This window comes from Impatiens glandulifera, chromosome 1, assembly GCF_907164915.1.
Source record: "Impatiens glandulifera chromosome 1, dImpGla2.1, whole genome shotgun sequence".
Lineage (NCBI taxonomy): Eukaryota > Viridiplantae > Streptophyta > Magnoliopsida > Ericales > Balsaminaceae > Impatiens > Impatiens glandulifera.
The window spans coordinates 51612400-51684488 of record NC_061862.1 but is presented as its reverse complement, the minus strand read 5'-3'; the positions used below and the strand labels follow the sequence as shown (position 1 = coordinate 51684488).

General features: G+C 32.2%; 3 protein-coding genes across 3 annotated transcripts; 1 reads left to right on the top strand and 2 right to left on the bottom strand.

The window, feature by feature from the left end:
* Positions 1–4610: 4610 nt before the first annotated feature.
* LOC124922168 (glutaredoxin-C9-like) lies at positions 4611–5214 on the top strand. Its single transcript, XM_047462897.1, has one exon. It carries the CDS (start codon positions 4670–4672, stop codon positions 5093–5095), a length of 426 nt encoding a protein of 141 aa, XP_047318853.1. The 5' UTR covers positions 4611–4669; the 3' UTR covers positions 5096–5214.
* Positions 5215–46706: 41492 nt separating this feature from the next.
* LOC124921109 (serine/threonine-protein kinase-like protein ACR4) lies at positions 46707–48017 on the bottom strand. The gene has a single exon (XM_047461724.1). It carries the CDS (start codon positions 47823–47825, stop codon positions 46803–46805), a length of 1023 nt encoding a protein of 340 aa, XP_047317680.1. The 5' UTR covers positions 47826–48017; the 3' UTR covers positions 46707–46802.
* Positions 48018–53472: 5455 nt separating this feature from the next.
* LOC124929125 (receptor-like protein kinase HSL1) lies at positions 53473–57651 on the bottom strand. Its single transcript, XM_047469405.1, has 2 exons — positions 54632–57651; positions 53473–54035 (listed from the first exon to the last, which is right to left on the bottom strand). The coding sequence occupies exons 1-2, from the start codon at positions 57240–57242 to the stop codon at positions 53644–53646; spliced, it is 3003 nt and encodes a 1000-aa protein (XP_047325361.1). The 5' UTR covers positions 57243–57651; the 3' UTR covers positions 53473–53643.
* Between the last annotated feature and the right edge of the window lie 14438 nt (positions 57652–72089).

Sequence of the window (72089 nt, the reverse complement as noted above, 5' to 3'; positions counted from 1 at the left end):
AAGAATGTGTAGGAATTTATGATATTATTATCTATATATATATATATAATGATGCTTAATTTTGAAAGTGTCCGTATTGTCGGGTCGAGAGCTGTGGTTAATTTGGATATATATGTGAGAGTAAATGGATACTTGGGTCGGATTGTGGGTTGACCCGCCCATAAACTTAAAACGGTTAAAAATAAAATTAAAATTGCTATAGGTATGGTTTGAACTCACAACAAGTACAACTCTTTAACCAACTAGGCTAATAACATTTTATATTTTAAATTTAACATCAAATTTGATGAACGCGGAACGTTGTAACAATATAAGTTTAAATTTTTAAATAACTAATCTATATATATATAATGATGTTAATTTTGAAAATGTCCGGATTGCCGGGTCGAGAGCTGTGGTTAATTTGGATATATATGTGAGAGTAAATGGATACTTGGGTTGGAATGTGGGTTGACCCAACACCAAATTTTGATGAACGCGAAACGTTGAAACAATATATTTTTATCCGTATGCATCGCACGGGGATCTTCCTAGTTAGAATAATAATGATGATGGATTATGAAATTAGAGTTTTTATTTTGACTTTTAAGACAATGTGATATAATTATGTGGGTTTGAGATATGAACTTTTAAAAGAGAGTGAACAAAATATTTGTTTTAAATTTTAATATTAAAATAAATAAATAAAACTTGACAAATCATCTAACAAATATTATATGAGTCCGAGCTCGGTTCCAATATTAAATGAGTAAGTTCGAGCTCGGCTCGAACTTGGTCAAAGTCAATCTCAAGTTGAGTTTTGACCGAACAGTTCACGAGTGAGTTGACTCATTTGCAGCACTAAATTGATGAAGATTTTGAGAAAGTAAAAATATTTTTAATGAAAATTTTAAAATATATTAATATATAATAATAAAATAATAAATAATAATTTAAAATTAAAAAAAAAATATTTTAATATTTTAGTTAATAAATTAAATAATGTTTTATAAAAACATAATAAAAAATAATATTTAATTGATTTAAATTATTTAAATAACTCAAATTGAATAATTAAACTCAATATATTTATATTTATACTTATACTTAAAAAAAATATATATATATATATTATAATCCATCAATCCTATTACGTGGCGGACAATGACTGGTTATCAAGAATTTAGGACAACCTAGCGGCTAAGGACACCAGCGAACAGCATTATCCAAATATTTATTTTTTTCTTATGCCTGGTTTTTGGGTTTTTTAAAAAACTCATCCCAAATCAAATTTTCAATCAATCACTTCTCAACAATCACATCACTCATTTCATTAACCAAAATACTAAAATACCCTTTATTTTAAATTATTATTTTTTATTTTATTCATATATATCAATACCCTTTAAGTCTTTTTACCAAAAATAATCATCACCTCCTCAAAATCATCACCAATCATTATATTTTTTCCTCTCTAGGTTTTTTCAAAAACCTCAATCCGAACAAGACCTTAGAGAAAATCATCCAAATCCTTAAGCTTACGTCAAGTATGATTTAGCAATCGTCTGCAAGTTTTGGCCTTGTTTGTTTTTTCTGTTTTATATTCAACGTCTTTTTTTATTAACAAAATTAAATTTGTTTTTTTATATGATAAAATAAATTACATTCAACAATTAGTCTTAACAAATATCTCTTGTTTTAAATTTATTTATAATAGTCAATAAAATATATTACATAAAAGAACATTGACTTATTTTTTAATGACTTTTATTAGAAGTTGTTTGGTTCAAAGTGCATTTATCCCTTGTTCAAATTATGTTATTTGAACAACTAATGCATTATTATAAAATAATTTGGTTGTTTTCGATTTAAAAAAAAAGTTGGTTATTTGAATTTGAAGTAGGGATCGACCTTCTAGTGGGTGCCACTCCTACCGAGCTGCTGTGAGCACGAATCGAAACTCAACAACGTCACCAGCAGGTCGCGATCGGTTCACTAGTGGAGGAAGATCCTTATCGGGATGCGTGCGCAGTAGCTACTGGGACAGAGGATGGTCGGTATTGCAAAAGCCTTGATTGTTGTTGTGGGTGTTTTTGGAATTCTTCCGAAATGCTAGCTTTACAACAATTTGGAAAGTTTGTTCTTGTGTCCCAACATGCTATATTAAGAAAACATTGTCCATGTACACAAAGATAATTGTGATGGTGTTGTTGAAAGACAATATTTTTCTTGAAGAACCATTTAATAAAATAAAGAGATGGGGTCAAATATTTTGAGACATAATTAATCATTTGAAGATCGAGATGATTTTCAAGTGTAAGTTTTTTCGAGTTTCATGGTAAGCTCTCCTATAAATTTACTTGTTTTATTGATAGAAATATGTTAGACTATTTTTTCATTAAAAAATTGAATGGAGGAGGATATCATTGTCGGTGTCAACAAGTTGTTATCTTGATGGATGGCACACTTGATTTCACTCTTTGGATATGAGATCACCATCCGTCTAGACGACATGGATATCACGTGTAATCTAACAAAAGTTTCTCCCACACATCTTGTTGTTGAGGAACATGGTGAGACGTCGACTTAATTGTCTCTCGAGAGCTAATTCAATAAAAAAAAAAATTATCTTCATTGTGTAGTGAAAGTTGTGGTTCGTCGTGTCATTGAGAATCAGGTTGTACAGAAAAGATATAATGTCCTTAAAATTGACCTTTAAATAAGAGGTTTGATCACCATTTTGTAGATAACCTAGTCCTAACAACATCTATAGTTGATTTTGGGCATGTTCGGAGGATGAGTATCCATATGCTCAAATAATAAATTAAGAGTGGGTATTTATGATGCAAAATGTCGATCAACCTACAATTTTAAGAAACATGATTACAAGGTGGAACCCAAATTCATAGACAAATTTGGTTGATGAACAAATTTAAATTAACAAAATAAATGAGAAAAATATTGAAAAAGATATGTAAACAACATTGACCTCATTCTTATGCTTCACATAAATTTTGAGGCAAAGTGTGGTGGTTGGGTTAACTTTTATGAATAATTTTTTTTCCTATTTTATATATATTTTTATGAATTTGTGAGTTATAATTTTATTAATTTACAACAAATTTTATGGTAATTTATTTGTATTTTTTTAAAATTACAAGCTACTTTAGTATTTAATAGTTAAATTTCAAAAGAATTTAATTATTTATATTAAATTGAAATAAACTAAATTCTGGGACGTATATTATTTGAATTAGAATAAAAATAATAATAATTTGTGATAGTTTTTTAGTAAAATAATTTGAAAAGCATTGATATAAATAAATAAAATAAAAATAATAATTTAAAATAAATAATATTTTATTATTTTAATTAATGAAATAAGTGATATAATAGATAAAAAGAAAATTAAAATGATGTTAAAGTGGATATTTAAATAAATTAAATCGAACAAGCCCTAATATGACTGATTACGTCATTGGCGCCGAACAACTGTCCACGTCACTTTAGTGGATATGACATACGTCCTTGCGTCATTATGTCTTGGTCGGTCTTTTAGTACACGTCTGCTTAGTGTTTAGATCTCGAAATATCTCATTAAGCTTTGTTTTGAATATTTAATTGATTATTTTAAAATTAATTTGTTTTGATAAAAAAAATAATAATTGTTCTATGAGTAACATGATTAAAATTATTTCGTATTTAATACTTTAAATTTTTGTAAAAATGTGATATTTAGTTAATTATTTGAAGAATTATATGAAATAGTAAATTATTTAAGAAAATTTCTAAACAGAATCAACAAACAAGATCTTTGATGGTTTTGAGGTAATTTTTATCCTCAATTCACAAAATTCCTCATCTTAATTCATCCATCTAGGAAGTGTGACAATATATATATATATATATATATATAATAAAGAGATGACAAGCATTGAATAAATGGTAATATTAGATATAAAAACAATAAATTCTAAAACTGTATCAATTTGTAATTAACATCTTGTTTTTTTCGCATTGAATTTTCAAAATTGGGTTTTATAACGTAGATTGTGATTTCAATTTTTTTTTCTTTTAAATAACATGATTTTCAAAATTTTGTTAAAGTTAAAAAAAAATGAGGGTTGCCTAAATATTTCAAACGCCGATTATATTTATTAAAAAATAATATCACTAATTTAACTACCGAATTTCGACGAATAGAGAGTTTTGACTATCAACTTTCTAAAATTCGGTAGTCAAAACTTTCGTTTCGTTGAAATTCAATATTTAAATTAGTGATATTTTTAATACAAAATAAGAAGACCTAATTTAATAATTTAATTTTTTAAATATAAAATACAAATAATAATTTTCTAACTCATTAATATATTTCAAATTTTAAAGACCATTTACAATTTTTTGGTTTATATAAAAAAAAAGGTAAAATTAGAAAGAACTTGAACAAAACAAAAAATAGAACCAAACATGTTTAAATAAGATTAATCAAAACAGTCATTATTATATTATTTTAATTTTTGACTATTAAATACAAATAAATAAATATTCTTTCCCAACCAGCTAATTAAATACGATTTAAAGGATTCAATAGGCCCACAAATTATAACACTTTCAAAATTCTTCCTATAAACCAGATCTCTTTTTTTGGCCCTTCATCAATTCAATCTCTCTCTTTCACCCACGAATCTCAATGCACAAAACAATTGCATTTAACAGACCATGGCTGCCGGCGAGTTCTTCTCCGGGAGGATCACAGCCACCGCCTCCCGCCGACAACACCGCTGACGACAACAAACCGTCGGGAATTATCAAGAGAAACGCCAAAAAAATGGTGTCGGAAAATGCCGTTATAGTTTTCGGACAAAAAGGGTGTTTCATGTGCCATGTGGTTAGGTTGTTACTTCTCGGACATGGTGTGAATCCGTTAATTGTGGAAGTCGAGGAGGCGGAAGAGGCGGCGGTTATTGGCGAACTTTCCGACAGTAGTGGTCTGGTTCAATTTCCGGCGGTTTTTTTAGGAGGGAGGTTATTTGGTGGTTTAGAGAGATTGGTAGCAACTCATCTTTCCGGCGAATTGGTTCCTCTTTTGAGACAAGCTGGAGCCCTTTGGCTATGAGTTTGAGAAGATAACAAGATTTGATTTTTGAATTCAATTCAGAATATCTATCTATTTTCTATGTCTTTGTTGATTTCTTTGATGAATGATTTGATAATATCAAATATATTGTTGGTGAAGTTTTTTTTTTTTTTTTTTATCATATATATGACATAATTGAAAATTTACATTACTTGACTATATAAAATGTAAAATTATTCAAAAGGAGTGGAAAATTGGAATGACAATTTGTACAACCTTTTTTTTTTTTCACTTAAAATTGGGGAACTTACAAATATGAATAGTTCAAAATTTCTTACTTTATAAAATGTTGGAAGTATTGAATATTCAGAGATTTTGATTAATTCAACTGAATAATAAACAAGAAAATTAAATCTGAATTTGATCAAGAAATTACTTCACTACTAACTGAAATTTGACTTTTCAAGGATTCTAGTATAATTTCATTGTCATTCTTTTAAACCTTTGAATTAGAGTCTTTCATAGTAAAAAATGTATACTTCATTTATTCTAGAAAAAAAAATATATAATTAAAATGAAAGATTGTGTCTTAAAATGCAGTAAAAGTTGATTCAAACACTCTTAATTACAATAAATAAATAAAAAAATGTAAGAAAAGAAAATAATTTTTTTATAAAATCCAGTTATTATAATTGTCAAATTTATAGTTTAAAAACATTGGTTAGAGAATTTCTAACGAACACACAAATTCTATTATGCGTGCTTTTTTTCTCCAAACGGAACTCATTGTACAAATACGTTTGGATGCCTCTCTCACCTCCCAAAAATGCATATTTGCATTACACTATTCATTCCCTAATTTGATATTTTTTTTAAAATGGCCCTTAATCTATTTTTTAAATTTTTTTTATATACTCTAAACATTTATAATACAAATTGATCATTCAACAATTTTTTTTTTTACTTTAAAGATAAAATGTTATAATATTTTTTAAATGTATAATTAAATCATTAAATTATATTATATTAGAAATTATATCTAATTTATTTTATATTTTATATTTTTACATTACGAATAAACATAATTTATTTTTATTTTTATTAATAATGTTTGTTTTAATATATTAAATTTTTTTATTTAAATATATTATTTAATTATTTTGTTACGTATGAATTATTTATATATAATTAATTTTATTAAATGAATAAGAAAAGATTATGGTTAAATATATAAAATAGAAGGCCCATTAGTAGATGGACCCCCTAACCCGATAGTAGAAGCCCGGTCGGAGTGTGAAAATTTAGATAAACTTGAAGGACCATTTATTTGATATCCATTAGAATTCTGGGAGCTCAATCTATTGACAGTTTCATTTTCTGCACTATAATCATTCGGAGAGGAGACCGAACGTCGCGGTCTTTCATTTTCTGCACTATAATCATTCGGAGAGGAGACCGAACGTCGCGGTCGTTGGAAGTGGGATGGTTTTGAAATCCCTCTCGATCCAAATGCAAGATTAGCAGTTGGAGAGTTAGAGTGGAGTGATTCAAGACGAATCTCATGTGTAAGAAGCATTCCTTGGAGGTCTTCAATGGCGATGGGGTCAGTGCGAGTGGTTACCGCTACAGTGAGAGATTCGTATTCAGGATCGAGTCCTCCCAAAGCATAAATGATGAAATCTTGTTGAGATATGTTTTGCCCAGCACCAGCGAGACTATCGATGATTGATTTTATTTTCTGTAAATATTCGGCCATCGGGAGTGAGCCATTCTTTACCGTCTGAAGTTGAAGACGAAGCTGCATTAGACGAGCTTGAGATTGAGAGGCGAATGTGCGTTCTAAAGCAGACTAGAGGGCTTTAGATGTAGTGTATGATTCACCAACCACTTAGGCTAGGATGGATTCTGAAAGGGTGGAAAGAAGCCATGAAAGGATTCTCTGATCTTGCTCCTCCCAGATGGTAAAAGCAGGATTTGGAGTGAGGACACTAGATCCGTCAACAGCATCGACTTAGAGAAAAGCTTCAGGGGCAGAATTAGTTCCAGTAACAAATGGATAGAGACCATAACCTTTAAGGTTAGGTAAGATTTGAGATTTCCAAATAAGAAAGTTTTTGTGATCGAGTTTAATAGATGTGAGATTGTGAAAGAGATGAGTGGTCGAAGCGGAAGAAGAGGTCATGGATACAGATGTTTGTTAAAACCGAATAATGGCTCTGATACCAAGTTAGAAAAGATAAGTAAGCAAGAAACTTGCTGATTAAGAATGTATTTCTGTGTGTTATTATAATTACAAGATTATAAATTTATACAAAAATAAGGGAAACTAAAAGGTTAGAATGTGTAAAGGTTTTAAATACACTTAGTAGATGGAATATGAAAATCAAGAAACTAAGTGGGTTACTCTTTAATGGTATAGTCTTTAATACTCCCCCTCCAAAAATATGCATATTTGCATTGACATTATTCATTCCCTATTTTGACCATTTTTTCAAAATGACCCTTAATTTGTTTTTTTTTAATTTTTTTTATATAAACTCTAAATATTTATAATACAAATTGATCCTTCAATAATTTTTTTTTTACATTTTAAGATAAAATGTTATAATATTTTTTAAATGTATAATTAAATCATTAAATTATATTATATTAGAAATTTTATCTAATGTATTTTATATTTTATAGTTTTACATTACGAATAAACATAGTTTTTTTTTAAAAATTTTATTAATAATGTTTGTTTTAATATATTAGGTTTGTTTATTTAAATATATTATTTAATTATTTTATTGCGTATAAATTATTGATATATAATTAATTTTATTAAATGAATAAGAAAAAACTGTAGTTAAATATATAAAGTTAATAAATAGGTAGATAATATTAATAAAGTTAAAAAGTTAGTGTGAGAAATAAATATTCTTAAAATATTTTTTTTAGTTTGAAAATTAGTTTTTGAGTTAGAGAAGAATTACTATTTGACGTTTACTGCATTTTGGGTTAGAGAATATACTTGTGGGTTGAATTAATATAATATGATATAAATTATACTTTTTAGAGTTTTTAAATGTACTTTTAAACTCATTTAAATATTATAGAAATCATAATGAGATTGAGTGAACCTAACTGAATAAAAATAAATTTTTATTATTTTTTATTTTATTATATATATTTTAGATTATATTGAGTAAATATAATAATTTTACAATGTTATTAATAAAAAACAATTAACCTAGTTAATGTAATGTTAATACATCACTATTCTTTTCTTTTTTTTACTTTTTTCTTTCCTGGTATTTATATTATTAAATTAGTCAACAAAAGAAAAGAAAAAACCGACAAGGATAGAGAAAACTATGGGTTACAGACATCCCTTCCCCACCCAAAAAAAAAAGTTATAATAATACAACTACTCATCAATAGATTGTTATTTCTAGTTACAGTTTGATTTAGTTCATGTTTTGACGTTAAATTTCTTTTAAATGCTTAATTCAAATAAAAAAGGTTAACCACATGCCCATATATTCAATTTTAAGCTTTGTTAATGTAATATTAATCATAAATAAATAGTATGCCTAAATAAGAAGTTTAATTATAAAAGCATCTTATACAATTGAAGTATTTTATATCATATTCAATTTTTGGGTGTTTCGGGTTTAGGGTTTTAGGTTTCGTGTATTGGCGATGGTTCTCATTCTATCCTCCCGGAATCCGCTGGGTCTCTTGTTTTTATCCCTTTTATTGATCCGGATTCTGGAGTCAAGTTTCAGCTATATCAAGTTGAACCAATCAGGTGTGTGATATTGAGTTTATAGATAACCATTATCTTCTCTAGTCAAAGATATAAAAATTTCCTTGTTGATGTTAAAACACAAATTCTTGACCGAAACTAATTCTACTTATACAAGAATTAAAGACCATTTAAAAAAGAAATAACTTGTACCAGAACTAGAAATTCCAAATGGAAGAGAATATTGAATAAAAACAAGATCTTGGTGGTTTCCACATCTTTTCCTAAGGGAAAGTGAGAAGCTGATGAGGTGAAGAAGACTAAAACATATTTTTTTAAAGCATTCTTGTAGACTTAACTTTTATTAGCTTGACAATTAAGCATTTCTTTTTAAAGGTTGATGAATCTTTAAAATGATTAGTTTAATTACAACAATTAAATATGTTTAAAGGAAAAACAAAACAAAACTTAAATGTGAGAAAACAAATGAGTAGACGAACAAAAGAAGACAAAACACAAACAAACCTAAAACCACACTAGCTTTTTAAAAATATATGTCTTGGCTAAAGTAATAAATATGATAATATAAATAAATGAGATAGGGAGATTAGTATTTTTAAAAGTTTTACAATTCCTTCTATAGTTTGAGTTTCAATAGTTAATATTTTTTAAGAAGATTTTCGTTCTTATAAACTATTGAGTTTTTATTACTAGATTCATTCATCCCTTATTATAGTTTTATCATTGTCAACTAATCATTATCAAACAAACACTGCATAGACTATTAAAAAAATAAATCTTCAATTCCTATGTAACCAACATATACTTTATCAAAAATCATCCTCTTCATTATAAGCATTTCACCATATATATATATATTAGATATCTGTCAAAGTGAGGAAGGAAGTGTCGAAGTAAGATTTGACACAAACCTAAAGTTATGTCCAATATAAAGACATAGCTCTATCAAATCATATATCTCACCATTAGATTATAAGGTTGAGTATCCCTCTAGGGCATCCACCTCTCAAATAAGGGAATCAACGTTTTCAGAAGATTCAACTCCAATTACAGAAAGATTATATATCAACAGACAAAATATTGTTAGGGAAAATAACACTCAAACTCTAAATGAACCTGAACCGACAATGTCGGAAATGAACTTTTCTATTTAAATGATTATTACACCCAAAATAGATTTCAATACTGGCTCTACAGCCAGAAAAATAATTTCAAATGAATTCAAAAATCCGGGATATACCCAATTCAGAAAATGGTTTTTTGAAAGTTTTCACACCAACGAAATAAAACAATTCGAAAAAGAATTTTATGAGTTCTGTACTGAGAAAAATGCTTTAATTCCTTTTACCTCTTGGTTCATAAGCACCTATGTTAAAAGTTATATTTCGGTAATTGAAAGAACTTTCAAATTAGAATCAGGAAAAACCTATCTAGGTACATATCCACCCCAACAACCTTTCCATATTGAAAAGGGAGAAAAAATATTAAATTTCGCGCCATACAAAAATTTAATTGAAAATGATACGCTCCCAATAACATGCAAACATATCAATAATATGTTTGAACAACAAAACTACACAAGTCTGTTCCTAAATATTCTAGGAGAACAGTTACAATCCATGGAAAATAAGATTGAAAAATTAATAAAATCCTTAAATGAAATCAAACCAGGAACGTAAAAAATAATTCCAAAAGAAAAAGAAGCTTTACCAACTTTCCAACCACCTCCAATCATATCTGATTTCAAACTAAGGCCAATGCAAGAGTTTGAAAAAATTCTTGAAGAAAAATTTAGCAAGCTAAGCATTAAAACCTTAGACAAGGAAAATAGAGATCATATTAATAAAATAGATAAATGGGCTGATAAACCTATACAAAGTAAATTTTACTACAATAGACCAACACCAATGGATGTTTTACATGAAGAATACACAGACACAATTGATATTAGTTATTCAGGAAACAAAATCTATGAATGGAATATTGATGGATATTCAAACAAACAAATTTATAATACAGTACATAGGATGCTAATGTACTCAACAGTTTGTAAAAATAGTAAAAATAGTGATAAAACTATAGCAACAATGATTGTTGCCGGATTCACTGGACAATTAAAGGGCTGGTGGGATAATTATTTTTCCCAAGAAAATAGAGATTCTATTCTTAACACTGTAAAACAAGAAAACAATAGCCTAACTGAACATGCAGTTTATACATTAGCAATTAACATCATTGAACACTTCACGGGAAGGTTCAGTGATAATAGTGATACAATTAGAACATTATTACAAAACCTAAGGTGCAAGACACTCTCGGATTTTAGATGGTACAAAGATACCTTTCTAAGTAGAGTAATGGAACTACCAGAATGTAATAATGTACATTGGAAATCCAAATTTATAGATGGCCTCCCTAGCTTATTTGCTGAAAGGGTTAGAAGAAATCTCAAAAAGAGTCATTCAATGATACCATATGAAAATTATACATATGGTGTATTAATAGATACCTGTATACAGGAAGGACTAGCCTTATGTAATGAAATAAGGTTAAACCAACAAATTAAAAGACAGAGTCAAAATGAAAAACAACAATTAGGTCAATTTTGCCAACAATTTGGAATAGATAGTCCTACATCTAGAAAAGAGAAAAGGGTGAAATATAATAAATTTCATAAATATAGAAAACCATTCCGAAAGTACTCGGACATAAAAAATGAGAGGAGGGAAGAAAAGGTTAAAAACAAGTCAAAAAATTTCAAAAATAGTAAGAAATGCTACAACTGTGGAAAATTAGGACACACCTCAAAATTCTGTTGGGCAAAGAAAAAAATTAATAATCTTGAAATCCCAGAAGACACAAAAAGATTAATAATACAAACTTTACAAAACTCAGAATCTGAAGAATCTGGTTCAGATTCAATACCTAGTGATTCTGAAATAGATGACCTATATAATGAAAATACTTCGGAATCAAGCTCGGAAGACTCTGAATGTGAGCCTTGCCGATCAGGATTAAGTTGTCCTAAAAAGGAAACAAATAACCTAGATCAAAATATTGACAAATCAGAATTATATAGAATCATATCTCAATTTTCAGATATGAAAGTTAATGTTTTAACATCAAATCATGCTTTTGAATTACTAAAAGCCATCAAAGATCCAGAATTAAGAATGCAGATCATAGATCAGTTTAATTCTGAAGAAGGAACTTCATCCTCTAAAGATGAAGAGCCCGAAGAAAAGAGATTCAATTATAATAATCATAATAAATCTTACACTATGAGTGAAGTAATGAATCAACTCAGACACAAGATTCAAAATAAAGAAGAGAATACAACACTCACAAATCTTTACAAAGAAATTAATAATTTAAAGGAAGAAATTAAGATATTAAAAAAGAAGAATATTATACAAGAGTCTAGAATAACTAAGCTTGAGGATAACCATAACGAAAAAAATCACTATAATGACAACAAAGTAGAAATTGAAGAAAATATCTTCTCAGAAAATTTTTTATCCACAATAGAAATGGTTAAATCCCAAAAATGGCACATAAAAATATCTCTCCTAATAGATAATCATTATACAAGATCATTTACTGCTCTTGTTGATAGCGGAGCAGATTTAAATGTTATTCAGGAAGGACTAATCCCTACTAGGTATTTTCATAAAACAAGTCATACCCTGTGGCATGCAGGGGGAGATAAACTCCAAATCCAATATAAACTTCCAAAAGCTTATATATGTACTGATAATAAATGCATTCCTCAGAGCTTTATACTTGCTAAAGATATATCAAATCAGGTCATACTTGGAACCCCATTTTTAAACACAATCTACCCTATTAAGATGATTAATAATAAAGGTATTACAGGAACCTTCCAGAAACATGATATTTTTCTAGAATTTATTGTAGAACCGCTTACTAAAATGTTACATAGTATATATGATAATATCAAAGCAAAACAAGATCAAATATATTTTCTAAAGCAAGAAATAAGTCTAATAACAATAGATGAACAACTAGAAAATCCTAAATTACAAGAAAAAATAGCTCTGCTAAAAGACCAACTTTCAATAGATATTTGTAATGAACATCCTAATGCATTTTGGGATAGAAAGAAACATATAGTTTCACTACCATATGAGGAAGCTTTTAATGAAAAGAATATTCCTACAAAGGCAAGACCTTGCCAAATGAATTCAGAATATCTAGAATTATGCAAAAAAGAGATAGATACACTTCTACAGAAGGGATTAATAAGTCCATCACAATCACCTTGGTCCTGTACGGCTTTCTACGTAAATAAACATTCAGAAGTCGAAAGAGGCGTGCCAAGGTTAGTAATAAACTATAAACCCTTAAACAAAGTATTAAAATGGATTAGGCACCCAATTCCTAATAAGAAGGATCTGTTAGATAGACTGTATGATAGTTTAATATTTTCAAAGTTTGACTTAAAATCAGGATATTGGCAAATCCAGATTGAAAAATCTGACAGGTATAAAACAGCATTCAATGTCCCTATAGGACATTATGAATGGAATGTAATGCCATTTGGATTAAAAAATGCTCCATCCGAATTTCAAAAAATTATGAATAATATCTTTAATCCTTATAGCACATTTATAATTGTCTACATTGATGACATATTAGTTTATTCAAAATCAATTGAAACTCATTTCAAACATTTAAATATGTTCAAAACAATAATAACTCAAAATGGACTAGTAATTTCTAAACCAAAAATGGATCTTTTCAAAACAAAAATAAGGTTTTTAGGTCATATCATTGAAAAGGGAAATATTACTCCCATTAATAGAAACATAGAATTTGCGGAAAAGTTCCCTAATGTGATCACTGATAAAACACAATTACAAAGATTTTTAGGCAGCTTAAATTATGTGGCTCCATACTATAAAAATCTAACAGAAGATACATCAATCTTATATGAAAGACTGAAGAAGAACCCTAAACCATGGTCAAACCATCATACAGAGGCTATTAAGAGAATTAAAAATAAAGTAAAGGTACTCCCTTGTTTAATGATAAGTAACCCGAATTGGGAAAAGGTAATTGAGACTGATGCATCTGACATAGGATTTGGAGGAATTCTAACTCAATTAGATCCAGAAACAAAACAGGTCTATCTTGTCAGATTCCATTCAGGGAAATGGAACAACTCTCAAAAGAATTATGCAACAGTCGCAAAAGAAATTCTGGCGATAGTCAAATGTGTTTTAAAATTCCAAGATGATTTATATAATCAAAAATTTATTATACGAACAGATTGCAACGCAGCTAAATTCATGTTCCAGAAAGATTTTAAACATGATGTGTCAAAACAAATGTTCGCCAGATGGCAAGCTCATTTAGCCCCATTTGATTTTGAAATATCATACAAAAAAGGGATAGATAATAATCTCCCTGATTTCTTAACCCGTGAATTTTTAAATTTACAGGAATGAGCGGAAGGGGTTATGATTCTTTCTCTAATAGAGGAAGAGGATCCTCCTCTATCAGAGGAAGAGGTCGGGGCAGAGCACCAGAGATCATATCTCAGTATGGTAAACAAAAACTGATAGCAATGGATCTATCCCAAAGTTCGGACAGTCAAAAAGACAATCCAACGTACGCCAGAATACTGGGAGATGAAGAATCAGAATCCAATAATATTGGATTTATAAGAAATGAATATAAGGAAATTATATTTCTCTTAGAAGAGAAGGACGTCAAATGGAGGAATGAGCCATGGACAATAATGCAGAGGTATTTGGATAATACATCCACTCCGTCAAGGACTTACAAGTCTCGGATATTTTACGAGCAAATACTTATTCAAAGTGGGTCATGTGAAATATCACATTTCTCTGGGGCAAACAAAGAAATTTATAATTTCAGCAAAATAATAATAAAAAAGACAATTTCGTTGGAAGATTGGGGAATATCCCCAATGAAAGAAAGAGAATTATCGTTTAATAAAACGACAACAATCAAATTTAATTATTGGGATTATTGTGATGCCTTTACGAAGGCACTATATTATGAGAATAATAAATATAAACATTCCTGGTTCATCAAGGTATGTGCAAATGTCTATAGAGGTGATATTCCCCACTGGTTCATAGACTGGTTTTACCGTTTTGGTCCCTGCCCAAAGATTTTACCAGAAGAAATCAAGGTCCTATTCGATAAATGGAGCAATATATCTCCCCAGCTTCTGCAAAAACAAGAAGCTAATTTATATATTGACGGAATAGCTTCATGTTTCTTTTTTACTGAATTTTCCATTCCATGGATCTGGAGATGGATTCCTGAATTTGGTTATACCAAAACAGGCATTCCCTGTCTGTTTAGGTCATCATTTTATAAATTTTGGGATAAGATGATGAGAGTAGATCAGGAAACAAAAGAGCGATTCGGGAAGGAGACAATGGACCTCCTACACCAGCAAATAAGTATGTATGAAGAAAAACGACAAGTAGCGGAAGCACCGTCCCCGTTTGATTATATCTCCAAAAAATTTCGAATGAGGTCAGAGAACTTATCAAAAAGTCAGATGATATCTGCATATATTGAAGAAATGAAGAAAGACTTTATGTCTAAATTTGAAGATGATAATAAATCAAACAAATCAGACTCAACTATGGCATCCGATTATCTTCAAGACGCTCAAAGTGATGTCGCCATTGAAGACATTTTCGAAGCAATCAAAGATACCTTGGTTGAAAAAATTTCAAAAAAAGACGTTGGATCATCATCATCCAGCCAGTTCAAAATTTAAAGAGAAACAAGATCCGAAAGATGCGGAAAAAACTTATCCCGGGAATCCTGGGAGGTACTGTTTGCGGCAGAAGAAGACAAGATCCGTAATTTGCGGGAAGAAACTTATCCCGGGAATCCTGGGAATCACTGTTCAAGTTTTTAACTTTTATTTAAATGTTTTACTATAAATAGTTGTTTATGTTGGGTTGTAAGGGGAGGCGAAAACGACCCCTGAAATCTGTATTGTACTCTCTCTCTCTCTATTGTACTCTCTAGCACCATCATCCAGTTGTAATAAATTTGAAGCATCATCAATAAAAGTTTGGAGGACAGTGTGTTTAACCTTCATTCCCGGGTACGTTCCAAATATAAATTTGAAGCATCATCAATAAAAGTTTGGAGGACAGTGTGTTTAACCTTCATTCCCGGGTACGTTCCAAATCTTACTACATATTTAATTATTTGCTTTCGGATCTTGTTTCTCTTTAAATTTTGAACTGGCTGGATGATGATGATCCAACGTCTTTTTTTGAAATTTTTTCAACCAAGGTATCTTTGATTGCTTCGAAAATGTCTTCAATGGCGACATCACTTTGAGCGTCTTGAAGATAATCGGATGCCATAGTTGAGTCTGATTTGTTTGATTTATTATCATCTTCAAATTTAGACATAAAGTCTTTCTTCATTTCTTCAATATATGCAGATATCATCTGACTTTTTGATAAGTTCTCTGACCTCATTCGAAATTTTTTGGAGATATAATCAAACGGGGACGGTGCTTCCGCTACTTGTCGTTTTTCTTCATACATACTTATTTGCTGGTGTAGGAGGTCCATTGTCTCCTTCCCGAATCGCTCTTTTGTTTCCTGATCTACTCTCATCATCTTATCCCAAAATTTATAAAATGATGACCTAAACAGACAGGGAATGCCTGTTTTGGTATAACCAAATTCAGGAATCCATCTCCAGATCCATGGAATGGAAAATTCAGTAAAAAAGAAACATGAAGCTATTCCGTCAATATATAAATTAGCTTCTTGTTTTTGCAGAAGCTGGGGAGATATATTGCTCCATTTATCGAATAGGACCTTGATTTCTTCTGGTAAAATCTTTGGGCAGGGACCAAAACGGTAAAACCAGTCTATGAACCAGTGGGGAATATCACCTCTATAGACATTTGCACATACCTTGATGAACCAGGAATGTTTATATTTATTATTCTCATAATATAGTGCCTTAGTAAAGGCATCACAATAATCCCAATAATTAAATTTGATTGTTGTCGTTTTATTAAACGATAATTCTCTTTCTTTCATTGGGGATATTCCCCAATCTTCCAACGAAATTGTCTTTTTTATTATTATTTTGCTGAAATTATAAATTTCTTTGTTTGCCCCAGAGAAATGTGATATTTCACATGACCCACTTTGAATAAGTATTTGCTCGTAAAATATCCGAGACTTGTAAGTCCTTGACGGAGTGGATGTATTATCCAAATACCTCTGCATTATTGTCCATGGCTCATTCCTCCATTTGACGTCCTTCTCTTCTAAGAGAAATATAATTTCCTTATATTCATTTCTTATAAATCCAATATTATTGGATTCTGATTCTTCATCTCCCAGTATTCTGGCGTACGTTGGATTGTCTTTTTGACTGTCCGAACTTTGGGATAGATCCATTGCTATCAGTTTTTGTTTACCATACTGAGATATGATCTCTGGTGCTCTGCCCCGACCTCTTCCTCTGATAGAGGAGGATCCTCTTCCTCTATTAGAGAAAGAATCATAACCCCTTCCGCTCATTCCTGTAAATTTAAAAATTCACGGGTTAAGAAATCAGGGAGATTATTATCTATCCCTTTTTTGTATGATATTTCAAAATCAAATGGGGCTAAATGAGCTTGCCATCTGGCGAACATTTGTTTTGACACATCATGTTTAAAATCTTTCTGGAACATGAATTTAGCTGCGTTGCAATCTGTTCGTATAATAAATTTTTGATTATATAAATCATCTTGGAATTTTAAAACACATTTGACTATCGCCAGAATTTCTTTTGCGACTGTTGCATAATTCTTTTGAGAGTTGTTCCATTTCCCTGAATGGAATCTGACAAGATAGACCTGTTTTGTTTCTGGATCTAATTGAGTTAGAATTCCTCCAAATCCTATGTCAGATGCATCAGTCTCAATTACCTTTTCCCAATTCGGGTTACTTATCATTAAACAAGGGAGTACCTTTACTTTATTTTTAATTCTCTTAATAGCCTCTGTATGATGGTTTGACCATGGTTTAGGGTTCTTCTTCAGTCTTTCATATAAGATTGATGTATCTTCTGTTAGATTTTTATAGTATGGAGCCACATAATTTAAGCTGCCTAAAAATCTTTGTAATTGTGTTTTATCAGTGATCACATTAGGGAACTTTTCCGCAAATTCTATGTTTCTATTAATGGGAGTAATATTTCCCTTTTCAATGATATGACCTAAAAACCTTATTTTTGTTTTGAAAAGATCCATTTTTGGTTTAGAAATTACTAGTCCATTTTGAGTTATTATTGTTTTGAACATATTTAAATGTTTGAAATGAGTTTCAATTGATTTTGAATAAACTAATATGTCATCAATGTAGACAATTATAAATGTGCTATAAGGATTAAAGATATTATTCATAATTTTTTGAAATTCGGATGGAGCATTTTTTAATCCAAATGGCATTACATTCCATTCATAATGTCCTATAGGGACATTGAATGCTGTTTTATACCTGTCAGATTTTTCAATCTGGATTTGCCAATATCCTGATTTTAAGTCAAACTTTGAAAATATTAAACTATCATACAGTCTATCTAACAGATCCTTCTTATTAGGAATTGGGTGCCTAATCCATTTTAATACTTTGTTTAAGGGTTTATAGTTTATTACTAACCTTGGCACGCCTCTTTCGACTTCTGAATGTTTATTTACGTAGAAAGCCGTACAGGACCAAGGTGATTGTGATGGACTTATTAATCCCTTCTGTAGAAGTGTATCTATCTCTTTTTTGCATAATTCTAGATATTCTGAATTCATTTGGCAAGGTCTTGCCTTTGTAGGAATATTCTTTTCATTAAAAGCTTCCTCATATGGTAGTGAAACTATATGTTTCTTTCTATCCCAAAATGCATTAGGATGTTCATTACAAATATCTATTGAAAGTTGGTCTTTTAGCAGAGCTATTTTTTCTTGTAATTTAGGATTTTCTAGTTGTTCATCTATTGTTATTAGACTTATTTCTTGCTTTAGAAAATATATTTGATCTTGTTTTGCTTTGATATTATCATATATACTATGTAACATTTTAGTAAGCGGTTCTACAATAAATTCTAGAAAAATATCATGTTTCTGGAAGGTTCCTGTAATACCTTTATTATTAATCATCTTAATAGGGTAGATTGTGTTTAAAAATGGGGTTCCAAGTATGACCTGATTTGATATATCTTTAGCAAGTATAAAGCTCTGAGGAATGCATTTATTATCAGTACATATATAAGCTTTTGGAAGTTTATATTGGATTTGGAGTTTATCTCCCCCTGCATGCCACAGGGTATGACTTGTTTTATGAAAATACCTAGTAGGGATTAGTCCTTCCTGAATAACATTTAAATCTGCTCCGCTATCAACAAGAGCAGTAAATGATCTTGTATAATGATTATCTATTAGGAGAGATATTTTTATGTGCCATTTTTGGGATTTAACCATTTCTATTGTGGATAAAAAATTTTCTGAGAAGATATTTTCTTCAATTTCTACTTTGTTGTCATTATAGTGATTTTTTTCGTTATGGTTATCCTCAAGCTTAGTTATTCTAGACTCTTGTATAATATTCTTCTTTTTTAATATCTTAATTTCTTCCTTTAAATTATTAATTTCTTTGTAAAGATTTGTGAGTGTTGTATTCTCTTCTTTATTTTGAATCTTGTGTCTGAGTTGATTCATTACTTCACTCATAGTGTAAGATTTATTATGATTATTATAATTGAATCTCTTTTCTTCGGGCTCTTCATCTTTAGAGGATGAAGTTCCTTCTTCAGAATTAAACTGATCTATGATCTGCATTCTTAATTCTGGATCTTTGATGGCTTTTAGTAATTCAAAAGCATGATTTGATGTTAAAACATTAACTTTCATATCTGAAAATTGAGATATGATTCTATATAATTCTGATTTGTCAATATTTTGATCTAGGTTATTTGTTTCCTTTTTAGGACAACTTAATCCTGATCGGCAAGGCTCACATTCAGAGTCTTCCGAGCTTGATTCCGAAGTATTTTCATTATATAGGTCATCTATTTCAGAATCACTAGGTATTGAATCTGAACCAGATTCTTCAGATTCTGAGTTTTGTAAAGTTTGTATTATTAATCTTTTTGTGTCTTCTGGGATTTCAAGATTATTAATTTTTTTCTTTGCCCAACAGAATTTTGAGGTGTGTCCTAATTTTCCACAGTTGTAGCATTTCTTACTATTTTTGAAATTTTTTGACTTGTTTTTAACCTTTTCTTCCCTCCTCTCATTTTTTATGTCCGAGTACTTTCGGAATGGTTTTCTATATTTATGAAATTTATTATATTTCACCCTTTTCTCTTTTCTAGATGTAGGACTATCTATTCCAAATTGTTGGCAAAATTGACCTAATTGTTGTTTTTCATTTTGACTCTGTCTTTTAATTTGTTGGTTTAACCTTATTTCATTACATAAGGCTAGTCCTTCCTGTATACAGGTATCTATTAATACACCATATGTATAATTTTCATATGGTATCATTGAATGACTCTTTTTGAGATTTCTTCTAACCCTTTCAGCAAATAAGCTAGGGAGGCCATCTATAAATTTGGATTTCCAATGTACATTATTACATTCTGGTAGTTCCATTACTCTACTTAGAAAGGTATCTTTGTACCATCTAAAATCCGAGAGTGTCTTGCACCTTAGGTTTTGTAATAATGTTCTAATTGTATCACTATTATCACTGAACCTTCCCGTGAAGTGTTCAATGATGTTAATTGCTAATGTATAAACTGCATGTTCAGTTAGGCTATTGTTTTCTTGTTTTACAGTGTTAAGAATAGAATCTCTATTTTCTTGGGAAAAATAATTATCCCACCAGCCCTTTAATTGTCCAGTGAATCCGGCAACAATCATTGTTGCTATAGTTTTATCACTATTTTTACTATTTTTACAAACTGTTGAGTACATTAGCATCCTATGTACTGTATTATAAATTTGTTTATTTGAATATCCATCAATATTCCATTCATAGATTTTGTTTCCTGAATAACTAATATCAATTGTGTCTGTGTATTCTTCATGTAAAACATCCATTGGTGTTGGTCTATTGTAGTAAAATTTACTTTGTATAGGTTTATCAGCCCATTTATCTATTTTATTAATATGATCTCTATTTTCCTTGTCTAAGGTTTTAATGCTTAGCTTGCTAAATTTTTCTTCAAGAATTTTTTCAAACTCTTGCATTGGCCTTAGTTTGAAATCAGATATGATTGGAGGTGGTTGGAAAGTTGGTAAAGCTTCTTTTTCTTTTGGAATTATTTTTTACGTTCCTGGTTTGATTTCATTTAAGGATTTTATTAATTTTTCAATCTTATTTTCCATGGATTGTAACTGTTCTCCTAGAATATTTAGGAACAGACTTGTGTAGTTTTGTTGTTCAAACATATTATTGATATGTTTGCATGTTATTGGGAGCGTATCATTTTCAATTAAATTTTTGTATGGCGCGAAATTTAATATTTTTTCTCCCTTTTCAATATGGAAAGGTTGTTGGGGTGGATATGTACCTAGATAGGTTTTTCCTGATTCTAATTTGAAAGTTCTTTCAATTACCGAAATATAACTTTTAACATAGGTGCTTATGAACCAAGAGGTAAAAGGAATTAAAGCATTTTTCTCAGTACAGAACTCATAAAATTCTTTTTCGAATTGTTTTATTTCGTTGGTGTGAAAACTTTCAAAAAACCATTTTCTGAATTGGGTATATCCCGGATTTTTGAATTCATTTGAAATTATTTTTCTGGCTGTAGAGCCAGTATTGAAATCTATTTTGGGTGTAATAATCATTTAAATAGAAAAGTTCATTTCCGACATTGTCGGTTCAGGTTCATTTAGAGTTTGAGTGTTATTTTCCCTAACAATATATATATACTCCATCTTAAAAGAAATTTCTATTAAGCACTTTTATTATTTTAGAACTTTTATCAATTGAGCATTTTTAGTAAGAAATATAAAGTTTATTTATTTTGATAATAGAAATGAGATGTATTTTTAAAACCATACCCCTGTCATATGGTCAAGAGCGTGATGTTTAGAAATTGTGACAAAACTTGTGCCATTTAACTTTACTGTCGTGTCATATTTTCAAGAATGGCTTAGGCCATCTCCAACAACCGGACGCCAAACGCAAATTCTGCTCTAACCGGACGCCAAACGCAATCCCATAACGGGAATTCACACTCTCTCCAAATAAACCCATATATGCAATATCACTATTCATTTATACCATTTTTTGTCATTTTTAAAAAATGACCCTCAGACTTATTTTTTTTTAATAACTTTTAATTTCTATTCATATAAATTAATTCTTAAACTAATATTTTTTATTTTTAAGATAGAAAATTATAATATTGTTTAAATGAATAATTAAATTATTAAATTTATTATACTTGAAATTTTATCTAATTTATTTTATAATTTATTTTATATTTTTACGTTATATTTGATAACTTAAATTTTATAAATTATAAATTATACAAATAAACATAGAAAATATTTAATATGTTTGTTTTAATATAATATGTTTGTTTATTTAAATGTATTATTGGATTATTTTATTGTTTATGAATTATTGATATATATATTTAATTTAATTTTAATATTATTAAATGAATGGAAAAAGATTGAGGTTAAATATGTAAAATTGATAAATATATAGATAATATTAATAAGGTTAAAAAGTTAGTGTAAGAAAGGGATATTCTAAGAATATTATTTTGGATTTGAAAATGGGTTTTTGGGTTTGAGATGAATTACTGTTTAATGTGACGTTTACTGCATCTTGGGTTTGAGAATGAGTTTTTGAGTTGGAGATAGTCTTATGGCTCTTCCTTAGCTCTACGGCAGTTTTAAAAAAAGATGACATTACTATGTAAACAAGTTTTCAACTTTTAAAGAAGTAGATAATAACTCTATTAGATTTGACAAAAGCTATAAACTATTTTTATTATAGATTTTAAATTCTTTTAGTATAGAAGGTTAATTTGCCTGGCATGGGAATTTCACCATATTGTTAGTGAATTATTTAGTTCAGGTGCCCCCATTTCAGTGTTTTTGCTTTGATTATTTAACAGTGTTGATTAGTGGACTAGTTTTGTGTCATCTAAATTGCGACTAGCTGACAAGAAATGGACAATTTTAGCGGGGAAGAAATACAAAAGTCTAAGTCAAATTATGTTTATGTCTCCTTATAGCATTCCAATTTTGATTATTTAACCCTCTATTGGAGCTGATCAATTTATCATTCTTTTTGGATAATACAATTTTTTGTTGTTAATTTTTGAGTTTACATAACCCTTTAGGTGTAATGGTTTGGGATGTTGAGGGCAATGATAGGTTGAGTTAACATTTTTTCTAAGGAAATAATCATATTCTAAATGAAGAAAATGATTAAATTAACGAATTATTTAAAATTAAATTCAAACAAACCTAACAAAATAATATTAATGAGATAATTCAAAACTTAAATTGGGCATAGAAAATTAACATTAGACACAACAAAATCATATCGGGCTCCATTAGACCATTATCACAAATGGATTAAAATTTGAAGCTTAAAAGTGTTATTTCGTGTTAATTATCCAGCTATACCTTGTAATTAACAACCCAAACTAATTTACATCTTAATACACAATAAGAATGTATCAAACTTACAATATTATAAAAAAAAAATTATAACTTTCTTGTAGAATATAAATTTTTATTTTTGGGCTGAATAGATAATATATAGTGTGGGTGGGGTGGGAGGCCATTGGTGAATTAGATCAAGTTCAATCCAGGTAAGGTAAGAATAAAGATACGATATTAAGTTTCAAATGTCCCCAAAATAAATTTAGGGGTGTAGGTAACCATGTAATTGAAATTAATCTAATTCCAATTTAGAGATTGGATAGAGAATTTAAAATTAAGAATTTGAATTACAATTAGAATATTTAAAATTTCATTAGAATTCAAACTAATATAATTTTATAATTCTCAATTCCACTATTTTTTTAACTAAGAATTATAATTTCAATATTTATTTTTTCTATATTTTCAAACAAAATATATTTATTATTTACAACAAATTTAACATGTTAACATATAATTTTTTATTTTAATTTAGAAAATTAAAATATCAAACCAACATTTTTTTCTAATTTAATAAGTAAACATTTTGAACTTTTGAATTTAAAAAGTTAACCTTAAATTTAGTAAGTTAAATGTCGAACTGATATTTGTTTGTCTTAATGAGAATCGAACCCTAAACAAAACTTTTACACTTAAGTCATCCTAATAGTTTGTGTCAAACCAATATTTGAATAATATAGATTTTTTTTAAATGGTCCATGTATATTGAAATGATAAGAATCGTTTTAGCACATAACGACAAAGTTTGACATAAAATAAAAAAAATAATAGAATACAACCACGATACCCAATAGGCTATCGAACTCGTATGTCCTCAAAAAAACGATTTACTCCACGACCGATTACACCGGTTTTTCGAAATAAAACTAAAAAAATGTCGTAATAATAACATTATGAATGATATGCATCGGACAACTAAAATTATTAAAGGTTTGACTATTTCTCTCCAATTAGATAGTCCACTAGAAAACAATTTGGATGGTAACCCAAATATGTAGGCTTTCTATATGAGCCAAATTAATCCAAATTTTTTAGCAACTAACCAAAGACTCGGACATCACTTAGTGAATCCTAATAGTACTCCACAAAAAACTTCAGATACTAGTTTATCCTCAAAAATAAAAAAGTAGGTGAGTTGTCGACTCAACATTCTCATGACTCGGACATCACTTAGTGAATCCTAATAATACTCCACAAAAAACTTCAGATATTAGTTTATCCTCAAAAATAAATAAAAAAGTAGGTGAGTTGTCGACTCAACATTCTCATGACACATACGACAACGACTTACCATAATACAACATTTTTTCATGCACATATAATCGTAAGAATTCCAACGTGAATAATATTTCATTTAAAAAACGAGATATTGTATGGAGTTTTTTACTCTCAAATTTTCTCCCAACAAAAATCATATGAAATCATCTTAGCAAACAAATTATAGTAATTGTACCACATGAAAACTATACATGTCTTGTCAATGCATAACGTCTTGTTCAGACGAGAATATTTGTTTGCGTCCTACCAAAAGTAAAACTCTATTTTGGGAAGAACTCTCTTTAATGTTTAATCTCTTTTATATTTAATTCGGTTAGCGAAATCACTAAACCAGTGATTTACATATTATTAACTGTAACATTTCAACATATAGCAATGGAAGCAAGTTAATGATACGTTACAACTAGACTTTTAATACTACACCAAATGTCGTCCCAAAATTTGATCGAAGATCCATCCCTACAATGAATCTAGACTACTCGTGATATTTTTTTTCAAAAAGAATAAATTCTCCTCCAAATGCTACACGCTACTTGATAATTATACATTTTGGTGAACCAAACAGATCAATCTTGACATACTTACATCTGATCATCGATACCTAAAGACTATTCGGCTTTGTTGCAAATCTACTACATAATTTCGATAAAAAAACTTATTAAACAAAATAAGGTCTAGAATAAACAAACCTCCTTAATCTTTATAATATTTAACCTTATCCCAATTAACTATTTGAAAAAAGGATGAATTAGAAAATTCCGTAGAATTTTACACATTATTCTCTTCATTTTTACCGCCACACTCTTGGGGAGAATGAATAAAGATATCATATATGCGAACATAGATGAAAATACACTCTTAATGATGATTAATTGATTCCCTTTTGAGACTATTTTATTTTCCATCTAGATAACTTACATTATATTTTAGTGACGATCGAGTCATAAGAGACATTGAATCGTAAACTAACACACAATGACATATCAAGATAGGTTGACAAAATATCACAAATTCAAAATCCCAAAATATCTGACAACCTCATCCTTATTATATTCGAACCAAAATCTGAGAAAAAGATGTCTAAATTATTAAGTTTAACTCGAAGACCGGACCATGCACCGAATAACCATAAAATATCTCGAAGAAGCTTAAAATTTTTGTAGGAGGCTTGAACTAAACATAGAGTTTCATTAGCAAAAAATAAATGTAATATAGAAAAATTATACATTCTTGTCTTACAACTTACTCCATGGATGAGTCTCAAGTCTTTTGTGAATGTCATTATTTTTTATAGGGCTTCCATAACAATGACGAACAAAAAGGAGAGAGTGTATCATTCTATTGATCCCCTGGGAGCTCTCGAAAAATCCTTGAGAACTCTTATTTACAATGACAAAAAACTTAACTGCCAAGAAACAAAATCTAATCTAGCAAATTCATTTCACACATATTTCCATTATGTCCATGACATTGAACTAAAACCCCCAAATGACGTGATCATAAGTTTTTTCGATGTCTAGCTTGACAAAAACACATTTGTCATCTCCTGAATTAGCTGAGTCAATGCACTAATTGACTATTAATATTGCATCATAGATTTGATGACCTTTAATGAACGATATCTAATTACTAGATATGACCGTCTCTAACACCCTTCTCAATCCATTGACCAAACATTTTGAGACAATCTCATAAAAAAGATGAAACAAAACTAATTGGCCTAAGTTCTTTACGTCAATAGTCACTAGAGTTTTATAAATGAGACGTATCAAAGTAGAGTTTCAACTCTTGTCAAATGATGAGAAACTATAAAAAATTATCATTTGGTTCCATAATTCCAGTCTTATGGAAAGATCATCCATCAGGGACGGACCCAGGATTTTGAACTAGGGTGGGCTTGAAAAAAATTTAGGGTGGGCTTAAAATAATAACGAGAAAATTTTGAAAAAAATAAGTATATAAAAGTAAAGTTTTACCATTTTTTTAATAATTAAATAAAAACAATGAATTATATTAAATTTTTTTTAAGAAATTAAGGGTAATGTCATATTTTTACCGTAAAAAAAATAAAAAATGAGAGAGAAAGCCCCTACATAGATTCAGGCCCGGCCCGGAGGGGTAGGCAGCCTAGTGTCACGGGCAGAAACTCGGTCACCGAATATTCTCTCGTCCCGCGCGGCACTAGGCTAGATTGCCACAATCCTAGCTAGTCAGCCTCTTAAAATATACAAAAAGATGGAACAATTTGAGAGAGAAAGAGCTTGGAGAATATCTTGTTTATTGCTTACAAGAGTGAGGTATTACAAGTGTTGAGTTGTGGAGTCCTATGACCTAGACTTGTTTATATACAAGTGGGAAGATCATTCTAGATCTTCCTTGTCCTAGACATTTCTAGACTCTTCTATTATTAAACTAACCCTAAGAATTCCTAGAGGTTTCTAGAGAATTCTACTAGCACCTATACATGAGAACTCCTAGAGACTTCTAGAGAGTTCTCCACCTTACATACAAAAAGGAACTTCCTAGAGAATTCTAGAAAGTTCCATGACCCTATTTACAAAAGAGGAACTCCTAGAGAATTCTAGAGAGTTCCATAACATCATTCACAAAAGGGGAACTCCTAGAGAAATCTAGAGAGTTCCATGACTGACCAAAATCCAGGAACTCCTAGAGGATTCTAGATAGTTCCATACGTGACCACAACAATCCAGAATATTCTAGAAAATGCACCTTGTGGGCTTGCCATGTGCACCCTATACCAATGGGCCGTGACATTCTCCCCCACCTAAGTCGTGGCCGACCTCGACACGACCTTAGAACGATGCATGGTGATCTTCTTCCCGGCGTCCCCTAAGTGCTCCTCCTTCCCTTTGCACGTCACGGCATCAGGTGCACTTATGGCTGCCAGCTCCAACCGATATGAGACATTCCCCACACGTCTCTCGATCGAAAACGGTCCCTCGAATCTGCGCACAAGCCCCTTGAGCACAGACCGCAGAGTCTTCAACTGTTGCGAGGGCAACTTCCCCTTTCCACCGTCCCCTTTCTCGACTGCACGCCCTGCATCCTTACCCATGGACTTGACGCGAGTGAAGGCGGACTGACTTTGGCCCACGTTGTCTGTGGCCAAACTTTGTAGATCTGATGGTTTCGTGCCTTTATCTTTGAGCCTCTCGAAGACCTTGCACCTCCTTTGGACTTCCTTGGGTACTTGTCCTTTCCCCTTAGAACCGTCCCCATCATCCACCTTAGCAAAAGTGGTAAAAGCCCCTTTTCCACATTTGCGACCTCGGCTGAATCGCATTGCCGAGAACATGCCTATTCCCTCGGATTCTCTCCTTGTTGGGATCACACTAGACTTCCCGTGATCCACAATGATTAAGGAATTGGAATAAGGCATTATGCAAGCGCGTACCTGATCGCACCATTGTAATCCCAACACTACTTCGTAGTCTTCCATTGGGACCAAGGTAAACGAGACTGTCCCATACCAATCTCCGATCCTGGTGTGCACTTTCCTAGCCTCCCCGGCCACCGGCTTGGCTACATCGAAGGACTTCACCGTCCCTCTTGTTGGGCTGATCCGCAGACCCAACGCCTTGGCTACTCCTTCTCGCATTAAGTTGTGTGTAGCCCCTGTATCCACTAGTGCCTTAATGCGTCTTCCCCCGATCCAAGCCTCCACGAACAAAGAGCCACTCTTAGTTCCCTTGACCGGCTTCGCAACACTAGTCTTCACAGCGTTGAGCAGTCTCAAGGATCCCACCCGAGTCCCTTCCTCCTCCTCGGAAGACTCGTGTCCTTTCACCGCTGCAACCTTTTCCCCCTTGAACGGGCACATAAACTTTATGTGATTATGGGCACCACAAATTTGACACACTCTTGGCTTACCCGAGTCGTCGGTTTTCCCCACAGAGTTGTTATGTGCATGCCCCTTCTTAGGTGGGCGGTCTCCCCCACCTTTCTCCTGGTCACGTGGGCGGTCTCCCCCACGATTTTCCTCCTCGTCCCTGAGGATCTTCGGCCTATCCACAGACACTTTGAGCTCTAACAGTCTTTCTGCAACCGCGATTGCCTCGGAGACGTCCCGCACCTTGGCCCTTTGTAGCTCCAACTGCGCCCAAGTCTTAAGGCCATTCACAAACGCGAACAGGGCCTCCTGTTCCGTTAGACTAGGTAACTCGAGCATCAACTCCTGGAACTCCTTCACATACTCCTTGATGCTCCTGTTGTGCACAAGTTGATTCAACCTTTTCCTAGCCTCGAACTCGGCGTTCTCTGGGAAGAATTGGCGCTTGAACTCGGTCTTGAAGTCCTCCCACGTCTCCATTCGCAACGTACCTCGTTCAATATCTACTTCTCGCCTCCTCCACCACAGTAGTGTCATCTCTTGCAAGAAGAAAGGTGTTGTCTCCAACTTGCCACGATCATCTAGTATGTTTGATGCCCGAAAGTACCTCTCCATGTTCCAAAGAAAGTCCTCCACTTCCCTTGCACTCCTCGAGCCTTTGAATGGAGTTGGCTTAGGAACATCCATTCGTTGAGGTGCCGCACCTCTATGTTCCCCTCCATTCCTCCCAATCCGCATTTCCATAGCGTCGAACCTCCCCATTATCTCCCTTCGGAGAGCGTCGATCCTCGCATGGACTTCTCCCCGGATTGTCTCGAGCACTTCATGGAGGATATCATTAACCTCCCCTCGAACCGATCCCAGCACTTCGTCACGAATGCTCCGGTTCATATTGTTAATGACCCCCATCACCTCGTTCTCCAACTTTTCACCAGCCTCATCCAACTCCGCCACTTTGTTGGCCACCGTGCTGAACTCCTCGAGAGCTTCTTGATGCTTGCTCATGCTTTCCTCAAGCCGGGTCACCCGCGCTTCCATGGAAGCATTCCTCTCAACGGACTTGTCCCTCTTGGACCTCTTGTCCTTCTGTTTGCCGGTCGAAACCTTCGTGACTTTGGAACTTGAATCCATCTCTTCTTTCAAATGCGGAAGCACAAACGTGGGTGCGATAACACTTTCGCTCTGATACCACTTGTCACGGGCAGAAACTCGGTCACCGAATATTCTCTCGTCCCGCGCGGCACTAGGCTAGATTGCCACAATCCTAGCTAGTCAGCCTCTTAAAATATACAAAAAGATGGAACAATTTGAGAGAGAAAGAGCTTGGAGAATATCTTGTTTATTGCTTACAAGAGTGAGGTATTACAAGTGTTGAGTTGTGGAGTCCTATGACCTAGACTTGTTTATATACAAGTGGGAAGATCATTCTAGATCTTCCTTGTCCTAGACATTTCTAGACTCTTCTATTATTAAACTAACCCTAAGAATTCCTAGAGGTTTCTAGAGAATTCTACTAGCACCTATACATGAGAACTCCTAGAGACTTCTAGAGAGTTCTCCACCTTACATACAAAAAGGAACTTCCTAGAGAATTCTAGAAAGTTCCATGACCCTATTTACAAAAGAGAAACTCCTAGAGAATTCTAGAGAGTTCCATAACATCATTCACAAAAGGGGAACTCCTAGAGAAATCTAGAGAGTTCCATGACTGACCAAAATCCAGGAACTCCTAGAGGATTCTAGATAGTTCCATATGTGACCACAACAATCCAGAATATTCTAGAAAATGCACCTTGTGGGCTTGCCATGTGCACCCCATACCAATGGGCCGTGACATTCTCCCCCACCTAAGTCGTGGCCGACCTCGACACGACCTTAGAACGATGCATGGTGATCTTCTTCCCGGCGTCCCCTAAGTGCTCCTCCTTCCTTTTGCACGTCACGGCATCAGGTGCACTTATGGCTGCCAGCTCCAACCGATATGAGACATTCCCCACACGTCTCTCGATCGAAAACGGTCCCTAGAATCTGCGCACAAGCCCCTTGAGCACAGACCGCAGAGTCTTCAACTGTTGCGAGGGCAACTTCCCCTTTCCACCGTCCCCTTTCTCGACTGCACGCCCTGCATCCTTACCCATGGACTTGACGCGAGTGAAGGCGGACTGACTTTGGCCCACGTTGTCTGTGGCCAAACTTTGTAGATCTGATGGTTTCGTGCCTTTATCTTTGAGCCTCTCGAAGACCTTGCACCTCCTTTGGACTTCCTTGGGTACTTGTCCTTTCCCCTTAGAACCGTCCCCATCATCCACCTTAGCAAAAGTGGTAAAAGCCCCTTTTCCACATTTGCGACCTCGGCTGAATCGCATTGCCGAGAACATGCCTATTCCCTCGGATTCTCTCCTTGTTGGGATCACACTAGACTTCCCGTGATCCACAATGATTAAGGAATTGGAATAAGGCATTATGCAAGCGCGTACCTGATCGCACCATTGTAATCCCAACACTACTTCGTAGTCTTCCATTGGGACCAAGGTAAACGAGACTGTCCCATACCAATCTCCGATCCTGGTGTGCACTTTCCTAGCCTCCCCGGCCACCGGCTTGGCTACATCGAAGGACTTCACCGTCCCTCTTGTTGGGCTGATCCGCAGACCCAACGCCTTGGCTACTCCTTCTCGCATTAAGTTGTGTGTAGCCCCTGTATCCACTAGTGCCTTAATGCGTCTTCCCCCGATCCAAGCCTCCACGAACAAAGAGCCACTCTTAGTTCCCTTGACCGGCTTCGCAACACTAGTCTTCACAGCGTTGAGCAGTCTCAAGGATCCCACCCGAGTCCCTTCCTCCTCCTCGGAAGACTCGTGTCCTTTCACCGCTGCAACCTTTTCCCCCTTGAACGGGCACATAAACTTTATGTGATTATGGGCACCACAAATTTGACACACTCTTGGCTTACCCGAGTCGTCGGTTTTCCCCACAGAGTTGTTATGTGCATGCCCCTTCTTAGGTGGGCGGTCTCCCCCACCTTTCTCCTGGTCACGTGGGCGGTCTCCCCCACGATTTTCCTCCTCGTCCCTGAGGATCTTCGGCCTATCCACAGACACTTTGAGCTCTAACAGTCTTTCTGCAACCGCGATTGCCTCGGAGACGTCCCGCACCTTGGCCCTTTGTAGCTCCAACTGCGCCCAAGTCTTAAGGCCATTCACAAACGCGAACAGGGCCTCCTGTTCCGTTAGACTAGGTAACTCGAGCATCAACTCCTGGAACTCCTTCACATACTCCTTGATGCTCCTGTTGTGCACAAGTTGATTCAACCTTTTCCTAGCCTCGAACTCGGCGTTCTCTGGGAAGAATTGGCGCTTGAACTCGGTCTTGAAGTCCTCCCACGTCTCCATTCGCAACGTACCTCGTTCAATATCTACTTCTCGCCTCCTCCACCACAGTAGTGTCATCTCTTGCAAGAAGAAAGGTGTTGTCTCCAACTTGCCACGATCATCTAGTATGTTTGATGCCCGAAAGTACCTCTCCATGTTCCAAAGAAAGTCCTCCACTTCCCTTGCACTCCTCGAGCCTTTGAATGGAGTTGGCTTAGGAACATCCATTCGTTGAGGTGCCGCACCTCTATGTTCCCATCCATTCCTCCCAATCCGCATTTCCATAGCGTCGAACCTCCCCATTATCTCCCTTCGGAGAGCGTCGATCCTCGCATGGACTTCTCCCCGGATTGTCTCGAGCACTTCATGGAGGATATCATTAACCTCCCCTCGAACCGATCCCAGCACTTCGTCACGAATGCTCCGGTTCATATTGTTAATGACCCCCATCACCTCGTTCTCCAACTTTTCACCAGCCTCATCCAACTCCGCCACTTTGTTGGCCACCGTGCTGAACTCCTCGAGAGCTTCTTGATGCTTGCTCATGCTTTCCTCAAGCCGGGTCACCCGCGCTTCCATGGCAGCATTCCTCTCAACGGACTTGTCCCTCTTGGACCTCTTGTCCTTCTGTTCGCCGGTCGAAACCTTCGTGACTTTGGAACTTGAATCCATCTCTTCTTTCAAATGCGGAAGCACAAACGTGGGTGCGATAACACTTTCGCTCTGATACCACTTGTCACGGGCAGAAACTCGGTCACCGAATATTCTCTCGTCCCGCGCGGCACTAGGCTAGATTGCCACAATCCTAGCTAGTCAGCCTCTTAAAATATACAAAAAGATGGAACAATTTGAGAGAGAAAGAGCTTGGAGAATATCTTATTTATTGCTTACAAGAGTGAGGTATTACAAGTGTTGAGTTGTGGAGTCCTATGACCTAGACTTGTTTATATACAAGTGGGAAGATCATTCTAGATCTTCCTTGTCCTAGACACTTCTAGACTCTTCTATTATTAAACTAACCCTAAGAATTCCTAGAGGTTTCTAGAGAATTCTACTAGCACCTATACATGAGAACTCCTAGAGACTTCTAGAGAGTTCTCCACCTTACATACAAAAAGGAACTTCCTAGAGAATTCTAGAAAGTTCCATGACCCTATTTACAAAAGAGGAACTCCTAGAGAATTCTAGAGAGTTCCATAACATCATTCACAAAAGGGGAACTCCTAGAGAAATCTAGAGAGTTCCATGACTGACCAAAATCCAGGAACTCCTAGAGGATTCTAGATAGTTCCATACGTGACCACAACAATCCAGAATATTCTAGAAAATGCACCTTGTGGGCTTGCCATGTGCACCCCATACCAATGGGCCGTGACACTAGGCCACGACCTAGGGCCTAGTACCAAAAAGGGGCCCATTTTTTTTATATATGCTAGGTATTAGTAATGATTTTTAGTTTCTTATTCTTTAATTTTTTTTATTATGTTAGATGTTTTGGCTAATGGCTCTATAGCTCAAATAGAGAAACAAACTAACACTATCAGAATAAAAAATTGAAAACCCTATTGTTTGTCTCTCTCAGTCTCTGTATCCTACATCGACAACGAAACCGACAACGAAACTCACAACGAAACTCACAACAAAACCGACAACGAAACCGACAACAAAATAATTTCGACGGTGGCTCTGTTTCACTGGGTTAAGCCTTGAGGTAAGGTTTAACCATTAAAAGTGAAAATTCAACATTAGGGTTTGATTGTTATTTATTTTTATGCTTTGTTTTGAGATTGTGTATTTGTGTGGTTAAGCCGTAAAGATCTTTGAAAATAGTTTATTTGTTTGATGGCGCCGAAAAAATATTTATCTAGATATGAAAAACGAAAAATGAGAGAATTAGAAGAACAATTTGTTAAATCTCAAAGTGGTGCGCTTGACAAGTTTGTTAAAAGAACAAAAGCTTCTGGAAATTTAGACTCCACTGAAGCGATAAATGCTGAAGAAATTAATATAGTTAATGTAGATGATAATGTGGAGGAAATAAATATCATTCCCAAAAACGATAGTCAAACGAACAACCATTCTATCTCTATCGTGGATAAACCCCTAGTAGATATATATGATCCTATAAATTGGGATAATCTTGATAATAAAACAAGAGATTTATTGGTTGAAAAGGGTCCTAGACGAGAATTAAATCTTGAGTTTCCTTATGATCATATTTCTAGGCGCTTTTCTTATTTTCACTATTCTCAAAAGTTAAGTAATGGAGAAGAAAGAGATAGGAAATGGTTGGTTTATTCAAAATCAGTGGATAATGTGTTTTGCTTTTGTTGTAAGTTATTTAAATTAAATCACAATAGCAGCTCACTTGCAAATGAAGGATGCAGGGATTGGAAAAATATTAGTAGGATTCTTGAAGAGCATGAGCGCAGCGCTGAACATTACAAAAATATGAAAACCTGGTGGGACTTGAAGAAAAGGTTAGAACAAGATGAAACTATTGATAAAGAATTGCAACTTGAGATCAAGAAAGAAAGGGACCGGTGGAGGCAAGTACTAGTAAAAATATGTGCTATTGTTAAATGTCTTGCAAAAAATAATTTGGCATTTCGTGGTTCAAATGAAAAACTTAATCAAAGTTCTAACGGTAATTTTCTAGGATTAGTTGAGATGATTGCAAGAAGAAGTCACTTTCGTTGACAATTTATGTTGCATCTTTGTAGATATTGGAAGGTTATTGAAGATCAACGGTGAAACACAAGTAAAGTTTATGCGTAGGGCCCCAATTTCGTGCTTTCGCCTAAGGCCTAAAAAATCTCAGGAACGGCACTGCATAGATTCGTCCCTGCATGCCATCAAAAATAGCCAAAGTAAACTCGTCGCATCCTAGCACTTCATCAATTTTGCACCCCTTAATGACCTCCTCCATCGAAAAATGAGCCTCCAATATATGTTTTTGCGTTGTACTAATTGAATCAAAAGTAACATTATTCAATTTAGGTATAATCTTAAATGGCTCTTGACCCCCTAATTGCATACGTGGTATAAAGTCCTCATTATTCAACCATTTGTTTTTGAATCTAAATGGTCGTAATGTTCTCACAATCACTCGATGTTCCATTAAGATCAGTTGGTGATCTGAACAACTCCATGGAAGGACCTTTTGAAATATATTAGAAACCCCTCGAAAGTTGATTCACTAATTAGAAATTTGTCGATACGCAAATGAACTCGACCCTCATTGTCATTACATTTCCTAAAACTGAGTTGTCCGCCTTCCAAAGACAAGTCAATAAGTGCAAGATCTTAAATTGTCTCTAAGAACTCGCGCATTAGACTATTAGGCATATTGACTCATTTTCTTTGAAACCGAGATCTAACTTTATTTATGTTTCCCGCAAAAATAATTGGTAAGCTCCAAAGACTAGCCACGTTCTTCATCTCATTTTAAAAAGCTCAGTAAATTGTGAAAAATCGGCCTATAGACCGCCGAAAATACCCAACAAAAATTTTCCTCTAGATTACTTAACTAAACGTTAACTTTTAGTTAACTTAGACCTAAACTAACATCTATTTTCTCATACATGTCTTCTCTCTATGCCACAAGATAATATATATTTAAATTGTTTTTATTATATTATATTTCAAACATAAGAATTGAAATTGAATTATAATCTTATAGTTTTTTCAATTTAATTTAAATGTAAATTCCAATTTCACTTATACTTTTTTTTTTTTATCGTGTGGTAATGCGCTAACTTTATTTGGAACAAATTCTGTTAAAAAAAATGTTTGTAATAATTAGTTTTTGGTTGTATGCTAGTGGAAGTATTGATGAATTACCAACCTAACTTGTAGGTTTGTAGGTAGCTAGGGTTAGTTGCATCTACCGGGAATAGTTAATTAGGAACTTATTAGAAACTAATTATTAATTAAATGAGGTGATATAAAATTGAGATGACAAGCAGTTTCCAAAATTCGACATATCTCTTTGAAGGGTTTACTAAATATTAGCCATACATTAATATGACAATGACCATTTCCCTTTATAGAGCTAGCTTGTCACCCACCAACCCATCAAACCCTAGCTAAACATCTCACAACCATGCCAACATAAGCTCTGTGACAATAATTAATATAGGTCTATTATTGGAGGGGCTCCAAATGCTAGATTTGTAACTAGGCTTCAGACTGTTTCGATAATAACATAGATAATTAATATCTAGATGTCACATAAACAAACTTAATTGAATTAAAGAATAATATTTTTATATAAGATAACAAAATTAATTAAGCATAACAATATTTATTACAATTTATTTTATTATTTTCGTTTAAATTAAATAAGAACAGTACTACATGCATAAAAAAAACATAATATTATTAATAAAATTATATTAGTTAGGCATAAACTCTTTTCACATCTATACAAACAGGGTTTTAATTTCTTGTTAAATTTCTCATATTTGTACAGCTGAAATTCGAACTATTCTCCCCCCACATATAATTACTCCAAATTTGCAATCATATATATTATACCATTCTCATATTTATAACTCCTATTATTTTTATATTGTTATAGAAAGATTTTAACAATTAATTTATATTTGTTTGTTGAAATGAGAAATTTATTACCATTTTTAGCATTCTCGAGCTATTCATTTTTTCATTAATGTGTGAGGGTTAGTTGTTGAGCGAGTGTTAGCTGCTTAGAGCATTTCCATTAGCTATTAAAGATTTGTTTGTGCTAATTGTAAGTTCAATTATGCCGATAATTTAATTGTTAATTATTTGAAATTCAAAGTTTCTATTTCCTTTTGAATTGTATTTATTAGCTATTTATTCTTTGAAATTGATATAGGTATTGGTAATAGCTTTTGCACACATGATTTAGGAACTTATCATTGAATTAACGTGCTGTATTAGTTTGTGAATCGAGAATACCCAATTTGACATTTTCGAATTGAACTTTGGGTTTGTTGTTCTCGAGTCTTTGCTCAAGAATAGAGAACTCAAAGAGCTTAGAAATGAGTTAGGGATTGACTTGGGTTCAATCCTAGGTCATTCCCAATGATTTGAACCAGTTATGAATTTTATCTTTAAAACATCTGATTTCTCACTTACAATTTAACTTAGGTGTTGTTAATTGGATTTGGCTGGATATTGTAAATTGGTATGAGTCTAGGAAACGATTTAGTAAATAAAAAACAAATTTAGGTATCCTTTACCTATTTGTCGTTTTTTCTCCGACACTCGTTGCACTTTCTTATGGGGGGGGTCCGTTGACACCTACCTTAGTTGAATGACGACCCTCGAGTGTTGTCAAAGTACTCCTTGCGTCGCAAAGAGTTCCATTGCTTGCTCGGTTTCGTAATTGGAGGACTAAAGATTAAGATTTGGAAGGGGCATTCGTTATTGTTATTGTTATTGTTGTCTTTAGTTCGTCTAGAGGAAGAAGAATGAACCATAAACCCGCTCATACATTTCGAACTATACCCACGCACACGGCCCTTTCTTGCGCCCGCGTTCAAGGCCCGCGCTCATGGCCCTCTCATGTACCCGTGACCCGTTTCCGAGATCAAAACCGCGACCCTTGACCCACAAACCAACTCGGGACCCGACCCAAGGCCTTTAAGCCCTGTTTGTTTTCAGCTTATATTGGAAAACTCTAAATTATTGGATCTCAATATAATAAATATAATCAATTTAATATATTGGAGATCTCTAAACTAGTGTATCTTAATATAATAAATATAATGAATTTAATATATTGGAGATCCCTAAATAAGTGATTCTTAATATGATAATCTTGTATATATATTTTATATTCTTAGAATGAGAAAGACAACATATTGTATTCCTTTATGGTATTAGAGTCTAGAGTTTTTTTTTTCTTTTCTCTCTTCCGCTGCGCCCTAACCTAAAGGTTCATTTTCTCTTTTACGTTCATCTTTTGTTCCTCTTCTCTTTAATCACTTTTTTTCGATGACGAGTAACAAACAAGGATTTTACCCAGCCCTTGTCGTTTTCAACATCAAGAATCACGTATTTATTGTTCTTGAGTTGGAAAACGTTCAATACACGACATGGGAGGAGTTGTTCAAGATCGATGCCCATTATCATCGGGTCCTCCATCACATCATCTCGTCGGTCTCTATTCTACCGCCGTCCTTGACAGATGAATAGAAAGATATGTGACTAACTCTCGATGTCACTGTCCTTCAGTGGATCTGTACCACAATTTCACAAGATCTCCTTCACACGATCTTGAAACCAGACCCTACATCCAAGCAAGTTTTGACACGACTACGTGGAATTTTTCAAGATAACTGTCATTCTCATGCGGTTTCCCTCGAGCAAGAATTTTTCACCACTATCATGGAAGATTTTCTTGGGGTCTTGACTTATTGTCAACGTCTCAAAGTCCTAGCCGATCAATTAAAGGGCGTCGGTAGCCCGGTCTCGAACGACCGCCTTGTATTGTAGTTGGTCACGTGCCTAGCGGAGGCGTACAATGGGGTGGCAAGGTTACTCCAGTAGAATGATCATTTGCCTCAGTTCTATCAAGCATGCTCCATGTTGATGTTGGAGGAATTTGGAAGAATTTGGCTTTGCGAAGCGGGAGGCCTCTAGTTCAGTACTGGCGTAAAGTGCAGCTCGTGTCTCCGACACACCTGGGACGAATGGGTCATAACGTATGTCATCATGTAGATCTCGAAAGAAACCAAAGAAGAAGGGCTCTCGTAATGGGGATCCATCGGGGCATTACCAGTACCAAGTCCAAACTCAGCCTCCTTCTCCCTGGTCGCAATAATGGGCTGGTCATTTAGGCCCACCATCATTGTCTTAGAAGTGGCCATGGGCTTCTCCTCCATTCCCGTATCCAACGGCTCAATGTAAGAGACTTCATTCCATCTCTCGTTTGTCGATGTCACAACAGTAGTCAGGTCTTTGTGCCCCCGCATCCACAATCATACATGGCTCACAGTCTCCACCAACTCCGAAGGACATTGAAGCGGTCATATATACCCTTGGTATTATGTCTCCTGATCCGACATGGCACATGGACACTAGTACGACGTCCCACGTGACATCTCAACAAGGTATTATCTCGTCTTATTTTAATTCAAGCATTAAACATGATATTCTTGTAAGTAATGGTAATACGATTCTGATTTCAAGTATTGGGCATACCACTATTTCTTCTTCGAATCTTAAACTTACCTTGAATAATGTTCTCCATGCTCATACTCTTGTTAAAAGTTTAGTTTATGTTCGTAAATTCAATACGGATAGTTCTGTGTTTGTTGAGTTTGATCCTTTTGGGTTTTATGTTAAGGATTTTCGGATGAGGACGCGTCTAATGAGATGTGATAGTCGGGGAGATCTATACTCGGTCACAATTGGGAGATATGTGTCGTCTTCTATTTTGTTGCTTTGTCGCCATCCTTGTGGTATAGTCTCATAGGTCATCCTATAAACTCTAGTTTTGAATCTCTTAGATTAAATAAATTAATTCACTATAATAAACAATATTTTCTCATATTTGTCCTTCGTGTTCATTGGGAAAACATGTTCGTTTACCGTTTAAAGCTTCTACTTCGACTTCTTTATTACCATTTGACATTATTCATAGTGATGTATGGACGTCTCCTGTTTTAAGTTCTATGGTTTATAAATATTATGTTTTGTTTATCGATATTTTTTTGTCTTTTTTGTGGACTTTCCCATTATCTCATAAATCCCAAGTGTTTAGTGCTTTCTTACAATTTCAGACATTTGTCAGAACCCAATTTAAAAGAGATATAAAATCTTTTCAATGTGATAATGGGAGGGAATTCGATAATCATTCGTTTAGGGAATTTGTGCCCACGCATGGGATAACTTTTCGTTTTTCATGTCCTCACACTTCGTCTCAGAATAGCAAGGCTGATAGACAATTTCGAACTATCAATAATATGATTTGTACACTATTCACCCATGCCAAGATACCCACCTTATTTTGGCATCATCCTCTCGAAATGGCCACATACCTCCTAAATATTTTTCCGCATAAACACATGAAATATGTTACTCCGTTACAAACGTTTGTACCGCAAAGATCCAACGTATGACCATTTACGCATGTTTGGGTGTTTGTGTTACCCTCTATTTCCATCCACAATGATTCATAAACTTCCTTCACGTTCTACCCCATGTGTCTTTATTGGATACCCATTGAATCATCGGGATTATAAGTGTTTAATGCTTTAATTGCTAATAAGACGTGGGAGTTGGTTCCCCGTCCAAGTGATGTTAATATTATTCGTTCTTTATGGATCATTACTCATAAAGACCGTGTGATAGTTCTTTTGAGAGGCATAAAGCTCGTCTTATAGGTGATGGAAAAACTCAACAGGTTGGCGTTGATTGTGGGGAGACTTTTAGTCTTGTTGTCAAACCGACCACTATTCGGTTAGTACTCAATCTTTCCCTATCGAAGAAATGGTCAATACACCAACTTGATGTAAATAATGATTTTCTCCATGGCACTCTTGAAGATGTTGTATACATGCATCAACCTTTTGGGTTCAAAGACTCCTCATTTCCTCATTATGTCTGTCGTTTGAAGAAATCATTATATGGTTTGAAGCAGGCGCCACGAGTTTGGAACAAACGCTTTACAGATTTTGTGTCCACGCTTGGTTTTTCCTGGACTATTTCAGATCACTCATTATTTGTGTTTCTCCAGGGTGAGCACATGTCATACTTGTTATTGTATGTTGATGATATAATATTGATGGCATCCTTTGACTCTCTCCGCTGATTCTTCATCTCTAGCTTGAGTGTGGAATTTTCTATGAAAGTTTTGGGTCCCTTGTATTATATTTTGGGCATTTCGGTAAGGCCTCATACAAATGGTATGTTCCTCTCTCAACGAAATATGTGTATGATTATAGACCGTGCATGTATGTCATCTTGTAAGTCGTCAACTACGCCAATTGATACCACACAAAAATTTGGGGCTTTAGTCTCTTCTCTTGTGTCAGATTCTTCTTTGTATCGTAGTCTAATTGGTGCTCTACAATATTTGACGTTTTCTCGTTCTAATATTAAGTATGCGGTGCAACATATTTGTCTCTTCATTCATGATCTCCGAGAGGTACAAATGGCGGCTCTAAAGAGAAATATTTGGTATATTTAGGGAACTCTTGATTTTGGACTTCATTTGTCTACATCCTTTGTTACATCTCTCTTGGCTTACACTGATACTGACTAGGGTGGGTGTCCGGTCACACGTCGTTCGACATCTGGCTACTATGTCTTATTATGAGATAATCTAATCACTTGGTTAGCTAAGCGCCAAACCACTTTGTCTCGTTCTAGTGCTGAGGCTGAGTACTAGACAATTGCGAATGTGGTTTCAGAAACTTGTTGGCTACGAAATTTACTCATAGAACTTCATTGTTTGGTTCCCACCGCTACTCTTGTTTACTATGATAATATGAGTACGATCTACCTCTCTAGTAATCTCGTTCAACACCAACGGACCAAACACATTGAGATGGACATTCACTTTGTTCGTGAGAAGGTCTCACGTGGTCAAGTTTGAGTTCTTCATGTCCCATCTCGCTTTCAACTTGCGGATATCTTCACGAAGGGGCTTATGAGAGTTTTTTTTGAAGAATTTCGATCCAATCTCAGCATACATCGTCCACCTGTTTCGATTGCAGGGTGTAATAAATGTAATCAATTTAATATATTGGAGATCCCTAAATTAGTGTATCTCAATATGATAATCTTGTATATATATTTTATATCCTTGGAATGAGAAAGACAACGTATTGTATTCCTTTACATATGTTTGTTGTTTTAAACGGTTAAAATTTGCAAGAATAATGGATTAAAAAGTGTAAAATTGTTTCTAAAAATGACCATAATATTTAAAATATAGACCGTCTATTTTGACGGGCACGTGAGACATAGCATTTTGACCATTTCTCACATGTAATCAAGCACTGAACTCCTATTAATTTCTTTTTCGGGGTGTTATTGTTTAACACGCCAAAACACTTAGTTTTTCTAATTATGTGAGAAAAATTATGTGACAACTCTTAAGTTCAAAAACTGGTATTTTCAAAGTCCCAATCTATATATATATATATATATATTTATATATAATATTGCTTGATTTTTAAAGTGTTCGGATTGTCGGATCGAGAGTTGTGGTTAATTTGGATATATATGTGAGAGTAAATAGATACTTGAGTCGGATTGTGGGTTGACCCGTCCATAAACTTAAAATGGTTAAAAATGCTATAGGTATGGTTCAAACTTGCAACCAAACAAAACAAGTACAACCATTTAATTAACTAGGCTAATAACACTCTATATTATAAATTCAACACCAAATTTGATGAACGCGGGACATTTTAACAATATAAGTTCAACTTTTTAACTAACTAACATATATATATAATGATGCTTAATTTTTAAAGTATCTGAATTTTCTGAGTCGATAGATGTGGTTAATTTGGATATATATATGAGAGTAAATGGATATTTGGGTCAGATTGTGGGTTGACCCGCCCATAAACTTAAGATGGTTAAAAATAAGATAAAAAATGCTATAGGTATGGTTCGAACTTGTAACATAACAAAACAAGTATAACTTTTTAACCAACTAGGCTAATAAAACTTTATATTTTAAATTCAAACCAAATTTGATGAACGCATGACATTTTAACAATATAAGTTCAACTTTTTAACTAACTAATCTATATATATATAATGATGCTTAATTTGTAAAGTGTCTGGATTGTCGGGTCGAGAGTTGTGGTTAATTTGGATATATATGTGAGAGTAAATGGATACTTGGGTCGGATTGTGGGTTGACCCGCTCATAAACTTAAAACGGTTAAAAATGCTATAAATATGGTTCGAACTTGCAACCTAACAAAAGAAGTACAACTTTTTAACCAACTAAGCTAATAACACTTTATAAAATAAATTCAACACCAAATTTGATGAACACAAAATATTTTAACAATATAAGTTCAACTTTTTAACTAACTAATCTATATATATAATGATGTTTAATTTTTAAAGTGTTCGGATTGTCGGGTCGAGAGTTGTGGTTAATTTGGATATATATGTGAAAGTAAATTAATACTTGGGTCGGATTGTGGGTTGACCTACTCATAAACTTAAAACGGTTAAAAATGCTATAGGTATTGTTCGAATTTGCAACCTAACAAAACAAGTACAACCCTTTAACCAACTAGGCTAATAACACTTTATATTGGGGCCGCAAATGAGTAAAGCTACTCGTGAGCCGCTCGATCAAAGCTCGGCTTGAGCTTGACTTTGACCGAGCTCGAGCCGGCTCGTTTAAAATTCGAGTCGAGCTCGAGCTCATATAATGCTTGCTCGATGGCTTGTCGAGCTTTTTCGAGCCTAAGTATATAATATATATAATTTTTTTATTTAATATTAAAACACAAATAATATTTTTTGTCCCTCTCTTTCTATTCAAAGCCCATATGAAGGCCCACAATCTATAAGTAAAACTCTAATTTCTAACATATCTACGTCTAACCTAATATTCTTCATCTAATCGTTTCTTATTTCATTCTCATCTAACATAATCTTCTTCATCTAATCGCATGTTCTTTCGGTCTTCCTTCATTTTCTCTTCCATCTTCACCATTTTCATTCTTCCTTTATTTTCTTTTTCATCTTCACCATTTCCACAGTTTTTTTCGCTCACTCTTCACCGTTCTTTCACTCTTCATCTTTTCTTCATTCATTCTTCACCATTTCTTTAGCTCTTAATCTATTATTCTTTAGTCTTCACATATTTTTCACTCTTCATCTATTCATTTTCTTCTTTTTTTTGTCTTCACAATCTCATTCAGAAGAGGCTAATAGGTAATTAAATTTATTTTCACTTTTATGATAACTATTATTTTTGTTTTTTATTTAACTTTGATTTTTACTTTGATTTTTTTTACCTTAAGGAAATCCAGCAACAAAGGAAGGAAAAAACTATTTTATTGGTGAACTTAGTGGTAAGGTAAGTATTTTATTTCATCTTTTTTTTTCATGTATTAAAAGAAATTTATGCTTATATATCTTTTTTTCATGTATTAGGATAAATTAGACTTCGATTATTCTATACATAGGTTGGATGAATATATAGAATAACACTGATTGACTGGTTATAAAAAAAAACGGAAATAAAAAAAATAATAAATTATATATAATAAAAGTATATTGTATATAATATTGAAAGAGATAAAAAGGGTTAATATATTATATATAATAAAAATAATATTAAGATATAATAATTAGTTTAGTATAAAAAGAAATAAAATTTGTTAATATTTTATTTATAATAAAAGTATATTATAAAAGAGATAAAGAAAAAGTTAATATATTATATATAATAAAAATAAATATTATAGATATAATAATTAGTATATTATAATATATAATTATTTATGGATAAAAATAGTTAATTTATTATATATATAAAAAATGTTTATTATATATAATATTGAAAGAGATAAAAAAATGTTAATATATTTTATATAATAAAAGTATAATATTTATAATATTTAAAGAAAAAAAGTTAATATATTTATTATATATAATATGGAGAGAATAAAAGGATATATATAATATGTTTAGGGAAAAAAAATAATTTATAAGATTAATAATATATATTATAATATATAAAAAAAATAATAAATTATTGTTATTAGATAGATTATTCTTATAATGTTTGAATCTTGTTATACTTGCACCCAAATAATTCAAATATAAATAATAATATCTAATAAAAAATATATCGAGTTAATAAATTGAACATTAATTGTTAATTAGTTTATATCTAGATCAATTAATTCTTTTTATATTAGATGTTATATACTGAATTTTATTATGTTACATACTGAATTTTATCACTTATTTAATTAATTTTTCACTTTTTCAGAAAGAGAAGACATATCAAGAAATTTTGTTGCCGGTATCTATCTCTTAAAGTAAGTTAAATTTTAGTTATTTATTTTAACATTTATTTTTTATATTAATTATTTTTAAGATTAAACATTTCATATTATTGAATGCAGGTAGTTGTACGTGTGTTATAATTGAAGAACATGAGTTAAAAAGATTAATATATTGAATGTTCAAACAATTTTTATAGTTTTGTACTATAATTTTTGAATTTTATGTTTTAGAATTTTGATTAGTAATGGTGATTTAATCTTTTGAATTATTATGTTTTAGAATTTTGAATAGTTATGATTGTTTCATATTTTAATTTTGAAATATCATGTTTTAAATTATTAATATGTATGAAAGTTTGATATTTTAATTTTATAAATAAATTTGGTTCGAGTTCGAGCTCGAATCTAGTTCGAATCGAGCTCGAGTTGAGTTCGAATCGAGTTCGAGTTCGAGCTCGAGTTTGAGCTTGAAAATTAATTTTTTGTTCAAGCTTTCGAGTCGAGCCGAGCTTGTAGGTAATATAGTCGAGTCGAACTCGAGCTCAAGTTCGAGTCGAGCTAATAAATACTTAATCGAGTCGAGCTCGAGCTTCAGCAAGCTGGAGCTCGGCTCGGCTCATTTGCAGCCCTACTTTATATTATAATTTCAACACCAAATTTGATGAACGCGGTACATTTTAACAATATAAGTTCAACTTTTAACTAACTAATCTATATATATATAATGATACTTAATTTTTAAAGTATCTGAATTGTCGGGTCGAGAGCTGTGGTTAATTTGGATATATATGTGAGAATAAATGGATATTTGGGTCAGATTGTGGGTTGACTCGCTCATAAATTTAAAACGGTTAAAAATAAAATTAAAAATGTTATAGATATTTTTACCGTAATATCTTTTTTACGATTTTTTATATTATTACTCGTACAATTGCATGGGATACATGCTAGTTGATTTAATCTTATTATCTAAAAAAATCAAAGAGTTTATTTATTTAAAAATTTAATTTCTTTCCGAATAATTTTAAACGCCTACGCAACCGATAATGTTCTACGGCATTATACATGATGTGGACCTTGTTGTGGAGCCACTTGAATTTGGAATGTTACATTAATGAGCATGATGGAATGTATAGTTGCATCGCCTTGAATAAGAAATGGTACACGACGAGATTCTCATAGAAAGAAACAATGCACCACGAAATCCAACTGTTATTGGAGCCCATTTCTTGTATTTTTACTTATTGTGATTTGGAGTTTTTGGCTTGTTTTCTTATGTTTTCATTTTGCAAAATTAATGTATGGAAATACAGAATAATCAAAATGTTAATATTATTATACACACACAATATGGTCCAAATTCCAAAATTCCCATGAGCTGATATGTGAGTGGGTCCATTTGAGCTCAAATGATTGAACAAATACTTTACTTAAATCACCGACAAGTTAAGCCATCACCACCGCCCAAACTCATCAATGAGATCAAACAAAGTGTATCAAATATCTATCCCTCATCTCAAAATTAGGGTGAAATCTATAACCAATCAAATCCAACCACCTTATATCTATATTTATAACAAGATTTAAAAAAATATATTATTTCTCTATATTAATTTTTATATAATATTAAATGACATTATAATCGATGAAACCAAATCGCCAATCCATCATTGAAGATGTAAAAACAACACCCTAATTTAAAATGAATTAATTATGATAAATAAATTCAATATAAAACTTAATTCAATCATATTCCCCATAGCCTCAACTCATGATTCACAAAAACCCTTGTTTTTGTTCTTGGTTTTGTTCTAGGTTGTTCAAAATAGCCGAGACATGGGCAATAGACGGTCTGTTCTTCCTAGAATTCCCCACACAAGCCGATGCAACCTTAGCCAACCTAACAAACACCTTCATCTCCGATGGCATACCCAATCTTCTATCCAACAATTCATTAAACCTCATTTCTTTTATCAATGGCAATGCCCATTCCACCAGCACGCCCCCTTCACTCCTCCTCCCGCTTAAAATCTCCAGCATGACCACCCCTAGTCCATACACATCGCATTCCTTCGAAACCCTCTTTTTCTCAACCAAACATTCCCTATCTACATACCCTAATTCAACCCTAGCCGGGGCCATGAACCACATCCCATAGTCACAAACCCTAGCTCCAAATTTCGCGTCGATTAGTATATTCGAAGGCTTGATGCACCCGTGTACTATACTCGGCGCCATCGACTCATGCAAATACTCGATCCCGCGTGCCACCCCCGCCGCCACGCTCAGCCTTCGGCTCCATCCAAGGAGAGAAACCCCGTCGTGGTTTTCGTGAAGATAATATTCGAGATTTAACATGCCAACGAACTCCGTCAAGACAATTCTCTCCCCCGGGGCTTCGGAAAATCCTTTGATTTGTACTATGTTTGGATGGTGTGACAAGGATAGCCATTTGAGAGTGGTAGAGAAACCTATGCTCGCGTTGCTCAGGACAAGATTGGGATGGATTCTTTTCACGGCTATGAGATCTCCATTTGGAGAGATGCCGGCGTAAACAATACCAAGACGGCCTCGACCGATGACTCTTGTGGGGTTGAAACCGTCTGTCGCCATGTCAACTTCCATTAAGGAATATTGACGAGCGGAAAGCTGGTTGATTGGAGGAGATTCTTCGGACTCGATGGGTGGTCTTTTGTTGCGGCATATTAGGACGAGAAGAATTAAGAACAAGATGACAAGGAATGAAGAGAGGAAGGTCATTAGGATGTCATAAGTGGCGGCATGCTCGAGGTGGATCATGGTTTTAGGGGGAGAAAGAACATGAACTTTGTCAATGAAATGGAGAATGAAGAAAGTGGAGGAGAAGAAAAAGAGGGAATCAAAGTTGATGTAAAATGGGTAGACTTTGAATATAGAATTAGGATATTGTTGAGAGTGTTGGAAAATTGAGCATAACTGTACAAAGTCTTAGGTCCTACTTTCTCCTATTTTGTTGCGTTTGGTTAAATTTTGGCAGCCAAACATATAGGGCTAGTTTGATCGATATAGAACTCGAAGTGAAAAAGAAAAACTCAAGAAAGGCCTAAAAATAACACTCACAATTTGAAAGATGTGAAGTTGACATGAAGCTTTCCTTTATTTGAAAATGATATTGTTTGTTGTTTTATCATTTAAATTAAATTATCAAAATAATTTTAGTACTTAACAATGTTATAAGAAAAAGTTCAAAAAGTGTGTAGACGTGATTCTTCACATGTTAATGATTTAATAATAAAAAAATAAAAAAATAAAACTCAAAAGTCTAATAAAATGCAACTCCTTTTTTTGTGTGTAAGATTATAAGTTCATAAATACATAATATATATTTTTAATAATAAAGAATCAAAATAAGGTATTTATTTCATTTAATAATTTGAATTATCAGATGATCAAATAATTGTTGGGTTATGGGATACAAATAATCCACATCAAACAAGCTCTAAAGAGGATGGGTTTGATAACGTTTATTACTTTATTATGACTGGTACACGTGGTTATCTTAAATATAGTTTGTAACTTACAGAACACAAATTGATTATGGGTCTTCAATCAAAGACGTGTCACTTTGAATATTTTCAAGAAACTCTTTTAATAAATTAGGTTTTTGACTTTTTATACCCGATTTATTGTTTGAATAGTTAACATGACCCCCACAATCATAAATTGTGTAAATTAAATGATTGAGAATAGAATATAAATTTTATAATTTCTTAAATAAGATCATATCTACTTAAACAATCTTAGTATGCTAAAATTTAACATTTAGACTCTTCAGCCAAATGATTTATTAGAACATTTTCTTAAGAATTTAGAAGATGAAAACTTGTGTAGTTAAAACTAAAGTGTTAGACATCTTGTTTTTAAATTAAACCAAATAGAAATCAAATCAAATACAAAATCTACTTTTATAATAAAATAAAAAAATAAAAAACTAATAAAATCTGTATATTTTTATGCGTATGATATTTATAATTCTTTTAAACCGATCAACCGATTTATTTTTGTATTCGAGTTTACGTTTCTGTCCATCTCTCTGTGTTACAATGAATTACTAGATGGAAGAATACCATATGAAAATATTTTGTTTTGGTAAATGATCAATTGGTGGAACCACTTTAACCGTTTTAGCATTTGTATAATATTATAGCTTTATATTTTATATTTAATATTTTAACTTAATGGTTTAATTTAAAATAATAAATAATAAAATATTTTTAAATCATTATTTATTTAAATTATTTATAATAATTTTAATATATATAATATATATTTATAATTCTTAAACTCAATGATAAATTTAATTAAGATAATCTTAAACAATAATTTTATTTTAAAATTTTAGTAAGATTAAAAAAATTCATTTATATATAATTTTATTTATAGTATGTTTAATTTAGAATAACTATTTAAATATTTATATATAATCTTATTGTTTTAAAAAATATTTTATTCTATATATAAATAAAAATGATTAATTTTATTATAAGATTTCAAAATAAAATTATTATCTTAAAATATTTGTTCTGTATTATTGATTTAAAAAATTATGAATAGAATATATATATATAAATTATTACTCTTATTAAAAAAAATTAAAAGTATTATATATTAAAAGTATTTTATTACTTAAATTTTAAAATAAAATCATTAAACTAAAATATTAAATATATATTAAAATATAATTCTAAATTTGTAATGGCATAATTTGACCAAACCTCAAATAGTAATTTGACCATTGAGGTTTTATGTTAATTTTTTCTCAATAAATTTATTGGCCTTGAATTACTCTCTTTTCCTTAACCGAAGTAATCAAAATGTGCATCAATGTCATTTATTTGTCTTTTTAAATATTTTTAAAGCTATTTATTTTCAAATGCACTCTAATTAAATATCAATAATTAAGATTATTTTCACTCTAGGACTAGGACTAAACTACTCAAGCCCCTTCTCTCAAATGAGATATCGGTGTATATCACAGTTCAGATCAAGGTGAAACCGTTGACCAGTTATAAACTCGTAAAACCTAAAATTTACTTGAAATAATAATATTTTAATTTTAAAAAATAATAGTTATATATTATTATTATTTATATATATAATTAAGATTTTTTATACCTAAACCAATTTAAAATTTTTCTATATTTAATATAAAATTAATGAAAAATTAATAATAAGTAATAACAATATAAAAAAATTACTTACAAAATTAATTATATTAATTTATTTATCTGAATTAATAATTATATTATTTTTTAATTTAATATAAATTTATATTTTTAAACATAAAATCATAAAATTAAAATTATTTATAAACTCGTAAAATCGTAAAATTTTATTGTCGTAAATTTAAAATCTTAAGAGTTACTTAAAATCATCATGATTGAAATTGAAATGATATTTTTTTTAATTATTTCAATCTCCTATGTTCTATTTGAGTTTTAGAGCCGGGTTCGGTTTGGGTTTTTTATAAAAATCTAGAGGAAGAAAAAAATAATGATGGATTATGATTTTGAGGAGGTGGTGATTATTTTTGGTAAAAAGACTTAAAACGTATTGATATATATAAATAAAATAAAAAATAATAATTTAAAATACATGGTATTTTAGTATTTTGGTTAATGATTTGAGTGATGTGATGGATAAAAAGGGATGAAGTGATATTTGATTTTGTATAGGTTTTTTTTAAAACCCATACCAAACAAGACCTTAAAATAACCCAAACAAAATCAATTTTTTAATCAACTTCTCAACCATCAATTCACTCCTTTCATTAACCAAAATATTAAAATACTATCTATTTTAAATTATTAACTTTTATTTTATTTATATATATAAATACCTTTTAAATCTTTTTATTAAAAATAATTATCATATTCTCAAAATCATTAACAATTCTCATTTGGTACGGAGGATCTTGTACCCCTCCCACCCTAATATGGTTTTGAAACTAAAATTATTAAAAACAGTTTTAATATTATTTTATATAAAATTATTATATATTTTTAATATAAAAAAAAACATATATATATATATATATAATAAATTAATAAAAAAAAATAATAAGAAATTGTTTTTTTTTTTGGCAGAGGATATTCTAAGTTTCAGGGACTGAATGAGAATAATAATGATGATTTAATCCAGATATAAGGAAAGGCTACTTAACAACAATTTGTTAAGTTTTTTCTTTAATCTTGATTTCGGAACAAATTCATAATTTGATTTATTTTTATATCTTATTTTCATTCACATTAATGAAAGTCATCATTATAGTTCAAATTCCAAAAAAAAGTCACTAAGAACTTGTTTGATATTGACTTTTTTTATCTTTTAAAAAAAGATTGTTTGGAAAAAAAAGTTAAATGTATTTTAAGTGTTTGGATAATTTAAAAAATAATACATGATGAAAGGATTTTTGTTAAAAAAAAATAAAAAAAATTAACATTGAGCTCTAAATTAATTGACACAACGAGGTTGGATTTGGATGCAATTGGCCTCGATCATACCTCAAAGTGGAAATTCTTAAATTCTATACTCGAACCTATTTGAAATTCGGTTAACTTCTTGCGCTCATTCCATAATCAATTCTTCGGAAATTCAAATATGCCTCGTATGTAAGTATGATCATACTGAAAAAATTGAATTCCAACACTCCGCAGTAATTGAAATTTTTTTATGATCAAACTGTATTGTGGCATTGTAGTACATAAAAATGTTGGTATTGAAAAACCTATATATATCACATCAAAATGTGGCATTCATTGTATAGTAGGTAAAAAAATGTTGGTAAGTTCTAAGAGAGCCAAGCCTATCCCATAGATGAGCTAATTTTTATTTATTTGGGCTGGACTATAAAATTTTGTAATTAGAAAAATTAGGCCGACATATTGGAGTTTAATGGGCAACCTATTTTTCTTTCCATTTATCATTTTATATTATAAAAATGAACATCATATGAGTGCCTTGTTGGATCATATAACATTTATCTTTTGAAAAATACTTAATTAGGTTCTCTATTAGCTCAACTAGATTTCATTTTGGGCGGATTTAGTTTAGGACCGAGTTGAGCTTAAACTCAACTATCTCAAAAGAATATTATATATATATATATATATATATATATATATATATATATATATATATATATATATATATATATATATATATATATATATATATATATATATATATATATATATATATATGAATTAAATTATAGTTAATTAATGTAGAATTGGAATTATAAATAGAATATAATTCCCTTAATCTAAACACACTTATAATTTTTGTGATGTTCATGATTCATGAAGATGTCAAAATTGCATAATAAGATGGTTCAAATATCTCTTACATAATCAAAATTTATCTTAAATTGAATGACTCAAATGATAAATTAAAATATTTTTATTTTATTTTTATAACATTTATAATTTAAATATAAAAATACATTATATAGGTATTCAGCCGATTAAAAATTAAAATAATCTATTTTTCTATCAAAAACATAAATTTATTTTTCAAAAATTCAAACTAACCCACATCAAACATCAGACTGATGATATGTGCAAAAATTGACAAACAATGTCTTTTTTTTTTCCAATAAAAAAAAAGATAAAAGACAAATCCAATTTATATGAAAGCAACCAAAAATAGTCACATGTGAAACAGTTTCATAATTCAAAATATTATAAGAAAAAAATAATTGGACATAAATATTTGGAGGGTTTTATGATATATGATTTACTCATCTATTATTTACATACATATAAACCATAGCTTTTTTAAAAAAAAAAAAACAAAACTTGAAATAATGTTTTGAGTGGTTTGAATTATTTGTAATATATTGATGTGTCTCAATAGTGGTATAATGTCTATTTGAAGTCGATCAATCAAAATCCTTGTCTATTAGCTTCCAACATTTGGGGTGAAAATAAGGTAAAAAAATCATTTTTACCGCAAGGAGAATTTCCCATTTGGGGTAATTTTGGGCTTGTTATAGATATAATCATATTATTACTGTTCTTTGTCAATATTGAATTCTGATAAGGGAGACTGATAGCCATAAATATAAATAATAATAATGTGAAAGGGACCCTTGGACTATAAATGTTAAGGTCCCAACCCCCCTTATTTAATAAATGTAGAATGAGACAATGTAAAGCTGTATACCACATCTGAAGTTATGGCACACATTTAAACAAAATAAATAAATTTATTTATTTATTTACACAAATTTTGGTATATATATATATATGGAATTCATAATTTTCCTTTTCCATTAGATAAATTTAAAATTTATTTGTTAATTTTAATGATTCTCAACTGTTATGGTAATTTTTTATGAGTTTGTTAGTTGTTTTTATTTTTTCAATTGTAAATTGCACAGAAAAAGTAAAACTTTAAGAAAAAGTGAGGAAAAAACATTGATAAATCAGCTTACATATACAGATATACCATTTTTTTTTTACCATAGTAAACCTCTCCTCTCCCATGAACCCTACTACAAATGCCCAAATGTTACCTATGGTGATTGGTTAAACAAGCAACTTTTTCTTCTTTTTTGTCCATGTTGAGATTTTCATCAGGCAACGCTTGCATTATCCGAGGTTTCCTCGTAATAGTATGGCGTCAATTTACCATCTTTAGTGGCAGCTTTGATCTGATTCTCCGCACTCACTTCTTGCAAAAACTTGACCACCTTTCTCATCGAGGGGCGATTGACGGGTAGTGGGCTTGTGCATAGAAGCCCGACATTAAGCACTTTGCATATTTCCTCCTTAAAACAGCTTTCGAGTTTTGGATCGATCACGTGGTCTACACCCTTTTGGTCGAATGTAGCACACACCCACTTGACCAAATCTTTCTCACCATATTCTGGATCAATTGGACGCTTTCCAGTTACTAACTCGAGAAGTACAACTCCAAAACTGTATATGTCGCTTTTCTCATTCACCCGCAATGTATATGCATATTCTGTAAGACAAGAAAGACACAACTATAGCATAAATTGAAACATATTACCAATAAAAATGTCTTAAGAGGTTAGTATGTACACTATACAATCTTATACTTACACTCTTTTGATAAGTCATCCTCAAAAGTTTTATTTGAAAATTGATGGTTTCTGCCATATCCGAATCAGAACTGGCCTTCATCGATATGGGTTATTATAATTTAATCTTAAATTATCTACTATTTCATCGTTAATCCTCTTATCATTCACATAAGTTAAGGCATATTTTGATCTAAATTATTTGAATGTAGTCTCAAATAATCCAAAACTAATGATCAATTACTTATGCAATGTGATTGTTCAAGTTATCTATCAAAATAACTATATATATTGTTTTTATTAACTCAATTTTCAATACTAATCAAACAAGGCCTAAATCATCAATCAAAACACAAAATTAACCTCTAATCTTTTTACCTAACCCATGATCCAACAAGTCCCTATATTGTTTCTAAATAGGCCTGTCAATATTTGGCATGCATCAAGAACAGATTAACCCCAATTTTAGGTAAAAGAAAAAATATAACATAAGGAATTTATTTTCGAGGTAACGAACCTGGGGCAATGTAACCGCAAGAACCAGCAATAACCGACATCGACTTAACTCCCTTCCCGATCGCATCAACCGCCTTCGCCACTCCGAAATCGGCCACCCTAGCTCCAAAATCCGCATCCAACAAGATATTATTGGACTTGACATCACGATGAACAATAGGAGGAACACAATCATGATGCAAATAAGAAAGCCCCTCGGCCGAATCCATGGCTATCTTGTACCTCGTGGGCCAATCCAACAATCCACTCTTACTACTATGAAGCAAATCACCTAAGCTTCCATTACACATATACTCATACACTAATAGCTTACAATCTCTTGTAGTGCAACAACACCATAGCTTAACTATGTTCTTATGCCTTATCTTCCCTAAAGTCTCAACCTCGGCCTCAAACCCATCGTTTTCGACGACGATATTACCCTTCTCGAGGTCTTCACCGCTGTCCCCCTCCATTTTTAACCGTCCAAAAAGCTTCTTAACCGCAACAGATTCGCCGTTACTTAGAACCACCTTGTAGACCTTTCCAGATGAACCACTTCCAATCACATTGTCTTCATCAAGAGAACCCAAGATTTCGTATTCACTGAAACCCAGTTTGTGGAACGACATCAATGTCCATTTGGAGTTGTCGAAATCATGTTTGGACATCTTGAAGTCTCTGTACTTCCAGTAAAACCAAACTAGGCCTGCAATGAAAATCAGGCCTGCAAGAGAGAAGATTGACCTGAGTAACCAATGGTATCCGAAGCTTTTGGTTCCACCTTTGGTGTCACATAAACCACTAATGTCGCCGCATAAACCAGGATTCCCTTCGAAGCTGTTCTTGTATATTCCTTTGGCGTATTGAGGCGGTATTTGTCCTGAAAGATGATTATTCGATAAATTCAGCTCATTTAGCTTCAAATTCTGTAACCCATCTGGGATTTTCCCGGAAAATTGATTCCCGGAAAGATCTAGGTAATTCAGAGAAGATAAATTTCCGATTTCTTCAGGAATACTGCCGGAAAACTGGTTATTGGCGAGGTTCAGCTCATTTAGTTTATTCCAGGAATGAATCCCACTGGGAAGTTCGCCGGAGAAGCTGTTGTTATGAAGGTCAAGTTTTCCCAATTGTCCCAGATTCACTATGCTAGCTGGTAAAGAACCAGTTAACCGATTGTTATCTCCGTTGAACTCCAATAAATTGTCTAAAAAGCCAATCTCCTCAGGAATGTAGCCGGAAAATTTGTTCGAAGAAAGAAACAAAGATGACAAATTCGTCGCTCCGGATATAGTTTTCGCGATTCCACCTGAAAATGAATTGTATACGAGCTCAAGGAGGTAAACGTGAGGAAGACCCCAGAAACTCGCCGGGACTTCGCCGGAGAGATTATTGTTCCCTAATCGGACCCTTGTCAGGCTTCGGCATTCCCCTAAACTAGACGGTATGTTACCGGAAAATGAGTTGAATATAATCAATAACTCCTCGAGTTTTCCCATCTCACACAAACCCGTCGGTATTTGCCCGGAGAATCGATTGTACGAAACATCAATCGTCACCAACTTCGAATTTCTTCCCAGATCCTTCGGCAACTCTCCCGACAACTGATTCTCGAATACCCTTAATTCGTATAAGTTTGGTGATTTCGCGATACTGTCTGGCAGGTTACCTTCCAAATGGTTCTCATAAATGTGCAGCGATTCAAGCGGTAAAGAACATAACTCTTCAGGAATCGTCCCAGTCAACTTGTTCATAGAAGCGTCAAACAACCGTAACGCCGTCATGTTAGACCATCCCGTCGACGGTAACTGACCCGTTAACGAGTTGTTGTAGAGTTCTATTTGGATTACACTCGTTAGCCAAGTGAAGGAACTCGGAATCGGCCCGTTTAGCCTATTCGAAGCTAAATCCAAATCAACGAGTCGAGTGAGTCGACCCAGAGAGTCAGGGATGGGACCGACCAAGTTGCAGTCCGTAAGCCAGAGGATCTCGAGATTCGTTAGAATTCCGATTTCCGGTGGGATGCTACCCGGAGCAAAAGGGTTGTACGAGAGATTCAGTTGCTTGAGAGTGGATATGTTTCCTAGAAAAGGTGGAATCGTCCCATCGAGAAGGTTCTGAACAAGAGAGATGACCTCAAGCTTCTGAAAGTGGCCGAAACTCGCCGGAATATCGCCGGAGAAGTTGTTTCCTGACAAATCTAGGTATTTGAGGTTAGGCAAATCGGCCAGAGATGAAGGCAACGACCCACTAAGAAGATTATCGGCGAGATTAAGATGCTCGAGGCTTATGCATGCGGAGAGTTCAGGGAGGGTGGAATTGATGAAATTGTTTGAGAAAGATAAAATGGTGAGGCTACTGAGGCGGCAAACGACGGATGGGAATAAGCCGGCTATGTTTGTGTTGGATAGGTTTACGGCGGTGACGGACCCAGTTGAAGGGTCGCAGGTGATTCCTTCCCAATTACAAGCCGTGTTATCCCGATCATTCCAGGTAGAGAAGGCGCCATCTGGGTCGTCGAATCCGTTCTTGAGATGCTGGAGGTAGATGCCTTCTTGGTTTAAAGAGAGAACCAGAGTAGGAGAAGAAGCAAGGAAGAAGAAGAAGAGAAGCAATAGTAGAGAACCCATTTTTCTCTTCTGTAAACAGAGAAGACTGACCGACTAAAACGAGCTGATACTAATTCTAGATATTCCTTGAAGAAATTCAAAACACAAAATGGGGCACAGCTTTCGAATAATAATAGATGTGTTTCCCGGTAAGAAACTTGGCAACCGAACGAGTAAATGAAGTGCGGATCTCGAGGTAAAGAGGATAATCGGAGGGTTGAGGGTATGCCGGAGAAATGGGGGTAATTTTATAGTTCTGATTTTGGAGCAGAGAGGAAGAAGAATGGAGTAAAAGCTCAATCCATTCTTAGACAGATGATTGCAGATTTGATATATTCATTACTCTGTTTCTCTCTCTCTCTCTCTCTAAATGTGGTGGGGTAACAGATTTGATCGGTGGGCGCAATCACGCATGACGTTTGGCAAATGAAAATGAAAATGGGAGAAGGGAAGAAGGAGGCTTCAAAGCAACATGATAATAGACCCTGCACGAGCCAACCATTTCCGATTGTGAACCATCATTTCACAAATCCACACTTTAATTATTTTCTAAGATTTTATTACCACACTTTAATTTCATAACATTTTCAATTTAGCGGTGTATAAAAAACTCACATGGTATCGTCTCCAAAAAGTTTCGCATAACTACAGCCTTCGTGAAATTCTAGGTTCGAGTCCGTTTAATTAGTATGACGGACTCGAACCCATGTTATTTCGTGCAGGTATATTATTATGTTGAAAAGAAAATAAAAACTCTACATTCTGAGATGTCATTTTGTTTTACGAGATTTTTTCCATACATTCATTTATGTTTAATTATTTGATTTCTCTACATTATTATTATTATTATTATTTTTTGTTAAATGAGTTAAATGTGTTTATTACTTAGGTACTTTATCTACAAAGATTAATCGGACTCTAGAGTAAAAATGGAACTAAGCATTAAGAAAAAAAGATTAATCTCCACGTTAAATGAGTTTTGATATGGGAATCCACATATTTAGACGGGATCTCATTTTCTTTTACAAGATCTTCATATACATTCGGTTTTGTTTAATTGTTTGATTTCTTTGCACTCTTATTATTGTATTGTCGTAACAACGTTTAAAAGGTTATTTATTTAATAATATCTTTAATGGACCACTTAAAAATAAGTATGATATTATTTTGTTATATTACATAAAATTAAGTGTAAACAACATCAATGATAAGTTGTGTATTGTTTCTATCTTCTTACATGAGTAGTAAGGGCACACATTTATTTGTAGTTTTCATCTTTAAAAGTTATGAACATTTTGTAGACTTGACCCTACCTTTGGATTTTTTTTCTTTGCTGCTTGTTCGAACCTTTTGTATGAAAGTGTCACATTTATTGAGATTTAATTGTATATTTGAATTTGTGACCACAAAATTTTAATCTAAGAACTTTTTCTATATAATTTTTTTTAAAGTAAATTATATATTATAAAAATAAAAAAATGATGATATTTTTAAAAAGAAATGATAAGGGGAGAGAATTTTGGAGAGGAAATAAAATGAAAGAATGATGTGTCACCAGATCACTAGTTTGAAAAATGATAAAATGTGAGGAAAAAGAAAGAGATAAAATTTGTTATGTTTTTTTACTGAGAGCCCCAAAAAGTGGGGTGAACATCAGAATTTAAAGAGGCTGAATTACCCAAAAGTATTCGGTTACAACCAACTTCCAAAATAACATAATTCAGTTCAAGAGAAATAAAAGAGAAATGAAACAAAGCAGAATTATTCAATAAAAAACATAAACTGGCCCATATGCACACTTGGGCCGATAAGCGGGTGCTGCAAATATTTTAGGACCGAGGTTTTGATGAGCAGACCGTAACTTGGGGCGACTTCTTGATCATAGACCGAGACCATGAATAACTTTGATTGCCATTTTTCATCGCAAGTGTAGCATAAGATTGTCGCAACGTCATTCTCTAATAAATTTCCTCCCTAATAAAATAAAAAATATTTTCATATTTTGATTAATGAATTTAAGTTGATGTAATTACTAATTAAATTAATGAAAGAAAGAATAAAATGATATTGAATTATATTAAAAAATTTATTAAATAATTTCAATTGAACAAAAGGCTTTGAAGTATCTTATAAGTATTTATAATTTTTTATTTGCTTGAATTCCATTTTTATAGCTATCATTTCTTATCTAATATTCAATTCTCTCAAGTTGGATTATTTGGCCTAAGATTTTTTTTCAAGATTAATAGGTTATTTGTGGGTTGCTTAGTTTTGTTTGGTTTGAATGCAATGATTGATTTATTATGTTTGTTGAAATTTGTAAACTTCTTAATTATGGTTTTCCTGCTTAATTTGTTTTAAATGGTAATTAAGGTTCCAATACCTATTATGGCCTTGTTCTCTTTGGGTTTTTTAAATAACTCATCCCAAATCAATTTTTCAATCAATCACTTCTCAACAATCACATCACTCATTTCATTAACCAAAATACCCTTTATTTTAAATTATTATTTTTTATTTTATTCATATATATCAATACCCTTTAAGTCTTTTTACTAAAAATAATCATCACCTCCTCAAAATCATCACCAGTCATTACATTTTTCTCTCTCTAGGTTTTTTTAAAAACCCCAATCCGAACAAGGCCATGATAATAAACTTGCACTTCTTATTGAGTCTTATTTACTAATTTTTTTTAAGTACAACAACTATGAACTTTAATCTACTCAAGAAGATCCACCATTCATATAGTGAAAAAAAAACTAGGGAACACCTCAAAAACTCCATCCATATCCCAAAAAATATTAATGAAAAAAAAACATGATTCTTCCATATTTAATGAGCTCCATAATAGACTCAAAATCTTGGGCACGTAAAAACAATGAAATAAGACATGAGTATTTGTGTGACATATGATGTGTCGGGTACTAACAATAATAATATTTCCCTCATCATGATCATCGGTCAAAATCTTATATATCATATATTTTTGGGTCTCAAAGTTTCACAATTATTTCAAAAGATATAGAAAAATGATGGCAAAACATTGCACCTAGACAAGAGAACGGAGGTCATATAAGACAGGAATAATATCATAAAATGAATTGAAGTTAAAACACTTAAAAATAATAACTAATGTAGAAAACAAATTAAATAAGTGATCCAGCGATAAATATTGTTGTGAATGACTTCGATTTAGTAATTATTCAATTATAACATATTTAGTTGTTACTTAAAGTGGTTATTTATACTCAATGTTATTACACATGTGTGAAAGATGTTAGTGAAAAATGTAGAAAGCATGAAAATATATTGTCTTTCATGCAAAAGATATGAACTCTCAAGTGCTTGGGTTAAAATTCATCATTTAAACGTTGCTTTTGGATGTCTGCGTAATAAATTACTAAAGTAATTTTGCGTAATAATTTCACTCACAAAATTATAATCAAACATATTTTGCGTTTAAACTAAAAAAATTTATACCTCCATCATCCGCTCTATCATACGCGTTTAAACTTATAATCTCAAAAATTTTCTTTTTTATCACTTTTAAATATATTTTTATTCATTATCTCTCATCTATTTATAATCATTTTATTCATTCTCTCTTGTCTATTTAATATATTTAAATAATTTTATTCATTCTCATCTATTTAATTTATTTTTAATCATTTTAATCATTTTTATTTTTATCTATTTAATCTCTTTCTAATAATTATAAATCTTAGGTCCACATCGTAGAAGAGATAAAAAAAAATCTCTATCTTTTAAATCTCATTTATCTCATTCTTTCAATTCTCTTATATTTGGTTCATTTCTCTATCTAGTGAGACTTTATTTCATTCTTTTTCTCTCAACTCTGTTAAAAATATATATATTATTTTTCATTCATTATTATTTAAATATATTATCTTAAATTTTTTTTATTTTTTTTATTATTAAACATTTTTATATATATCTATATATTTTTTATATCATATTTATATTAAATATATTTAAAATTATATATTTATAAAAATTAATATATTCATATAATTTATTTTAAAATATATTATTTTTTAATTTAAATAATTTATTAATATCAAAAAATTATAAAAATTAATATATTAATATAATTTATTTTCAAATAATTTATTTTTTAATTTAAATCATTTATTAATATTTAAAATTAAATTAATAAATATATATATATATATATATATATATATATATATATATATATATATATATATATATAACATGAGGAGTGATAGAGTGAGGGAATTTAGTGAGGGAATTTGGTGAGGGAATGACGTGGTTCATTGGTTGGTAAGTGGGAAGAAAGAGAGAAAATAGAGAAATTATTTGATTTTTTCAGCGAATAAGATTATGCCACGTCATTCCCTTACCAAATTCCCTCACCAAATTCCCTCACCTAATCATTTCTCATATAACATTATATATATAATATTAATTATTAAATAATATTATAAATATAAAAATAAATAAACTCGACGTGCATATAAGTTTAATCAAACATATCAAAACTTAACGATTAAATAAACTGAAATCATATCAAATTTACTTGCGAGTTGGCATCAATAAACTGAATCAAACTAGCTCATATTAAAACATCATTATAGAGTCGAAGATAAAGAAGACAAGAACACATAAATTCAAATTGAAGATAACAAAGATAAAAATCCTGAAATTCTAAAAAACAATTCGTTATATCAAATTAGAATGAGCTTGTACAAAGAGAGAATTCAAAATGAGAAACAACAATACTCGTCATTCTCTTCAATACAACATTTTTTCATCGTCAGAAGAAGGGGAAGATGTTGAGTTATGGAGCCTACACTTATAATAAACTCTACATTGTTAATTAGAGTTTATTGGGTTTATTTTTTTTGGTTTTGGGCTTGACCAAAGTTTTTAGGTTTATTACCTGAATGTTTACCCTATAAATATGTGATTATTAAGGGTTTACATTAAAGAGATAGAATTCTAGAGAGATAAAGTGTGAGGCAAAAACTCTGTATTCCTTCTTCTTCTTCATAGTAAATCTGGTGGTGGCTGAAGTGGATGTAGCTCAATTTGAGTGAACCACTATAAATCTGTGTGTTCTTGTGTTCTTCTTTCTTGTGTTTTTACAAATTATTTTCAAACAGGTCGGATTTGGGAGATACAAATCCTAACAACTGGTATCAGAGCAGCCGGTCTAGATCTGAGCATTAGAAATGATGGCAAGTGAGAACAGTATAGGACATGGGATTGGAAGATTTGATGGGACAAATTATGCCTTCTGGAGAATGCAGATTGAAGATTATCTCTATGGAAAGAAGCTTCATGTTCCTTTGAGTGAGAAACCAGAGAAGATGGATGAAGCTGAATGGAAACTCCTTGATAGACAGGTTTTGGGAGTTGTCCGATTGACGCTAGCCAAGACAGTTGCTCACAATGTAGCAAAGGAGAAGACCACCATGGGTCTGATGAAAGCTCTTTCTGATATGTATGAGAAACCATCTGCTAACAACAAGGTACACTTAATGAAAAGACTCTTTTACTTAAGAATGGTTGATGGTACTTCTGTCACTACTCATTTGAATGAATTCAATACAATTGTGAATCAATTTCTATCTGTTGAGATTGATTTTGGGATGAAGTTAGTGCCCTGATTTTGTTAGCATCTCTACCAAATAGCTGGGAACCTATGAGGGCAGCAATTAGTAATTCAGTTGGAAATGCTAAACTGAAATTTGTTGAAGTTAGAGATCGTATTCTTGCTGAAGAGGTTCGTAAAATTGATTCTGGTGAAACGTTCAAAGGTTCTGCTCTGAATGTGGAAAACAGGGGCAGAGGTAATGATAGAAATTTCAACCGAAGTAAGAGCAGATCTATGTCAAGGAGCAGGAGGAGTCAGTCCAAGTCTGGGAGGACATTTGAGTGCTGAAATTGTGGTAAACAGAGTCATCTGAAGAGGAACTGCAAAGCACCGAAGAAAAACGGTGATGATAAAAAATGATGCAGCCAACGTTGTTACAGAATCTGTCATTGATGCGTTACTTCTGTCTATTGATAGCCCGATAGATTCATGGGTTTTGGACTCAGGAGCGTCTTTCCACACCACTGCTCACAAAGAATTAATGGAGAATTATGTGGCTGGAAACTGTGGGAAAGTTTATCTCGCAGATGGTGAGCCACTGGATATTGTTAGTATTGGTGACATCAAATTGAAGATGGCAAATGGTTCTGTTTGGAAGATTAATAAGGTGAGACACATTCCAGGTTTAATGCGCAATTTGATCTCTGTTACACAACTTGATGAAGAAGGTCACAATTTCAGTTGTGGAAATGGTGCATGGAAGGTGACTAAAGGAGCAATTGTTGTTGCTCGAGGTCACAAAACTGGAACATTATACACGACTTCAACTTGCAGAGAAACAGTTGCTGCTGTAATTGATGACTCGAAGAACAGTGAGCTATGGCATTGCAGGTTGGGCCATATGAGCGAAAAAGGGATGAAAATTCTTTTGAAGAATGGACAGATTCCAGAACTGAAGTCTGTTGAACATCAGTTATGTGAAAACTGCATTCTTGGAAAACAAAAACGGGTGAGTTTCTTAAAACTGGGAAGGAGCTCAAGAAAGAAAGACTAGAGTTGGTACACACTGATGTGTGGGGACCTGCACCTGTTTTTTTTATTGGCGGATCATACTACTATGTGACTTTTATAGATGATTCAACAAGAAAAGTATGGGTTTACTTTATGAAGCACAAGTCTGAAGTATTTGCTATTTTTAAGAAGTGGAAGGCTTTGGTTGAAAATGAAACAAATCAGAAAGTTAAGTGCTTGAGATCCGACAACGGAGGTGAATATATCAATTCAGATTTCAAAGAGTATTGTGCTGAGAATTGGATCAGTATGATGAAGATTGTTCCCCGAATGCCTCAAGAGAATGGAGTAGCTGAAAGAATGAATCGAACATTGAACGAGCGTGCTAGAAGCATGAGATTGCATGCAGGGCTGCCTAAAACCTTCTAGGCAGAAGCTATTAATACTGCTGCCTATTTGATAAACAGGGGACCCTCTGTTCCTCTTGAATTCAGAATTCCTGAAGAAGTTTGGAGCAATAAAAAGGTAAACTTTTCTTATTTGAAAGTGTTTGGATGTTTATTATATGTTCATATTAATGAATGTGATAGGAGCAAGCTTGATCCAAAGTCTAATAAATGTTTTTTCATTGGTTATGGTGATATCGAGTTTGGTTATCGTTTCTGGGATAATCAAAATCGGAAGATCATTCGTAGCAGAAATGTTATCTTCAATGAACAGGTTCTCTACAAAGATTGTGTTGGGAAGACATCAGGTGGTGATTCCAAGTTGGAAGAGACTGGTACAGTCGATTTGAGAGAATTTTCAGCTGAATATATACCGGTTGTCGAAGAAGAACAATGTGTTGTTGAAGATGAAATCGTTGAGAACGTGGCCCCAGAGGTAAATCAGCAAACACCGGTTATACAGTTGAGAAGATCATCAAGGAATCGAAAACCAGTTGAGAGGTGGTCTCCATCTCTAAACTATATCTTGTTGACAGATAGAGGTGAACCTGAATGCTATGAGGAAGCAATACAATCTGATGAATCGGTTAAGTGGGAGTCTGCGATGAAAGATAAGATGGACTCTTTGATGTTGAATCAGACTTGGGAGCTCACTGAGCTACCAAAGGGAAAGAAAGCACTTCACAACAAATAGATCTTCAGGATTAAAGAAGAACATGATAAAACCATGAGGTACAAGGCAAAGTTGGTTGTGAAAGGATTTCAACAGAAAGAAGGTATTGACTACAATGAAATCTTCTCTCCAGTAGTTAAATTGATGACAATTAGAACTATTTTGAGTTTGGTTGTGAAAGAAGACCTTCATCTTCAACAAATGGATGTCAAAACTGCTTTTCTTCATGGTGATCTAGATGAAGAAATTTATATGCGACAACCAGAAGGATTTGAAATCAAAGGAAAAGATGAGCTTGTGTGTAAGCTTCAGAAGAGTCTGTATGGTTTGAAACAGGCTCCAAGGCAATGGTACAAGAAGTTTGATAGCTTCATGAAAAGTAACAATTTTTTGAGGTGTGAAGCTGATCATTGCTGCTATATCAAGAGGTTTGATAAATCGTACATTATTCTTCTTCTCTACGTTGATGACATGTTGATTGCTGGAGCAAGCTTGTATGAGATTAACAAGCTCAAGAAAGAGTTGTCTGAAAAGTTTGCAATGAAGGATTTGGGTGCTGCTAAACAAATCCTTGGGATGAGAATTTTCAGGGATGAAGAAGTTCTCAAGCTTTCACAAGAAGAATATGTGAAAAAAGTTCTTAGCAGGTTCAACTTGTATGATGCAAAACCAGTTACTACCCCCTTAGCTAGTCATTTCAGACTATCTAAAGATCAGTCGCCTTCAACAGAGGAGGAGAAAAATTACATGGCCACTGTTCCGTATGCCTCTGCCATTGGTTGTATTATGTATGCGATGGTTTGCACAAGACCAGACATAGCACATGTAGTGGGAGTTGTTAGCAGATTCATGAGCAATCCGGGTAGACAACATTGGGAAGCAGTAAAGTGGATACTACGATACTTAAGAGGAAGTACAGGTCTCGCTTTGTGTTTTCGAAAGTCTAATATGGGTTTAGAAGGATATGTTGATGCTGACAATGGTGGTGATGTTGATAGTAGGAAGAGCACAACATGGTACATTTATACTCTGGGAGGTACTGCAATCAGTTGGGTATCAAAATTGCAGAAGATTGTTGCTCTTTCAAGTTGTGAAGCAGAGTATGTTGCTGTGACAGAAGCTGCTAAGGAGATGATGTGGTTACAACCTTTTTTGCGAGAATTGGGTCAAGACTACGAGGGAAGTGTGTTGCGATGCGACAGTCAGAGTGCCATTCATTTGGCAAAGAATCATGTTTATCATGGCAGGACGAAGCATATACAAGTTCGTTATCATTTCATCCGGTCAGCTTTAGAAGATGGAGTATTAGTTCTTGAGAAGATTCCCGGGAGTGAGAATCCAGCTGATATGTTGACGAAAGCTGTGACAAATGAGAAACTGAAGTTGTGTGCAACTTCAGTTGGTCTTCTTCGTTAAGAAACCGAATGGAAAGCCACTACCGATCGAGAGATGATGAAGTTAGTCTCCAAGTGGGAGATTGTTGAGTTATGGAGCCTACACTTATAATAAACTATACATTGTTAATTAGAGTTTATTGGGTTTATCTTTTTTGGTTTTGGGCTTGGGCCTGACCAAAGTTTTTAGGTTTATTACCTGAATGTTTACCCTATAAATATGTGATTATTAAGGGTTTACATTAAAGAGATAGAATTCTAGAGAGATAAAGTGTGAGGCAAAAACTCTGTATTCATTCTTCTTCTTCATAGTAAATCTGGTGGTGACTGAAGTGGATGTAGCTCAATTTGAGTGAACCACTATAAATCTGTGTGTTCTTGTGTTCTTCTTTCTTGTGTTTTTACAGATTATTTTCAAACAGGTCGGATTTGGGAGATACAAATCCTAACAGAAGAAAATCTCTCAATGAAAACGGATGTCGTGATAAAATGCTAGGTTGTGATAGTTAACTAGGTTTGAATGTAATTTTTTTTGTTTGTAATCTCTGTTTTTTTAGAATGTATAAATGTTACTAATAAGTTTTTTAGGGTCTTTTGATTATCATCTTTAATCATAACTAGGGTTTGTTTAGTTTTTATTTTTAACCCTCCCACTTTAGAGATTTTAATGAAATGGTTTTAACCGTTTTCTAAAAAAACGTCATTATAGACTATCAACTACACAATTAGCGACGGGTCGATATGAAAACATCGTCACTTAAAGGGTCCATTGCCGTGGTTGAGTGGTTGTTAATAAGTAAACATGGTACACAAATATAGAAGCTGTCACTATAGAATATAGACGTATAGGTAAACTAATAGCGACAGTAGATATACAAAAGAGGGAGATTTAACAACTGGAAACACGGTTGCTAAAACTTCACTATCAATATTGATTATTAACAATGCTAAAAAAATATAGACAACCGTTCGCTATATAACCATTGATAAATATTAGGATATCTCCAATCCAAATTTTCATTAACGCGGACAAACAATAATTCATCCACAATCTATTTAAACTCATTTTCAAATTAAAATAATATTTTCGAAGTACATTTTCACAGTAACATTTTAACTTTTTTAATAATCCTTATATATTTATTAACATTATAAATTGAAATTTAATATAGTATAAAAACACAAAACTAAACATATAAATAAATCATATAAAAAAATAAATACATAAAAATAACAAATATCAATATACATAAATCAAAGGATCAATTTATAATTTTAAAAAAGAAATGCGTGGGAATGCATATTTGCGTTTCTAGAAGAGAGAAGGAGAAAAAAAAAAAAAAAAAAAACCATTTCAGTTTGTGACGTTTATGATAGGGCAGAAAAACATATTCCACTTTCACACATTTTTTGGACAAATTTGCTTGACTGATGGAGTCTTGGAGATGGTCTTAGATACAAGAAGATATACCATAGGGAAATAATTTGATTATAACATTGATATTTTATAACAATGTCGCTACATGTGTCCGTCGTTAATATCTGCTAAATATGATGACGCTTTATTTGTTAGTTGTCTGCCATTGAAGATTTAGTGACGCTTTGAATTATTATTGATAACAATATATTTTGAGTCTGGTAGCAATTAGTCTGTTAAAAACAATATATCACACTTAATTTGAATTTGAAGCACAATCTATTGAAACTAAAAAAAAAAAAAATTAAAAATTGAAAAGACTAGTAATATGATAACAATTGATAAAAAAAAAGGTGAGTGTTTTTTTAATTAATTATTTATATTGAAAATTAAAAAGATTAGCTAGTACTAGTAGTATGATAAAAGAATTTTTTAATAACTTATATCAAACCAATTTTTTAATCAATCATTTCCACCAATCATATCACTCATTTCATTAATTAAAATATTAAAATACCCTCTATTTAAAATTATTATTTTTTATTTTATTTATATAAATCAATACCCTTTAAGTCATTTTACTAAAAATAATCATCATTTCCTCAAAATCATCAATCATTAGGGACGAATCTATGTAGGGGCTCAGCACACCCCGATTTTTTTTTTTCGGTAGAAATATGACATTACATTTAATTTCTTAAAAAAAAATAATAGAATTCATTATTTTTTTTATCTAATTATTAAAAAAATGGTAAAATTTCACTTTTATATACTTGTTTTTTTCAAAAATTTCTTGTTATTATTTTAAGCACACCATAAATTTTTTTTCAAGCACACCCCAGTTCAAAATCCTTAACCCATCCTGTCAATCATCATTATTTTTTTCCCTCTCTAAGTTATTTAAATAACCCCAATCCTAACAAGCTTAAGAAGTAAACATGAAACGAAGGTTTTTCTTTCTTCTGTTAAGATTCTTCTGAGTACGACCAAAGTCACGAATCCCCCCTGCAAAGGCTGCAGCATGCAGTTCCTTGTCAAGAGGTGTGTCAATTAAATAGTAGAACCAAACACGACTCGTCAAATAGAACAGTAGTACTACACTTGTCACACTGTAGTTTTATTTTATTAGGTCATCATGCATTTTTCGTTATTTTATTAGGTCATCATTTATCTTAACCATTTCGATACCATCAGATCATGCTTCACTTTAACCATTTCCCATCTTTAGAATGCGTTTGATTTGTGTTTTTTTAATAATTTAAATTCAAAAAATATTGTTTCACTCTCGTCTACTTCAATTGTATCATATTACTCAATTAATTAATTAGTTAAGATATTAAATTTTCTATTTTTTATTTTATCATTATTTATTAATATTTTTAAGTTTTTATACCAAAAGAATTATACAACTCTTCCAAATTATCAAAAATTATTAATTTTCAAATAATCAAGATTATTTAAATAACCCTTATTCGAATAAGACCTTAGACATTGTTAGAATTGGAGTTTTTGAAAAAGGCCTAGGCCTTGTTCTTATTCAAGTTTTTCAAATAATCCAACAAAATTAATTATCACATCACTTTCTCTCTCATCCATCAAATCAATTAATTCATTGACTAAAATACTAAAATACCCTATATTTTAAATTATTATTATTTATTTTATTTATATATATGAATATTGAGCCCGGGATCTTCTTGGAAATGGGAAGATCTAGGATAGGTGGCCAACCTCCTAGAGAAAGCGATGTGCATAGACCAGCTGAGGTCTTTTATTAAAAAATATTATCATTTTCTCAAAATCATCGTCCATAATCATTATTTTCTCCCTCTAGGTTATTTAAATAACCTGAAATGAACAAGGCCATAGAAAGGGAAAATAAATAATGATTGGTGATGATTTTGAGAAGGTGATGATTATTTTTGATAAAAATATTTAAAGGGTATTAATATATATAAATAAAATAAAAAAATAATAATTAAAAATAAAGAATATTTTAGTTAATGAAATGAATAATGTGATTGAAAAATTGATTTTAGATAAGTTTTTTAAAAACCTAAAAAAACAAAGCCTTAGACTTGCTATTTTAATGGGTTATTTAAATTACTGTATTTATATTTGGGTTCGAATAAATGACTTATTTGAGTAAAAAAAATAATAATATTATTATATTTAAAAAATATATAAAAAATATAATTAATAAGAAAATATATATATATATATATATATATAAATGTTTAACTAATTAAAATTTATTAAAATTAAAATTAGAACTGATTAGATTGTGGTTTATTTAAAAAAATTATTGTTATTAATTTTAATATGTGAGTTTTTTTTAATAAAAATACTTAAAAGATATTAAATTATAATAATGATTTAAAAAAAAATAGTATTTTAGTTAATAAATGTAGTAATGTTATTGACGAGTGAAACATAATAAAATAATATAGACAACAAAGTTGACAAAATTATGTGTTATTTCTTTAATAGATTAAAATTTTATAAAAATTTCTTCTATTAAATTTTCATTTATATTATTACTGTCAATTTTCTTATCAATATTTTTTACACACTATAAGATCTTTTAAAATATATTTGATTATGGTTATAAAAAATAATCGAACAAAGTTAAAAAAGAAGAAGACAGATATGGATCTAGCTCATCATTTGGGCCTGATTCGGATTAGATTTTTATAATAATATTTTTTTATAAAATCATTTTAAAGTGTATTAATATATAATAATAAAGAAAAATTAAAAATAAAAAGTATTTTAATATTTTGAATAATAAATTAAGTAATTTGATTGATGAAAGAGGAAGTGAAATGATGATTGAGTGGGTTGAACAAGAAAATATGGTTTGTAAGAATTTTGATCTAGCTCATTATAAGAATGTTGACAATGATTTTTTTTTTTTATAAGAGGAAGTGGATTATTTAAGTTATATTATGTAAATATATTTTATATAAAATTTTATATTTTAAAAAATAAAAATATTTGTATTTTAATCAATAAGTTATGTGATTTAATTATTAAAAATATACAAAATTATTTAAAAATAACTTATAAGGGGGAATTTGACGAAATGACCTTACAAACTGGGTTATTTGACCTGGTGGAATTTTATAATTTTTTTTGCGCTCGTGGTGCTCTATTTTTTTTTATACGATTTTGCCCTTGTCGCGAAACGCTAAGTCACTTAGCGTTTCGCGAAGTGGATTAGGGGTTTGTATAAATACCCAAATAATTTCATTTCCCTAAATTTCTTTCTCTCTCTTCTCCAATTCTCTCCTTCACTCACGGTGGCCGGCGACGACGGCGGCCGGCGGCGACGACGGCTCCGTTTCCTCCAATATCCATACAAATCTATACCGATCAGAGCTCTTCTAACCTAACTAATTCATTTATGTTTAACTATTGCCGATTTCTAACCCTAAATCTATTTTGCATGCAGATTTCTTATACTAAGGTTTATGTGAGGTCTCCGATTCTAACTATTTGAAGGTCGTCGAGGTATATCTTCAATTCAGATGTCATAAACAGTTATGTTCTTGTTTACATTTTCTTCATTTCAAAAACCTTTTCATATTTCCTTTATGTCCATCATTTTCTCCGTTTTGTTGTTGATATGATTCATATTGGTTCATGTTTGAGCATTTCGTTAGGTTATTATTTGTTATTCGTTCATATTTGCAGAAAATCTCTGTCTGATAAGAGCGTATGTGTTTCCGTTTCAGATCTGCTTACCGTTTCGCTACGGACTTACCGTTTCGCTACGGACTTACCGTTTCGCTACGGACTTACCGTTTCGCTACGGACTTACCGTTTCGCTATAGACTTACCGTTTCGCTAAGTAGTACCTCGCGATTCGCTAAGTATCAAGATTTTTTGTTATTTATAGTTAATCATGAACTTCATTTGACAAGGTATTTACATCACTTCATGGTTATGAAGAGAACCTGTGTTAACAAAACAAACCTTCTAATTTTACATTGGAAACATTTAGATTCTTCAGAAAATGCCTTTGAAGAATCTATCATTGACCTCCAGATAAGCAAAGATTGGCTGACTTTGATTTCGTTAGTCGTTAAGCTAAAGAAATAAATTTCAAACAATTTTCTCTTATCTGGAGTTCAACGATCGCTTCTTCAAAGACTTTTTCTGAAGAATCTAAATGTATCCATGTAAAATTATAGGGTTTGTTTTGCTAACACATGTTCTTTTCAAAACCATGACTTTGTTGTTGATACCTTGTCAAACGAGATAGATTACCTATGAAACCAATAAAAAATTTTGTACTTAACGATTCGCTAAGTACTACGAGCTCCAACTAGGAGAATGGT

Bases quoted from the DNA above. Each gene is read 5' to 3' on its own strand.
- LOC124921109 (XM_047461724.1), bottom strand. From the start codon at position 47,825: ATGATCCACCTCGAGCATGCCGCCACTTATGACATCCTAATGACCTTC.
- LOC124922168 (XM_047462897.1), top strand. From the start codon at position 4,670: ATGCACAAAACAATTGCATTTAACAGACCATGGCTGCCGGCGAGTTCT.
- LOC124929125 (XM_047469405.1), bottom strand. From the start codon at position 57,242: ATGGGTTCTCTACTATTGCTTCTCTTCTTCTTCTTCCTTGCTTCTTCT. The intron at 54,036-54,631 runs GTTCGTTACCTC...CTTGTCTTACAG, and splicing joins TTGCGGTTACATTGCCCCAG to AATATGCATATACATTGCGG.